The following is a 63,484-nucleotide window of genomic DNA, read 5'->3' as shown; positions in this document are numbered from 1 at the left end:
GATGACGTGGGGCAGCCTCAGCTCTCCTGCTTTATTTGCAGGGAGGGAAATGCTGCAGCTGGGTGAAACCTAAGCAGAAGTGTCCTTTGTCCCAAGCTGAGACCCAGCTGAAGCTCATGAAGCAAGTTGTTATTAGGGAACGCAGCAGAGCGCAGGCAGTGCTATAAGGGGAGCTCTGATGGGCAAAGGCTGGAGAAGAGCAAGGTCAACATCTTTAATAGACTCTCTGTTATGAAAAAAGCAGCACGTGGCTCTTTTCTGTCAGTGCTTTGCCCCTTGTCTCTGCCCTTGTAGCTGCTTGGGTTGGTTTCAACTTGTTTTTATCCTATTTCTTTTTAGTCTAAAAGACTCTGAGAAACTTCAGAGCGACGCTGATGCCCAAAGCGGATCCCAAACAGATGCCCTGAAATAACCGTAACTGTGAACAGCCCATCATTTAATGCTGGATATTTATTTCACTCTATTAACTCCCTACCGTACAGAGGCACTAAATGAGAGGAAAACAAACAGCTTATACTTTGGAGAAACAAGATATCAGAGTTGGCTGGGAGCAAAGTGCCCAGAATACATATAATAAAGACACCAGGATAAACTGCTCCATTTTATTGATTAGCAACAGTGATAAGAGTGTGAACTGCTTACTTGTAATTATTACAGTGCAATATTTATTACTGCAGGCACGATGCTTTTGCATGAGCGAAAAGCTTTTGGCCACACTTGTGTGCTGCTGGTTAAAGGATTAAGCCGAATGTTAAGTAGTTCCTGTGAAAGTAATAATTACTCCCTAATAGCGCTGAGCTCTTAATCTACCTGCAAAAATGTCTTTCTGATCCTTTATCTTAATGTAATATAGATGCAACAGGGGCTGGCCGTGCCAGGCTGTTGTGTAACTGCAGGGCAGAGAGCCCTGTGCCAGGCAGGGCTATGGGATGCTGTGTTCATATCACCCTGTGCTCTGTGCCCTCCTGGTATAGGTGTATATAGGTATATCACAGGTGGTGGTGACCAAAGCAGCCCTTCATTTGGCAGCATGTGGTAGCAGAGAAGCACTTTTCAGCAAGCATTTATACAAGAGATCTGTCTCTCGTCGCATGGGATTCTGTGTTGGTAAAGGATGAGATACATCAAGGTGCAGTGATGCCATCATCCACGCTGAAACCACAGACATTGCCATTATTTATGCAGTTCCACCATTGCTGCCCCTTGTCCAAAGGAACAGAGCTCAGTGCATGGGTTAAGCCGCCAGGAAAACAGTTCTGTGATCTCCTTCAACAGATTGGAGCTGTGAGTAGCAGAGACCCCTGGGAACAGCCCCTCTCCTGGATGCACATAGCAAAATGCCTTCCTCCTCCTCCCAGATAGACCCAGGGCAGGTTGAACACCACTGAGAACACAGTGTCAGGCACACCACAACAGGATCACCCCCAGAACTGTCCGAATGGTTCTCTGCTCCAGGCTAAACCACCCCAATCCCACCCTCCATCCCTCCAACTGATACTGCCTTGCTCATCCCTAACAATTTCCTGCTTGCTGCTGTCCATCCCAAACGGATAGACCCCCTTAGATGCTGGTCTCCCTAAGGTGACGCTCACACCTGACAACAGAAGAGATGGGAATACATCCAGTTTTTGCCAGGGAAGCAGGTGCTGCGTGGAAATAAGGTTCAGCCCAAGACCGTTTGTATTCTGCCCACAGTTCTTGATTTCGCGATATACTCGTGTTTAATTGCCATTAATGCAAACATAATTTAAAAGGTTATTTCCCCGCTCCGTGGGTCAATGGACCTAATGGAGCAGATCTAAGCAGGTCTGAGTTGCTCTGATTGGTGCTCAGCTTCCTGTTTGCCTCATGGAAGTGGGTTTGGTCCCATCATGGGAATGTATATAAAGGATCTGGAGGGTCTCTTCTGGGCACCAGAATTGGCTGAAAGCTTCTGGGCAGCCTCAAGGGAGCAGGAAGGTAAGAAGCTCTCTATTGGACTCTCTTTTTATTTTATCTTTATATTATTCTTTTTCCTTCTATGAGTGTGAGAGTTGCTCGAAGGCAGCAGAGCAGGGGGAGCTGTTGGGCTGACTTGTTCCCCAAGCAGTGGTGAGGAGCAGCTTTCCTTGTAGGGTCTGCACGATGGAGCTATTCAGCAGTGAAGACCGTGATTTCAGAGGAGGGTTTGGTATGCAGTACGTTTTAGGTTGGCATCTGTCACACCTACGGCAATATATAAAATGAAGGGCAAATAAGAGGGGAAACCCGTTGTTTAATCACAGCCATTCTTCTGTCTTATTGCATTGTGAAACCCACTTCTCTCAATGCATTCTGTAGCTTTTGGCTTTGGCTGTAAACAATTTAGGGGAGTTTTGAGTGCTCAGAACAGCATGTTTTGCTTTTGGAGGTATTCCTCTGAATTTACTGTCTTTGGGATAGCAGAACTTATCTGATATTCCTCTCATTCAACCAGAAAGGCTGAGAACGTTTGTGCAATGATGCCACAGCTTCCCAGCTGTGAGGAGCGTGAGCAACTCTGAGAGCAACGTTGCTTTAATGTAGGAGTGCAGTTTGGAAGGGTGGGATGCTGGAGTCCTGATCTACACCAGTAGTTAGTCATAGTTACACCAGTAATTAGATTGTGCTCCTGAATCCTGCAGAGCTGTAGGGAGGGGAAGGCAGAGTGCTATGTTTCTCCTCTTTGCCATTGGGACTGCCTGATCCTGAGTATGTTCCCATATTGAACTGATCCTTAAAGCACAAAGAGGAACCCTCAGGGTCAGCTTGCAAAGATGAGGTAGGACAACTTCCCTGCCTTCAGATACGTGCAAACCACAATGAATTGGGTGGTCGCAATAAAAATATGGGGAACAAACATCAAAATGCAGCCTGGTGGCGGACAAGCATTGGTCTTGAAAACGTAATTTATCTGGGGATGGCAAAGGAGGGCTGTGTATGGTGGAGGAGGCTGTTCCAAACACTAGGACTGAAGAGTCATGTTAACAAGCATAGACTTGTGCCCAACCATGGCACATCCCTCTGGGCTCACTGTCTTGTCCCTTCTGTCCCAAAGGCCAAATTATCCAGATCGCCCTCCGCTTCTGAACAGAGAAATCAGCCACGAAAATGATGTCCCTGAGAGTTCTCTCGCTTCTTTTTGCTTCTCTGAGCTTTGTTTTGATGGAAGAGAACGTCTCGGGGTAAGTGAATCTGGAAAGCACACGATGTATTTTGAGCCTTTTCCAACTTCCCGCTGAAAGCAAATGGATTCTTTCCATTGGCATCCTGGTAAAAAGGTGAGAACATGAGTCCCGAGGTGGCTCTTGGATATAAAGAGATGAACAAATGATAAGAGAGATCTCAAACTAAAGCCTTTATGCCAAAGCCAAGAACTCCCAAGTTTTCCCTAGCAACTTTATAGCTCCAGGTTGGGAGTAGCAAGCTGGAAGTCAACCAGGGAGAGAAGGTTGGCTGGGAACTAGAACAAGATGTAATCATCTCACAAGAAGTAGGCTAGGGGGCATTTCTTTTTTCTAAGCTCCTGAAAATGTGACCAGTTACATAAAATGGGGACGTAATAGTTTCCCTCTGTTCAGTTCCTGACACAGAACCTCCAGCTGCTACCCAAGAAGGTCCAAAAGAATCCCTATTAGAGAAGTAGGAGCTGATGAAATTCCAGCTTATAGTACCAAAGAAAGATCAGCCCTGACATCCTTGGCTAATTCAGGTAGTCCCCAACCATGCCTGCATCGTCAGATTGGTCTGAAGGTCTCAAATTGTCACCTGCCATCCCCCCTTCAGGCTCTTTGAGGATGTAGGAGGAGGTTTCCTTGCTGTGTAGCTCACTGGAGAAGGTGTCTGAGCATCCTTTGGGACTGAGTCAGAGTTCAGATCCACCAGAGTATGGCAGGATGTGGCTCTGAGGGATGTGGGTCACTGGGCAACATTGGTGATGGGATGGTGGTTGGACTGTGTGATGCTGATGTTCTCCAAACTTAATGATGCCATGATTCAATGATGTTATGAAGAGTCACGCTGGCTCCAAATATCCTAAGTTCACCTCGCAAGCTATCAGATGTGAGCTGCAAATGTGTCGGTAGGCAGTAATGGTTACCAGGATGAGGAGCAAGCCAGCTCCTTGTCGGGTCAGCTCTTTACAGAGCTGGGCAGCACTCACTCCTTTACTGTGCTCCACACTGCTCTCCCTGCAGCCTCAGCATAAGGACTCCCGGCGCCAGACCGATGCACAGACGCTACTCGGAGGCCACACTGGCGAGCGACTACAGCCGCACGATGGATAACATGCTGAAGAAGAACTTCGTGGAGTGGCTGCTGGCCCGGAGAGAGAAGAAAAGCGAGTGAGTGTGCAGACTTCCAGCGCTCCAAACTCACAGCTGTCATCAGCCAAGTGATGGCTGCATTAGCATGTAGAGCTGAGGATATTTTTCTTGGACGGCAGCAGTGATTCCCTGGGGGATGGGGGGTTGTTTTTCTTGTATTTCTTTTTTTTTCCCCCTTCTAAATCCTAAAGGTTTTTCTGCTCTGTCGGCACACGGCGCAGCCTCCTCCGTGCTCGCGTCTGCCTTCTCCCACTGCTGCTGTTGGTTGGGACGGGGAAGGAGATGGGTTTGAGGAACAGCAGCCTTCCAGCACCCTCTTGTGGTGCCTCAAGTTAAGATTTCTGCCCATTTTTGCCTTCCCAGCAACGTTATTGAGCCGAACAAGAGAGAAGCCGAGCCCCAGCTATCCGCAGCCAGTGACCAAAGCTTGGACCTGCGCAGCCACGAAGCCAAAGACTTCCTTGCCTGGCTCCTAAAAGCCAAGGAGAATCAGAGGTGAGAGCGGAGAGAACTGAAAACAGAGACTGAGACATGGCTGGTCCTACAGCATCCTTTGGATCACAGCTTAAAACGAAACGCTTTGAGTTAACCAAACCATTGCAGTCTGGTCTACTCAAAGCCAGCTTTCTACTCACAGCTTCCTGCTGGCTCAGCATAAGCTCAGCTCACCAAGTTCCTCTTTCAACACTCCCGATCTGAGCTGATGATACCAAATGTTCCAAAATCAAGTCAGTTATTTGGATCCATCCAAATATCTGTTCTTGGGCACTTTCTATATTACAAATATACATAGGCAGCAAATAAACGAGGGAAATGTTTTGGTAATATGAAGACAACACTTGCTGTCTTTTGCAGCTGCTTTAGAAACGAGGATGCAGGGGATGAGCTGGGGTGAGGGAAGCAAGCTCTGCTATGGTTCACAGAGGTGTTTCACGCCAAGCACGCAGCAAATGGGACACTGAGAGTTGCTAGTCATGCCGAAATGCAGAATCAAAGCAATGAAGGCTTTGAGGGATCTCAAAAGGTCATTCGGTCTGACCTCTGCTACAAGGCAGGATCGGTTTGCCTGAAACCATTCCTGACAGATATTTGTCTAACCTGTTCTGGTTGTGGGGTGGCAAAAAAAGAAAACCTTTGATACTGGAGATTCATCAGCTTGAATAGACGCATTGAAAATCATAATAATAAATTTCAGTGTCTGCCTTAATCTCCTTAATTGCAACTAAAAAGCACAACTTGTGGGGGGAAAGTCCTGCCTGGGAACAAAGTCTTTCCTTTGTCATCCTGGAGCACAGATGCTGCTTCACCCACATTCTGCCTTTGTTTTGGTGCCTGCTGGGGCTGAGGGAAGATGTGGGGAAAAGAGGGGGTTGGGGACTCTTCCTTCTCATCCTCTAAGCCTGACGGACGTGTTCAGTGCTCAGCATCCCAAACTTCCCAAGATCAAAGCTTCGTTCTGTGGCAGCATCTCACCATGTCAAAAATAGGTTCAAGCTTCTCAGTGGCCAACCTGGCCAACAAATCTAAGTGGCACCTGGAGGGAAAGATGATGGAGAAAACCTAGAAGACCTGAATCCACGTGGCATTAACTTGTTCTAGGCTATGAGGCAGAGATTTGTACATGGCTTTTTCACAATGAGGGAGAAAGGAAGGGCTGTTCTAAAGGGTTTTTTAGCCTAAGGATGAAGTGAAACAATTGGTTCAGAATAACAGGTTACTGAGAATCAAAGGGAGATGTTGCCAGGATTCAGGGTTGACAAGCTGGCGAGCAGTGCATGAAATCAAAGGAAAATAAGATATCTGTGTGAATTTGATGCAACTGGGAGAAGATTGTGGTGTGCTGCATTCAGGTTGTTTCCTCTCTCGATGGCTTGTCACATTTCTTGCAGTTCTGCTTCTCTGGAAGGTTCAGAAGATTTGAAGGATGTTGTGAACCAGGAGTTTCTGACATGGTTAATGTCAACTGACCTCTGCAGACCAAGGTGAGCCACTGTTCTGCCTGTAGTAAAAGCATCCCTTCCACTGTGGCACCGTACAAAGCCCCTGTCCCAAGGGTTATTGCTGCTGTGTTCCATCTTCTGATGACCACTGAGTGCTCACACGGTGTGGATTAACTGGATTTCATTGGAGAGTTGAGAGCTTTGGTCAGAGTTTGGCTCTGCAAAAGAGTCTTCAGCGATGAACTGGAGGATGGACAAACATCAAATAACAGCAGTCTAGAGAAGGTTAATAGTCTATGGGTTAATAAATCCTCTATGCTGCTTTTCTGAGAAGAAGGTAGAGAGCAAAACTGTTGATGCTGATGGCAAAAGTTGGACAAGGATGAAAGAATCTCCTTGCCCAAGGAGGCTGTGGATGCCCCATCCCTGCAGGCATTCAAGGCCAGGCTGGATGTGGCTCTGGGCAGCCTGGTCTGCTGGTTGGTGACCCTGCACATAGCAGGGGGTGGGAACTGGATGATCATTGTGGTCCTTTGCAACCCAGGCCATTCTATGATCACATGAAAGAAGGATAGGCTGGCTGTAAATGGAGGAGGTGGAGGCTGCTCTGTGCTATGCAGAGCTCCATGCAGGTTGGGAACCAAGCAGGCAACCACAAAGCAGAGACAACAACTGAGTGCTGAGCTCATCCTACAGGGGAATGTAGGGAAACCTCTGTATTCCATCCCTTTGATCTGTTGCTGCTCTGTCTCAGAAGTTAAACCTACTTTCTATTGGATACTTGTTAACCGAGTCATGTCATACAACCAAAAGGTGCCACAGGTGGCTGGTGGGTAAAGAAGGCAACAAATAACACTTTGTTTCCCTTCGGAGCTGCGTTCAAACGGGGTAAATGTGGGACCATTAAGGATTTATGGCTCTTTTTTTTCCCTCCCATATAGGGCTGCGTGACCACAGCACAGCCTGAAGAGCTCCCATAGCCCCATCTACAGCCGCACTGAGGAGGTTCCGCGTTGGGTATCGCCCACTTTGCCAATAGAAGAAATAAAAGACTTTTAGCCCGAAATTGCGATCAGATGAAGTTTCCTTTTGGGGTCGGAGCGGAGGGAGGGGGGGGGGGGAGGGATTGGATTTTAACCCAGCAATTAAATAGAAGGGCACAGCGCTCAATGAGCTCAGAACCCAACAGCACGAGGAGACGGGATGCGGGTGAGCAGATGAGGAGCTGCGGTTGGATGATGACCCTTATAAAGGGCGGTGGGAACGGAGCAGGAGCTGGAAGCCATTGGCTGCCCTAAGAGCCGCCCCATAAGGTGGAGGGAGGGGGGTTCACATGTTGCGTCGCGGCTTGATGACGTTAGAAGGTGCGCGACGCGCGGCGGTGCAGCCGGGATGCACCGGAGAGGGGTCGGTGCGGGCGCTATCGCCAAGAAGAAGCTGGCGGAGGTGAGGGGGGGTCGGGGAGGTTCCAGACCCCAATGGGAGCTCCTAAGTGTGTTTATAGGGGGGTCAAGCTCCGCCGGTGTCGGGATAGGTGAGTTGGCAGAGTCCGGTGTTTCAGTGTGAGGGATCCAGGCCCGTTCTGGTTTGTGGTAGGGGGGTTTCTGGCTCAAGGTGGGCTCGTTCCCATCTCCATAGCCATCCTATAGGGTGATCCTTACCTCACTTGCTTGCGGTCTCTGGGTTCATCCGTCACTGAAGGAGCATTTCCCTCAGCCGCTTTGGGGTTTGGTTCTGTCCTTCAGCTCCGTTCTCTGTCTCTATCCTTCAGCTCTGTCTCTAATGTTCTGTTTTCCTCCTACAGGCCAAGTACAAGGAGCGAGGGACAGTCCTGGCTGAAGACCAGTTGGCTCAGGTGGGAGATCCACCCCTGCTGTGGTTGTGAATCCGGGCTTCATCTCACACTGTCTCAGGGTTTCATTATCCATAAGCAATGTGGGGAACGATGGCACCCTCTGAGCTGCTTTTCCCTCCTAGAGCTGTGCTGTTTGTTGCAGTTGTTGCTCTGCCTCCCTCCTCTCCACCTTAACAACGTCACATTTATGTAGAGCTGTTTCCTTCCTTTTGAGTCCACTGAGGGTGGGTGGCACGTCGGAGTGCTGAGTGTTGCCTTAGGGCTGTGCTTGCTTAGTGTACATTGGGGGTTGTGCTCACAGAAGGATTAAGCAGAAATCCTTTTCTCTCACTGTTTTCCAGATGTCTAAACAGCTGGACATGTTTAAGACCAACTTGGAGGAGTTTGCCAGCAAACACAAGCAAGAGATCCGTAAAAACCCGGAGTTCAGGGTCCAGTTCCAGGATATGTGTGCAACAATTGGAGTGGATCCTTTAGCATGTGAGGGCCAGGCAGCAGAGCTTAACAGCTAAAGATCCTCCTGGAAAGGGATTCTCAGTGAAGGCATTAGAAACTGTCCTTGGGAAAGTCTGATGGTGTATTGATTCTTAGGGTTTGAGAATGGCTGTAATATGCTTTTAGGTGATATAAGTTTAAAAGGGGGAAAGGAAAAAGGTGAAGAGCCTCTTTGGTTGCCTCCACTGAGCCCTCACAGTGAGGTTTGTGAGCACCAGTAGCTGTTAAGGAAGGTGTTTTTGTCAGTGGTCCAATCACTTTCTTCTTTCTCGCTTCACAGCTGGTAAAGGATTCTGGTCCGAAATGCTGGGAGTTGGAGACTTCTACTATGAGCTGGGTGTGCAGATCATTGAAGTTTGCCTGGCTCTGAAACACAGGAATGGAGGTGAGGATCTCCCTGTGTCTGTCTTCACTCCAAAAGGGCAATCTGAAGCTAACAGCAAAGCCAATAGGAGCTGGAATCTGATACGTTGTGGGAGTATAATGTGAGGCAAGACTGAGCCAGTGGTTAACACACAAAGAAGCCTTCACTACTACGGCTGGAGTAATTTTCTTGCTTTGCAGTTATGCTTTTTTGTCTCCTTTTGTTGACTCCTAGGTCTGATAACACTGGAAGAACTTCATCAGCAAGTGCTGAAAGGAAGAGGGAAGTTTGCTCAGGAAGTCAGCCAGTGAGTGCCTGTATATTGTAGGAAATGGGAAACCAGTAACATGAGAGAGAGAACTGAGTGCTTGATCTCAGCTGGGCTCAAAGGTGCTGATGTTAATTGGACTCTAGATCCAAGCAATTAATCCTGTACATGTGCTCTGTAGTTAATGACTATTTCAGGAGTGAGCCATAAGCATAAAGAGCTGTTGGCTTGGGCTGCAAATGCTGTGCTCCTACTGTCACGGTCTGCTGAAGCTGCTTTGGTTCAGGCTGTAAGGAAGGGACTGACACCTGCACTTATTTCTATAGAGGAGCACAGATAAATTAGTTCTAAAAATAAGAAACAAGATCAGCTGTTGATTATCTGGTATTGCAGTGTGCTCCAGTAGCTGTATCTTACGCCTTCTTCACATGAAGTCTTCCTCATTTACTAAACTTAGGGCAGTTTGGGAGAAGCTTTTGGCTCAAAGCCCTGCATCAACTTCTGCTTTCAGAGATGATCTCCTTCGTGCAATCAAGAAACTGAAGGTCCTGGGGAGTGGCTTTGGGATTATCCCTGTTGGTGGAACGTATCTGATTCAGTCTGTACCAGCTGAACTGAACATGGATCACACAGTCGTCTTGCAGCTTGCGGAGGTACAGAGCCAGGAGACTTTAAAATACCACCTCGAAAGAACCTCCCTGTTTCAGTGATGGAGCACGTGGTGTGGAAAATAACAACATTCCAGTGTGAATGTGAATCTAGAGCTTGTGCTACGGTTACATCAGGCCTGTAGGCAAAACTGTCCACGCTCTTTTAAACTGTGGGCTTCAGTCTCGACTACAAGCATGCTATTTTTTTTTTCCTCTCTTTGCAGAAAAAGGGCTACGTAACAGTTGGTGAGATCAAGTCCAGTCTCAAGTGGGAGGTGGAACGTGCAAAGCAAGTTCTGGTATGTATGAGGGCCTCTTGTGCACGGGGGAGGTCAGTGATGGGTAAAAGCCCTGAGTTCTACACACTCCCTTACTGTATAATAAATGCAGGGTGAGGCCTTCCCCTGTGAATGGCTTGTCAGCTATTCAGTTAAGCTTCACTCACACTTTCTGCTCTGTCTGAATAGGAACACTTGCTGAAGGAAGGAATGGCTTGGCTGGATACCCAGGCAGAAGGAGAACCTCAGTACTGGCTGCCTGCTCTCTTTACAGAGTTGTACTCTCAGGAAATCACTCCAGAGGAAGCCAAGGAGGCAATACCTTGACTGCTAAGTGTTCTGTGCCTGTATCCAAGCCTTCTTGTGAGGGTACTTGAATATCACCTGAAACACAGGGACAGTGGACTTGAAATAAATCTTTGTAAAAAGAAGTGTCTAGCTTGACAAGTTTAATAGGACTCATTCGTGTTACCTTGGGATTTTCTCCTCTACCTTGAGTGGAAATAGCACTTATTATTGCCAACAGTAGTTACCTTGTCACAGCAAGAGGAAAAGTATTGCTATTTGCAACTGCGGTCATGGAGGATGCAGATATGACTGTCTAAAGATTCTCGCTGCCAGCAGTGTTGCTTCTAAAGCCACTCAGAAACCGAGTCCTCTGCTCTGTGAATGAGGCGTCGTTCCACTAAGGAGCACCACAGTCTGGATTCTGCCAAAACAAACTTTATTGCACCAAAAAAAAAAAGAAAGAAAGAAAAAAAAAAGAAATCTTATGTACAATAGTATATAAACAAGGTATCTTAGAGTGACTCTTGTGCATATATATATTTCTTTTTGACTCGGTTAGGTCTAAAAATCTGTTGCTAAAACATCTCTGCCTAGAGCAGTCATTGGAGGATTGTCACTTTGAAATGGAAACATTCAGAAATGGTAGGACAGACGACATTAGAGCTAGAAAACTAATACTTCTCTTTTACAGCCACATGCTAGTTAGGTGAATAGTGTCCACGATAAGGCATTTTCTTGTTTCATTGGATGGGTGGATGGTAATGCCACATGCATCGCAAACAGATTTCAGAACCAGCTCTGCCTTGAGAAGGCAGCAGAGTCACAGCTCTATCCACAATGCTACTGAATGGTGACAAACAACGTGACATTTACAACAGGATTACAGAGGCAGAAAAGTAGCATACTGCTCAGCTCATGATTTCTCAGGAGACCCTGCTTGCCTCCCCGAGACCTTATTTGAAGGTGAACACAGCTTTATTTACTCTCATTTGGTGTATGTGTTGAGTGAGACCTATGTAAGTTTAGCTTTCCCTTGAGGGAAGACAAGGTTAAAGTCTAATTCATACCAATGACAGACCCAGGGGAGGTTGCTTGCTAGAAGGGAGAAATGGTTCCCCTACTTGTTAAATGGCACATCTACAGTTCAGAAACGTTTTCACCTTCCAGAGCTGCTTAGAGAGCAGTGTGCAGGCTTCTGAGTTCTGCAAGAGCCAATATAAATCAGAGACTGAAAATAATTCAGTGACTTACAGGACAATGCCTTTCTGTACAGTGCATGGCAGGGGTCTTTTGGCCATTCCTCCCGTGTCAGTTTTTTGTTTGCTTTTAGAACAAGAATGACTGCACTGAACATTCTCCCACCACCACCAGTATGCAACAAGGAGGTGCTGGGGGAGAGGGCCTGGGACAACGTGCAACTTTGTGCTCAGCTTTCTATCCGAGTCCTCGTGAAAGAAAGTCAAACTGTTTACCAACAAAACATTCTCCTGGTTCAATCAATCATCACCGGGGTCTTCCACCTGGAGAAGCTTTTATTCACCTCCACCCAAGTTGCACCGAATGCATCTTTGACATAATCGCACTTGCAGCCAGCACGTGCCTCTCTCCTCCAGCTTTGCTTTTGCTCACAGTAAAAAGCTGCCGTTTAAAACATTCAAAGTACTGAAGTGTTAACTTTACAACACTCATCCAGCTCACACTTAGCCAAGTTTGGCAAAGGAATTTCAGTCAGTAACTAAGTGTACACCTCTGGAAAGCTCCACCCAGAAACAGTGGCTTCCTGAGCTAGAATTGCCCCTTATCCTAGCATTCCAGTGTGAGCAATGAAGGTTGCTGTGGGGAGGGAGGTGGCAGGAGGAAAATGAAATCTTACACTGACTGGAGAGATGGAAAGCAAAAAGTACTTCAGTGAAGGAAACAAAACAGCTCTCTGTTCAGAGCAGCCAGAATAAAATATTTCTAGAATACTAAATTCAAATCAAAACCTTAAAAGAGTTACACAAACAAGGCTTAGTTTTTTTTTTATTAGTGCTCCCCTATCTCTGAACCAATGGTTTTCTCACCTTCCCTTCCCCAAAACACCACGATGAACAGACCTGCACTCCAATGTACGGGCTCTTGCCTTTTCATCCTCCCCTTTTGTGCCTGAAAATCTCAGTGGATGAAGTCACCCATGGCTTGTGTAAAGCTTTCAGAACGGAGCCCAGATTCCACCACTGCTCTTTATCTTTGGTCTGTCTAGAACAGCGTCTAGAAGAAAGACATTGGGTAGATGGGCTCTACAGGGCAGACAGGCTCCATCTCTCCCAGTCTGCACAAAAAGGTTTCATTCAGGCACACAGTGCCTGGGCCATGTCATACCCCAGACTCATCAAAGCACTCCTACAGCTACAGCTCCGTATTCAGCATGGCCCCAGGGAAGGGCTCACTGTCTAGGAACAGAAAAGCTGTAAAGAGGAGTTGCAGTCTACATCTCATTCTTTAATCAAATGGAGACAAAAAAATAATAATAATAATAATAATTATAACCAGTGTAGATGTTGTTCAAAAAATAACCTGATGCCACATGCTCCGGATTTCTAGTAGAGTTAAGTACCTTGTAAGAGTAGCCTGTCACAAGCTCGGCTTTGTCTAGCATGAAGTCTTCTCGTTCAGCGTTATCCACCAGAGCAGTAAAAGGAGACAGAAGATATCCCACAGTTTTCTCCACTCTGGCATTGGTTTGGTTGTTGAGTCTGTCAGGGGTACTCTAGTGTGAAGACAGAACATCCCCACGGCTTGGCCTCTCCGTTGGTAACGCAGCACTAAGCTTTGGAGCAGCCCTGAGTGTCTGTCTCTGTCTCAGAGGAGCTGCTCTCAGAGTCTATTTCTGTATTCTCCTGCTGATGTTTCTCTTGCACCTTCTGCCGAATTCCTTGCAAACGGATTAATAGGGACTGATAGTCAAAGTGGCCACGTTTTTCTCCAAAAGGATCCTGGAAGGAAACCAGAGACGAACTCATTAATATAGACCTCTTACCAGAAGGATAAAGGTCTAAAGACAGCTGTATAATAACTGTTAAATTCCACTTTAAGACGGGACCAGGTCAATGGCCTCACAAAACTCAAAACCGATACCAATTACTTTTCCCTTACAAGGCCACCAGAGTCATCAGGCACAACTCGTGCTTTGTGAAACCACATAATCATTTTAAATCAAGGTGCCCAGCTGCTTTAATACTTTTTGCTTTTATCCCTATTCCACGTTAAAGGCAATTGCCAGGGCTATATAAAGGAGTGGTAACATTTCACTTGTCCCACGTGGCCCCAGAGTTAACAAGAAAGCACATGAACTCTCCCTACTTCAGGAGTGCTTTCGTTTTATGAATTACACAGTGATGGCACTGACAGGAAAGAAGGGCTCAGATCAGAGACACTAGATCATTAAATCAAACACCTCCAGCTCTTCTTAACAGTGAAATTTCTCAATGAGTCAGACAAGAGGTGCCTGATGAGGGAGGAAGAAGTGTTCAGATGCAAATAGCTTGGCAGTCTATTCTGTAAAGTCTATTTTCCTACAGAAATGAGCTCCTCTATTCAACCTGTCTGGCTGTATTTGCCATATTGTTGCTGTTCCTCTACTCCTTCCTCCTCCAGATACTTTTGCCTCCGTCAGCCACTTTCATCTGACAGAACAACTCTGACAGTGTCAGAGAAAAGTTTCTATCTGTACGAGCAAAGAAATGGAAGAAAAAGAAATCTTACCAGCATCTCAACAAACAAATGATGCAATAGAGCTCAGTTGCCACCAAGTCCAGCACTGAGAGAAATCTACCAGCCCTGAAAACACTGTGTGCATACTCTGAACTCAGGAACGTTAGTGTTCTATCCACAGGAGTTTCATGGTTAGCTCAGAGTTGAAACATACAGTTGATAGAAAAGGTGCAGATCCGCCCCATGCTGCACATCACACGGTGCAACTGTTGGTCACTCTGAGTGTATTTGGAATCAAAGCTCTGAATCAACAAGAAAATCATCTGCCACTCACCTGCATCGTCTGTCCTTGGAGATAAAGCCTCTCTTTGCACACCCCTTCATAGAAGTCGTAGTATTCCATGAAGGATTTCTCCATTACGCCCCTGAACATAATCAGACAGCAAAGAGTCAACAGAGAATGACAGTATTACAATGGTGGCATCATCCAGGGTCACAGCATCCCACTGAACCACAGCCATGTAATCAGCACAGCTCAAGCCAGACAACTAACTGGGTAGAGCTAGGCAGGACACAGAACAAAACAAACTGCAGCACTGCTGCAGCTGAACAGATCCTGCACGTGTTTCTACAACAGCTGTGTTTTTCTCTCTCTCTGAGATGTTGGTTTTTTTCCCCCTCTAAGAGAAGGCACATTTATCTCAAACACAAATCAAGGATGCAGCCACTGGTGCACAGTAACACAGCTTTGGTCAATGCACAGCTCCTAGGCAGGACATAGATGCAGTCATCCATTTCAGAAGAAACAAAACCACTTTGCACTAGAGAAGGTTGATTTAAAGACTTGCTCTTCTCTGGAGCACATCTCAGGAGCCCAGGAAAGGCAACCTGAGAATCTTAACCTGTTTCCCCACACCCATTTTCTCATGCTCCCTCCTTGCCCCCTTTCCATACCGTAGTGGCTCAGGACAGGGACACTTTCCTTCCAGCATGTCACACACTGCTACTCGGATGGTCTCATGCCGAATACACTCGTTATAGTTCTTGCTGTCCCCAGGGTGCCTCTCCTGGAAATAGAATTTGGGCCAGTGAGTCCATGTTACTGGAAAGGCTCTTCGTCTCTCACACTCTCGAGACTGATGAATTTCACTGGTGCATGAACCCACTACAGCTATGTCTGTTTAGTGTATGCTGAGCTCATTTATGCTGGAGAAAAAGCAAAAGCAAAAAAAAAAAAAGCTGGCACCATTTTCTACATCTACAGAGCCTTGGACTCGCACAGCTGGGGAGACAAGTCAGCTGATAGTTGGCACAGAAAACTGCCTCTCTTTGGGATGCCAGAACCACGAAAACCTGAGCAGTTTGGTTTCTGCATGACAGCGTGTCTCGTGGAAGCTGTATCAGGAGTCATGTAGCAGAGAAATGCCTCTTCTTCTATTACTTCACACACATGAGAGCTAAGCAGCCTCCAGTTCAGAGCTTCACAAGTCCCCCCCTTGAGCTCTGACCAGAGGCAGAACAAGCTTTAAAAAAAGCCAAGTGACACAGCCTTGCTTTGTCCCCATTTCCAGAATGTATTTCGTTACCAGGTCAAGGTGTGGAGCAAAGGGAGAAATTGCTGCAGAATCAAAGATGAACCATCTCCAACTCTCACCTGCTCAAAGCCGGGTTCATTATGATACGGGTTCTCAGTCATCAGAGACTGGATGGAGATGAGGACTGAGGAGATACTCTGTGCTGGGCTCCATGCAGGCCCGGTCCAAGTGCTAAAGCATCAAGATAGAAAAGCATCAATTAACAACACAGGATTAGCCCAGCAATCACCATCCCTCCAACTACTGAAGATCAGAAAGCTCAGAAAACACATCTACACCGTACAGAAATGTAACAGCTGCTTCAGAAAGACAAAGCACTGCACACTGAGAAAGTCTCCAGGTTGAAGGCGGTTTATTCTCTTAGTCAAATGAGAACATTGATCTGAGCCATGCAAGAGGCTGGGGAGCTTCACAGCTAACACACAGAGGGAAAAGCTGAGGAAAAGTGCCATCTTCAAACACATCTCAGGGCAGTTCAGAGCTAAGGCTATCATCTTGCAGAGCATCCTGAAGCAACACATGCTGCCAACTCTACAGTAAGTCAAGAACTGCAACTCTTTATGAAGTTACATCTAACTTTGCAGACTCAAACAAGACCATTACTTGGGCAGTTAGCAATGCAGACACTCAGCACAAGGTCTGTCACCAAAAGCACTCATGGATACACTGCTGTAGGAACAAGATACCCATTTAACGTGTGGAATGTAGCAAAAAACCTCTGCACAGAACAACAGGTCAGGAAAAGCTGCTCTGCTACTTGCCATTTATATCCTAGCTCCAGATAGAGAGCTGCATCCCTGGGAGCTGAACATGGATGTACTGACCTGCATATGCTCTTCCTAAATTCATTCACAGCTTCCCGTTGCTGGTAAGGCTGAGGCTCTTTGTTCACTCTTCAATAATCTAGCTTCCATGCCAAAGCTACACTACATGAGCAACGAGGCAGCTTGCATGGAAGCTGCTGGGCATTCAGCTCGCTGAGCTACAGACAAGCCCTGCACACCTCAGTGCTTCCCAGGCATTGGCATCCAGCTCACTGGATCAGAAAGGCTGAGGAAAATGTTTCCCAGCACACTGCATCTCTCTCCCAGCTCCAGACCAGCACATGAGTATCAGTGACTTGAATCAACTTGAGCATAAGGGGCACACACACAGTGCTGCTGAAACCATCCAGTCTCACAACCACAGCTGTGCTCAGATTCCTGTTGTTTGATGAAACCCCTACAGCAATTCAAGCCATCGCTGCCCCTTCCCCACTTGGCTGCCTCTATGTGCACCAGTCCAGAGCCTCAGTAAAAACCCTTCCTTACTTGCAACTGAAACCAGATGGGGTGGGGAATATCACACTATGGTCAGAGTTCCTCTGGTAGAGTCTAGAAGCCACTGAATCAATCAGGACTCGGTTTAAAAACTAAACAGGTGAGTAACAAGCATTTGAAGCAGTGAAGCCTGTTGGAACAGGCAGCATGGGAGCAGAGATTGTAAATCATTACACCTACTGCTCAGCCCCACATACTACATGTAGGTGGAGGCCCAGAGCACTCAAATGGCTTTCAAGGAAGTTCTTAGAGGCTTTTAATCTTATTTATTTTTAAACCCACACACAGGGAGGAAATTAAAACCACAAAAACCTGCATTCAGAAAGCATGAAGGATCAGCTTGCAAAGAGCAAGAGCAGAAGAAAGGCAGCGCTCAAGCCAGGGCTTTGCAAGGGGAAGCAGAAAAGTGGCAGCATCCACTGAACTTCATGCTTCATTCACTGAACTTCATTCTTCATTCACTGAACTTCATTCAGATGCTTTTAGAGACGAGTCAGACTCTTAGCTCAGAAGAGGAATTTGTGCTGCTTTACGACTCTGATCCAGTGCATAACTTCACAGAAGCATAAAGGTGCATCCAAGCATGTCTGGGGCAAGATCAGGGCACAGCGTGTTGAGAAAGATGTGCGAGGCACAGTGCAGCCTGTGGCTACCTCCTGATTTCCCACCAAAAGAGCCAAAGTCTCCTCTTACCCTAGAATACTCAGGCAGACTTTCCCATTGCGGTAGAAGTTGGGGTTAAACCTCACTGTGTTATTTCCCGTTGTCATCAGTTTGACCCTTGGCGGGTGGATGGGATAATCTGGAGGACAGCGAAACAGGAACAAGAAGAAACCCCCTTCATAAGGCGTGTCAAATGGGCCTGTGATCAATGCATGAATCTGGAAAACAAAAGCCCATCTTGCGCACCACTTCAAAATTGTGCAGCACCATCATATCCTCAACAAAGCCAACCGAAGGCAAGAAACCTCCACCCAGGCATGGACACGGCACCTTCCCCAAGCACACGCCACATGCAGGCCATACACAACCCCTCCACCCCCCTTCCTTCCCTCCTTAGCCAGAGCCACTGCTGCACACTTCTCTCCCCTCTGCCACACTCAATGTGCAGAGCAGGTTTCCAACACGAGGTTTGGCCATGGTCCACAGCAGCTGCCTCCCATACATCTCGACACAGTCCAAAGCAGACTGAATCACAGTTCAAGCTGGTAAGCTCTGCTTTAAAAAGATTTCAAATATGGGGAGGGGGGGAAAAAAAAAGTCTAATTTTAGCATGGAAAAAAGGCAGATTTTTCCACCAAAACCAGAACATTCCTCAGTTTTATGGTCTCGTGCTGATTTGGTTTTATTGAAACCAATCATTTAATTACTTCTGCCAGGATCTGAAATTAAGACCCCACGCTCCCCTTGCTAATTACCTTCAAAAAGATCTCAATTGCATACCAGGAAATCTGCTCCCATTGGGCTATTAGGGAAGCTTCCTCCTTTTCCATCCTCCTGAAGCCATCCAAGCAATCTCCTTTAACGATCCTCTCACCCACCTAGGATGTTAGTTCAAAACCCCAAGGCTGCTGTTCTACAAACCCGCATTCCTGCTGAAGGGCATTTTGGCACTTTCAACCTCCAAACCGAGGGAGGTCAGAGCTCCAGCAAAATGCCCAAGGTCTGAGTTGTCTGCACACAGACACTCCCCTTTGTGCTATCTCCAAAAAGAGCCCTAAGCCAGGCAGGTGCTCACACTGAGGGAACCAAGGGATTGCCAAGTCTGTCAAGGGGGGGGGTGAGAGAAGTGTGCAGCAGAGGAGAAACCAAAGCAATCCCATACACACACACACATACACACACACACAGAGCTTTCTCAGAACCCAACACAGCCAGATGAGGTGACACTGGCTGGAGAAAGGTAGCATCAGCCAAGGAATGCACTGGATCAAGATCACTGTTTGAGCAACGTCAGCCTCCAAGATCACTGCACTCTCTCAGGTGTAATTGGCAACTCTCTATATCCTGGAAAATCCCTAGAGCCAGGCAGCCAGGAGGGGAAGAACTGGAGCAGGAGAGACAAGAGACACACCTGGCCCCAGGGAACAGATGTGCTGGAGATGATGTGATGGGAATAGCTCTGCAGGTCAGATCTGCATGAGCTCATGGAATTGTTTGAGTTGGAAGGGACCTGTAAAGGCCAGATGGTCCAACTCTCCTGCAATGAACAGGGACACCTACAGCTCAATCAAGTGCTCACAGCCTGGTCCAACCTGACCTCAGGTGCCTCCAGAGACAGGGCACCCACCACCTCACTGTGAGAGACTCTGTTACCTGTGAGTGCCAGGTAGGCAGCTCCAGAGCAGGACAGGATGTGGGCCCAGGGATAAATCCCACTATCAATTCACAACACCTCTGCCTTCCGTAGGTGACTTACATATCATTTCCAGTGACTGAGATACGTTCCTCATTTCCAGCCCCTCACAAAGCCCCCCATGGCCAATAGATTTCCACAGAGATCTCTCTGAGCTAATCTAGTGATTCTTTTTCAAGCATCTGTAAGGGAAAGAATAAGCTGGATCGGCACTCTGCTAGTTCATAGGGCCACAAAATAGGGCTGCCTTTATCAGTGGAAACTCCTCAAGTTCCTGTGATGGTATCTCTCCACAAAGCCATTTTTAACTTGACAGCCTCCTCCTATTTAAATGCAGCCCAGATTGTCACCAAGAAACCCAGAGCTGCACTGTGCTCTTACAAGACTCGACTTCTCTCAAAACAAGAAGGGATTACAACATTTGGGAGAACCCTCAGAGCAGCCATCAACAGCAACATATAGAAGAGTGGGAACATGAACTCATTCCAAAGTGTCTCTTACCTTGGTCATGTCATGGGGATCAGGCACAACAAACATTCCCGGGGGTGGTTCCTTGTAAATAGACATAATATCCCTGGAATAAAGGAAACAGGAATTAGTCAAGATCTCCCTTGGTTTTCATCAGCCTTTGAGGCATGAAATGTTCCAGTGGACAAATCTGTGTAGAGATGCAAAGGGATGGAATTGTAAGATGGGAATTTGCAACTCAAAAGTGGTTGATGTTGGGTTTTTTTGGGGTCTGTTTCTTGGCTGAGCACTCTTAACTTATCCTAAACAATAGTTGAAGAGCACAAGCAGCATTCAATGAGGCATCAGACCTCAACGCCTTGGCAACCTGCTGCCTTGTATTTTACCCCATAACCTAAGAATTGACAATAAAACTTCTCTTAAGGTCAACACGAAAAACCTCTCATTGGTGAATTTTGTTACCTAACACAAAACTTTACCTCCCTGCTTTCTCTCCATACACTTGGACTATTTACGAAGCCCCTTCTATAGACCCATTCACTTTTTTTTCCCCCAACATTACAGTACCTGGATTGTGTCTGAAAAGTGCTCTGTCAGGTTTGGTTTTAATCAGACAGTGGGTTCAAGTGCTATTAGGAGGCACGGACACACACACAGCTTAAATCACAACGGTTTTATTTCCTGGATTAAATGAACTGAAAAAGAACGAGCTTACAGATGCACCAAACAGCACCTTTTATTGCCAAAAAGCTCCCCACCATCATCAGAACTGCACGATACTCTGGGACAAGCTACCACTAGACCTGTTCAGGAAGCAACCAGAGCTCAGAGAGCTATTCAGGGCAATAACAAGTCTGAGAACAACAGGAGAGGTTTTGCCTTCCTACTTAACATTATGAAGTTATTGCTTTCAGTGCTTGGATGGAAAACTGCCAGAGTATCCGGTGCCATCTTTGGAAGGCATCAGACTAGCTCTAGAACAAGCAACAGAACAAGGATGAGCAAGAGCCTGGCAGGCAGCGATACTGTTCTGAAGGAAGAGGAAGAACTTGCTGACACGGTGCCAATATCTCTAACAATAAAAGACCGTATTGCTCATGGTATCAAAGGCTATTGACACGTTGGGTTTAACCAGATGATCCTTAAAAAGCCAGAGCAGCCAAATGGGTGGGCACCAACCAGGAAGTTTAGGATAACATCTTGCAAAACTCGACTGCTGATGGGGACGGAGGAGCTCGTTCTGCTTCCCATTTAACAGCACCTCCAAGGAGCACAATGAGGGCAGGATGAGGGCAATGTGCCACAAAGCGTGGCTGCCAAAGGCCACAGCAAGAGCAGGAGCACCCAAACCCCTCGTTACAGAGCCCTGGGGCTGCACCTAAAAGAGCCCCTGGGGCACGGTAATGAAGTATAGAATCATTATGGTCGGAAAAGACCGCTCAGATCCACAAGTCCAAGCCCAGCCCACATCCCTCAGTGTCACATCTCCACGGTTCTCGAGTCCCTCCAGGGATGGTGACTCCACCACCTCCCTGTGCAGCCTTTGCCAGTGCCTCGCTGCTCTTTAGGAGGAATTTCTCCTAATACCCAACCCGAACCTCTTCAGGCACAACATCAAGAAATCACCCCTTGTCCTACAGCTGCTCCCTGGCACAGAGGCCGACCCCCACATCCCCACAATCTCCTTTCAGGGTACTATAAAGCAATGAGGTCTCCCCCTGAGCCTTCTCTTCCCCAGCGACCACCAGGCCCCATCCAGGGGAGCCCCTGAACCCGTCCACAGCCCCGAACCCGGGCTGAGAGGACGGCGTGGCCTCGCGGACCGTTACCAGCGCCCTTGAGGAACGCAGGCGGCCCCCGCACAGCCACGGAGCGGAACAGCAGGGAGCTCTATGGGCCGGGAGAAGACGGGAGGCGGCCCCGGGGCAGGGCAGGGCAGGGCGGCCCGCTCACCGTTTGATCCGCAGCAGGCAGGCCGAGCTGGGCCGCTCGCTATCCCAGTCACCGCTGACCGTGGGGTCCCAAAAGGCGGAATGCGTGAGGAGAGCGGCCCCCGCAGCCGCCGCCGCCGCCGCAGCGATGGGAGCTCCGCCGCTAACCGGGGCGACGGTGGCGACCGCCGGTGAAGAGCCGAAACCCGCTGCCGCCCACAGTTCGGCGGGGATGAAGACGCCGGGGCTCCCCGTTCCGCCGCTCGAACCGGTCGAGGTGCCGCCAGCACCGCTGCCCGTCGTCGCCGCCAGCACCGCGGCCGGAGCCGCCTCTTCGGCTGCCGGACTCTCCGCCATTCCGCGCCCGGCCTCGGAGAACGCTGCTTCCGGGACTCCGCACCAACGAGTCGGTCGGCCAGAGCGGCCACCGCCTCGCACCTCCTCCACCGATCACCGCCCAGAGCGTCACCTCCCCCGCGCTGCCCTCCCACTACCGACGCCAACTCCCCCCCCCCCCCCCCCCCCCACAACTACCATAGAGTCACCTTTCGGTACCAGAGCGGCCCTTCCGCTGAGACTGCCCCCCCCAGCGCTCCGCACCGCCGTGCAACAGCGCCCCCTGCTGTGATGGCGGACTGCTCCGGATTGCAGAGGCAGAGAAGTCTGGCTTGTGGAAATGGGAGCTTTTTGAGGCTCTTTAGGGATGCTGAGCGATGATGCTCAGCCATCATTGAGCCCATTTGACTTCCAAGGTCACCGCTGCCATCCCAGGGATACGCAAAATCATTTCTCCCAATAGTCTCAAGAATGGGTTGGTTTGTTTTGGGGCAGAAATCAAACCCCTTCTCCAGCTCCCTTCACACTGCATACGCAGCTATTACAAAGGAACAGAGGAGATACTGATATCCCCATTCGTGTCCCCAGGAAGGTCACGACCACACTTCAGCAGCTTTAGTATACACAGACACTGCATTAATTCAATTACCTAAAGCTGATAACCAGGCAAAGCTTCCCACATGGTTACCTTCCTTAAAGGCACAGCTGTCTTACACTGGGGGCCAAGATTCAGCTTAGACCTTAGAACTCCTCCTTTGCTCAGTGTGCTCCAAGCTCTGAAACAGCTGAGGCATGCAACTGTTGAGAAAGAAATAACACGGTCTGTGCTCCTGCGCTTAAACCCAATGCTTTCAATAGGCCTATGAACAGTGTGACCTTGAAACCATTTTTGCTTTGTGAATCTCACATGGCAATGTATATCCTTGTGTACTTGAACAATGTCATTTCATAACCCAAACACCTTTGATACACTCTATGCGCACTCACCTGTAATATTCAGCAATATTATGTGGAGAAAACAATGCTCAAATATAAGTATTTGCTTTATTGTTACATCAATGCTTGCTGGGACTGTCGAATAGAAAACACAGTGTTTGAGCTGCACAAGGACACCCCCTTTTATTTGGCTGACTTCATCTTTCTCTCTTGCTACCACCAATGCACGTTCCCACTCTGCTTTATCACTAGGTGTTCCTAGATCTAGAGGATTACCAATATGTCAGTATCCCCCAATGGCTTTCCCAATCATGGACCAGCACATAAGGAAGAAAAAAATAATAAAGAAATAATAAAGCCACCACTTTATTTAGAGAAATCTTTTCTTTAATTGTCAGTCACTCTGATGAAAGCAGACTCAAACCGCTGAGGACAAAGTGATGGAAACTGCAGCCAGGCCAGAAGTTGTCACATGGCAAAGAGGATAAGGAATGCCACCATCAAACAGAAGAGACCCATGGCCTCAGACAGGGCAAAGCCCAGGATGGCATAGGAGAAAAGTTGCTGCTTGAGAGATGGATTCCTGCATGTGTACAGGGAAATAAAATAAAATAATAAAGTGAAGAGAGGGGAGGAAAAAAAGGACTCGCAGCAAGAGGGGAAAACAAAACACAACTAAACAAACCAGACCCCATATCACATCACAGAAAGCCAGGATTATGCCATATAGTCAACAAGTTTGGGAGGATGAACCAGACTTATGGCAGCTAGCCACCACCTGGAATGAAAGAGCCAATTTTTCCCCCTGGATTTAGTGATTGCCGGTCACTACATAAAACCCCAAAGGCTAGTTTCACCTTGGTACCAAGCAACAGTTGCCATTGATGACTAGTGCTTCATTCCTTCTAGGAGGAGGCAGAGCTCCACAGAACTTCTGCATCATCCAATAGTATGTATAGGGTGGATTCAAACAGTTCAGGCTCTTTCTTATTTGTTTGAATAGAATGATGGAATCTAACATTCCTTACATTCCAGAGAGGAATGCTTCAGTTAAAGTATGTGATTCTACATGCTACATGCCTAGGGTAGAACATAAGCTCCAGAAAAAGCTCTGCTTCTCTACCAAGTTTAGTGCTAGAAAGGAATAAATTCAAGCCAGCCTGGCAACTTACTTACCTGGCATAGCCAATGATCAAGCTGCCAAACACTGTCCCAATACCTGCTCCTGAACCAGCCACCCCAACTGTGGCAGCACCAGCACCGATGAACTTAGCAGCAGTGTCAATATCCCTGGAAACTGCACTAGTTTGGAACCCACGGTGGGTCAGCTGTGGGTAGGACACACCAGCTGGCTGTGGGACACACAAAAAACAGGTTAACTGTCAATATGAGAGTCATCTTAATAAAACATGCTTTCACTGTTTATAATCTACTCAAGACAGAGCAAAAAATATATGCTCAGCTACTACTGGTCTGGACTAAAAGCTATATCCATTACCAGCAATGATGATATCTTACTACTCCACCTCTGGAGGAGTCATCAACACAACAAGCACAGAAATACAGGAGCCAATTTAATTTACCACATAAAAGAACCTTACCTGTACAGCCTGAGCCTCAGGCCTGCTGAACACAGACACTGAAACGGGCCTGACCAGAGCCCTGGAGCAGCACCGGAACTGAAACAAAACAGACCATTAATTCCTATAGTTAGATGCAGCCTCACCAATTCTCAGAAAAGAATAACATTAGAAAATATCAAAATGCTTCAAGACTGAAAAAAGAAACATACACAAATTCAGAGCATTCCTAGTTTAGATGCAGCCCACAAGGAACGCTGTCACAGACCAACACGCTGCAAGATCAGAGCTGCTATTTTACAGCTCAGCCATTATCACAGCCCAAGAGATTTCATTCCTTGCTCACATTTTGTGACCAAACGACGACACCTCTGTGATAACTACTGATCTCACACTGCAAGAAGGCTCATAGTCCAACAAGGGACAGTGGGCATCACTCTGCAGTCATCAGAGGTCACCTTGTTCCTCCCCCCCCCCTCATTACTCATGTGTAAAACAGCCTCATGGGACACTCTCTCAGCCAGGGCTGCCCAGAGCCACGTTCTGATCCCAGTCCCATTAGAAAAGCCCCCACAGATATACAGCCCCATTAGAAAAGCCCCCACAGATATACAGCCCCATTAGAAAAGCCCCCACAGATATACAGCCCCATTAGAAAAGCCCCCACAGATATACAGCCCCATTAGAAAAGCCCCCACAGATATACAGCCCCATTAGAAAAGCCCCCCACAGATATACAGCCCCACTAAGCACCACTTCACCCCTCTGCAGACAGAGTACTTACCAGAGCCGGGGAGCTGAGGAGAGCCAAAGAAGCCGTCTGCATCTTGCTTTGCCTGTTCCTAATAACGACAAGAAGCAATTAAGAACCCCCAATGCTGCTACAATCCGCCTCACGGCCCACCCTTAAAGAGCGAGAGATCCGCATTTCTCCCTTTAAACACCCCCCAAAACCACCTCAGCACAACCGAATCCCGGCCGCAGCATGGGACAGCAAAGTCCCATCGAAGGGTAAGGCCCGGCCAGGCAGCACCCCCACCGGGCAAGGCCCAGGCCGCACACGGCCCCCACCTGCACGGTGTCCGCTCGGGCTGTGACGGTGACGGCTGAGAAGACAGAGCGCGCCTCCGCCCCGCTCACCTTGCCGTGTCCCCCCAGCGTCCTCCGCGCTGATTGGCTATCGCTGTACGAAGCGCGCGGCACTCTGGGACAACATCCGCTCATCCCATTGGTCGCAATTCAGCAAGCTCCTCCCACCAACATCCGGGATAGCAGCGCGGGGGGGGGGCGGGAGAACTGGGTGAAGATGAGAGCCTCCATTGGTTAGTTATTTTCGCTACGCGCTTTGCGATTGGCTGACGGCCTGGAGGTCTCCTAGAACACCATGAGGTGCGAGGGGCCTCTCCTCAGACCATAGAGGTTACCATAGAGGTGGTGGCTGTGGCAGCAGTATGGCTTCTGCTCGGCTGTTCTCTTACGCTACTCTCTGGTTCACCGGAGGCTGTTGCGGCCGCCTTGTCGGCTTCTCCCGCTTCCCATTCGCTCCTAAAAGAGATCGCTTTAAACAGTAAAACGTATCTTTATGGCGTCTTGAAGCGCGGCCTAACCCGGCCTTGCTCAGTGGAGGCGGCGGCCTTGCTCTAACCAGCGTCGGTACCGCCCGAGCCCAACAGGCCTCAGCACCGAACTACAGCTCCCAGCAGCGCAGGCGGGGCTGACTCTGGGTAGGCGTCCCTGGGCGGGGTTAGCAGAGCCTGCGGAGGACAGTCTGGCTTTTCCTGCTGCTCCGCTTCTTCCTCGCAGCCCGGAGCTCTCCGGCCGTGCCTGTCGGTGAGTGAGCCGGGGCAGGGTTGTTGTGGGGGGTCCTGGGGATGTCCTGCAGTCCCCATTGCTCCTCATCTTTTCCAAGGCAGGGTGGAAGACACGATGGGGACGGGGCTCGTTTGCTGCTGAGATACTTTCACATTCGATTCTTGGCAGTGAGTGCAGGTTGTGGGCCAGTGGAGCTGAGAGCAGCACCTCATTTCACCCCATGGCTTCTGTGGGGATGCTCACAGGGGCTGCCATCAGGACATCCCTCGTAGCACAAATCTGGACACATCAGGTGTCTGCCTGCAGCTGGAAATCAGTCTCACTTAAGAAGGGAGATTGGGTTGGAAAGGACCTCAAAAATCACGTAGTTCCAACATTCCTGCCAACCACTACATCAGAATGAGCAGGGCCTCATCCAAGGTGGCCTTACACACCTATAGCTTCTCTGGGCAGCCTGTGCCAGCACCTTTTCTCCCTCTCAGTGAATAAATGACCCTTGACATCTAATCTAAATCTCTTCTTTTAGTTTAAAAGTTTCCTTCTTGTCTTATTACTGTCCACCTATGTAGAAAGTTGATTTCCTTCCTGCTTATAAGTATTGGAAGATTGCTGTCAGAGCATTCACTTCCCCAGACTGCATTTGTTTGAATGCTGTAGCTTACAAAGAGGAGAAAACAACAGCAAAAGAAAACTAAACAAAAGTCCCCAGAAAAAGGCTGGGCCGTGACTGTCAGAGAAAGTGTTGTATGTTCCACATAGGTCTATGTGAGGTGTAATTATCTCATTACCTCGGCTGTGGGCTGGGACTGACCATTACTCATTACCATCTGCAAAGGTAGGGCTGTGACCATTGCCTTAGTGGGTGCAGCCTCACAGGACCTCTTCCTGCACTGACTGCTTCAAAGCTGTTCATATAACACATTTCATGTTACTAAGATGTCTTTCTTGTCTCCTTCCCACCAGCAGGCATGCATGATTTTGCTGCTAGAAGGCACTGCTGCCTCTCTTCTGTGTAGCAGATCTGTAGGAAGGTCATTGGAGTCTGACTTATGGGGTCCCAAGCAGGAGAGAAACTCTTGCATTATGTAGGCAGCCCCAGAGCTCTGGGTACTGTGACTGGGAAGCAGTGGTCAGTCTCATGTTGCTAAAGAGGATCTGAAAACTGCTTTGGGTCTAAGGAGCAGTCTCACCACAGCAGCACGGACTCCAGTGTTCCCATGTGCCTTGCTGATAAATACTGGTCCATGTGTAAAGGACTTTGGATCTTACAGCTCTGTCACTCACAAACTATTCCTCTTCGTATCCTTCCTGAACACGATTATATTGGCAGCATGCGAAGGTGAGATAATCACATTATGCTTTCTCCTCTTGTAGACTTCCACAATGGATGAGACTTCAGATGAACCTCCCACTTCTGCTGTCATTTTAGACAGCGGCTGCTTCTCCCAAGTCATCTTTAACAACGTGGAGAAATGTTATGCTCCTGGAGGGGATGTAACCTGTCACTATACTCTCACTCACAACATTGTTCCTCGTGGGAAGGATTGGGTGGGCATCTTCCGGGTAAGTGAATACTGTGAAACCAAGTATGAAGATACAGCTGCTAACAAAATTTATTTGGCATTTATTTGATACTTCAGCCTTAAGAAAAGTATTAAGGCTTTGGTAGAACAGGGTAAAGAATTTATTTTCAGCAATAACCTTGTGTCATGCACCATTTTTCTCATGCCCAGGGACAGAATGCCAGAACTGTTGTTACTTGAACAGCTTCAAGGCCAATCAAACAGACTATAATTCATAGAATCTGTGAAGGACAATTAAAGACCATACTGGCACCATCTCTTCCAACATGTCTCCTACTTTAGTGCTCCCTCACCTACCTAACACATTCCATAGAATAAGGCATAAAGTGGTGAGGATCTTTGATGGATGCATAGCCTACAACTCTAAGAAGTTGTTATATCAATACAAAAGTCCTCCCAATGGCTGATCTATGTAAAAACACGAACCATTTGCCATAGGATAAACGTGAAGTATGTAATCCTTTACATGAGTTTTGCTATTGCAGGTGGGATGGAAAACCACCCGAGAATATTACACATTCATGTGGGCTCCTCAGCCCAGTGATGTCCATGGCAATACTGCTGTGCAGCAACAGATCCAGTTCAAAGGTGAGCTGGGAGGTTGGGTCACTTATGGTATATATGTGCAGGTGCATACACACATACTCCCACACTACTGCCACTAATAACTATTATATTTAGAATTACAGAATATCTTAGTAACGTGCTTTGGTAAACTTCAGATCCCATCAGCCTAACAGACAAAAAAGTATCTCAAATCTACTGGGTTCTGCAGTCCTGTCAGAATGATTTTGTTTGTGTTGCAATCACTGTCACAAAGAACTAGTAATGGTGGAGGAACAATATTAAAGTAACATGTCTGTTTTCTTAGCTTCTGACTTTCTGTGCTATATAGTTAAAAGACTCAAATGATTAGAAGCTGTATGTGACAGTGTTGCTGTTGTGTTTGTCTGAAGCTTACTACCTGCCAAAAGATGATGAATACTACCAGTTCTGCTACATTGACCAGGATGGTATGATCCGTGGAGCCAGTGTGCCTTTCCAGTTCAGAGCAGAGACCGAGGATGATATTCTGGTGGTTACCACACAAGTATGTATCCTCTCTCCCTCTGCTTCTTCCTGCCTTTGCTTTTATTTGCTTTCCATTAGATGGGAAATGTGTGCACATGGACACTGGGGTGTTGTGAAGCCAACCACATTTATTTTGCAGTGTCCTGCATAGAGATGTTTGGAGCATAGGGGTTTTTTTTTATGCTTTCACTACAACTAAACAACTTTGCTTGCAAGGGAGAAGTGGAAGAGATTGAACAGCAAAACAAAAATTTGCTTAAAGAAAACGAGGAGCTGCAAGCCAACTGTGCAAGTCTCCAGAAACAAAACACAGATCTGCAGGAGGACCTCAAGAAGACACAGGTACAACAAAAGTTCATATATGAAGTCAGAAGCTTAAATTCTGAAAGATAAGGTAGAAAGACTGAGTCAGGTCATGCTCTGTTGTATGCTTCCAGGAGAAAATTAGAATGCTTTCTTCCTGTATTATCTGTTGAATCATTTAACAAGGGGTACACCACCTCTACTACGATAATGATTACAATGATGAACAAGAGGCATCATCAGACATGGGGTTCAGGAACACATGGGAAGGAGAGTTCTCAAAAATGTTTAGTAGGCCCTCCTGAAATTGTAAGCCCAGCCCTGCTCTTAACATTCCTGTTTTCTCTTTCAGTTTTGCTCAGGGCTTAATGTAAGAAAACGGGGTCTGAAATATACAAAGGAGAGATTTTTCTCCTTCAGGTGGGCTGCCCGGAAGCATTGCATTTTGCAGTTCCAGTGCAGAGGAGGACTCTTGCCTGAGTCCCATTTTTCTTCCTACTGACTTCATTTTGATTTTCAGGAGCTGCAAAATGTTTTGGAGTTTCTTAGGAGCAGCACAGAAAAAATGGAGCTGGAGCTGAATTCCCTGAAAAAGGAAAATAAACACCTGAAGGAGCTGAATGAGTGCAGAGAGGCAGAACTGCACCAGTAAGTGTATCTACAGGATCAATTAAAACTGGATTCCATGTAAGCAAACATATTGCTGTTGTGGATGAAATTTCTGTTTGTGAAAGTGTTGTATTTTTTCTTGCTTGTAATAGATTCAAAGAGCAAATTCAGAATGTAACCTCTGAAAAGGAACATCTGGAAACCAGACTGAAAACGACCCTGGATCATGTTGATCAGCTGCAGGTACAAAACACATAGATTCCCTTCTTTGCTTTTATGGACTGTCTCAGATTGGTCAGCCACAGGTTCTGGAGATTTGCTGCATGCAGCAAAAGGAGCTTCTCAGTCATAACTGTTTGTATTCACTTACTGCCCACTCTTCTTTCTCCCTAGTCTCAACTTCTGAGTTATGAGAAGGAAATTGAAGACCTGGTTCATTCGGACCATGACAAGACTAAGCAATGTGAAAGTTTAAAGGAAGAGAATAACCAGTTATGCATGACTATAACTCAAAAGGTAAAACCTTATCATTCTGATTCTCTGTAGCAAGAAATTTCAATCTTTGTCTTCATCTTTTTTGATGAAGCAGGTATGTGGGAAAAGATGCAATATGGTCAGAATGCCATGAAGCACACTTTATATTGTAAAGTTTCTACTCGATAGTTTGATGCTCTGCCTCACATTCTTACCTGACACCTTCTTTCTTTGATGTTCCCTTTGCAACTCTACCTGTGAAAATCTGGGAATTCTGATCAGGAAGAGCAAAAGAAAGAACTTAAACATTGCCTGGAGCACTTGAAGGGAACAGAGGCCAACCTGACACTTCAACTGCAGAACGAACAGGTGCTCAGCATTTCTAGGGGCACAACTGGGAGTGGAGGGATGGTCTCAAAAGTGCTGTGTACAGAGCTCTGCTATATTATATAGAATTTGCTGGTGTCTATTAGAGGAGTTGATGTTTACTTAAAGCCCTGTTGTCCGCCCTTTTTCAATCTGTAGAACCATCACAATTTCCCTGTGATGTTACAGATCACACATACACATATAACAAATTCAAGTTTATGATCCAAAGGCTTGTTTTTTCTTACGTAATTCCTGCAGATCTTTTGGGAGCAATCACAAACTTCAACTGTGAAAATCACTCCTTGAAGGAATGTGAAGGTTATAAAAGAAGAGGGAATGGCATTTTCATTCTGCTTAGGGATCAATCATTGGCAGTGTTTGAAGCCTCCATGTTAACATCTTTAGCCTGTTGTCGTCTGTGGTTTTCTAAAGGTGTTTCCCCTTCTACATGTGCTACTTAGGATACTCTTGGAGGCTCTACTCTGAAAATTAGGTGCCTAAAATAGATGTGATTACCTCTGCTGTAATGCCAAGTGTTCAGGGTTCTTAGACTGACACTTTGAGAATGACTGCAGAATCCCTACAGACTCTAGTTTACCTAATTTACTGATTTAATACAAGATTTAATATAATATTAACTCTTAAGGATGTACTAGCTATCCACAGTCAATGCAGATGTCAGAGTACCAGAAAATGTGTCAGACTTGAAGGGTTCTTACCTGCCAGGGTGGAATTGTTGTCATTCCTTCTCTTTAACCTCTCACTTTGAAGTGCTGTGTGTCCCCTCTGGAGGTCACATCATCCTCACATGCTATAATAAAAATACAGAGCGTAAGTGATTGGTGACACAGAGTTGTCCTAGGTCAGAAACTGCAAAATGGTAAGACTCTTGTTTCAAGAGAGGGTTTATTGGTAAGAAATGTGGCTAGAAGCTACCTGTATATGTGAACAGTGCTTGGAGCTGTCATCTTTTTGTTTGCTAGTGTCCCATAATTTAGCTAATAACCCTCTTCCTTTGTAGCAACAAAACAAGGACTTAATGAAAGAGCTTGAGGAGCAGAGGTGTTTGTTTCAGACTTTGAAAGCAAAAAAGAAAGAATCTGATGAGGAAAATCAGGTGAGAACTTGCCACAAGTCCCTTGCCTTTCTCACACATCAAATATGACACAAATCTGCCCATCTAGTGTTCAGTTCCATTGACCCTTCCACCAGATTGCTACCTGTGCCTGTGCAACTGCAAGATTCTCTTCTGTCTTTTAAAATGTATTACTCTGTTGCAGTCATCCTGTCTGCCTTCCTGAGCAGGCCATATAACAGATCCTTGCGCTTCCTTCCTTCACTTTCTGTCAAGCTGGACTAAGACTGAGCTATCTAAAAACCTAAGAGCAATTTTTATTCTGGTTTAAGAGGATCTATTTTAGTTCAGTGTGCAGCCTATCACCAAAATGGTCTCCTGAGCTTCTGGCAATTAATTCTACTCTTCTGTCCCTTTGCAGAAACTAAGGAAAGAGAATGATTCCCTCCTGAGGCGTCTCTCTCAGCCTAGAGATGTTTCTTCATCCTCTGTTGTTTCACAAGCCCAAGCTCTTGCTCCAGCTCCTGAAGACTTTGTATTTGGAAATCCATATCATGGTGAGAATACTTGGCATTCTGTCTGATACCACAAATACATGGCAGTAAGAGTCTCAGCAAACTGTCCTCCCTTTCAAATTGGCTGCTGTAGGAAATACACTCTTAGCAGCACCTCTGTGTAGCTTTGCAAGTGTGCAGATGACTTTGCAGCTGTAAAATGCTGCCAGATGTTAAGAGCTGATTTAAGTCATCTGAAGTCTGTTGCTTTCTGCAGAAAGAGACAACCATTACCCAGCTCATTTGTCAGTGGGACAGCAAATTCTGTGTCTTATGTCCGGTTTCTATAATCCTACATGTAGAGGTTTAGATCCAGAGCCACATCCTTATGTTTCAAGAATTGGTTATCAACACATTACACTGTTAATCATTTGAAGTGGCTGAATGAACCTTTTTTTTTTCCCCCAGATGCAGGAGCAAACTGGAAGGCAAGAGCCACAGGAATAGTAAGTAAATGAGACATGAATGGACATGAATCAGTGGTGTACAGACAGAAATGAGCAGTTCAAAATGAGAAGCACCAAGTTCAGTTCTGTATCTGGTTGTCTACTTATTGTTTTAGTCCTGGTAATATAGTGGACAACACTTAACCTGTAGAATTAGTAACACGTGCTGGGGAAGGGAAGTTCTGCTCACCTTAAAGAACAACTTTACGCAGCATCAAATGTCAAAATGAGCAGCATGCAGCAGCTAAATGCCTTATTCTGTATTGCAGACATGGACATGTGCCATTTAGGAGTTTTAAATGTTATTTAGAGAAGCTTGGAGACATTTGAAAACTTCAGTGTATTGAAAGTCAGAAAGGCTTATCCAGAGCTGAGAATGTCTGACTAGCAAACTTTTTTTCTTCTTTTTAAATACAAATATATATTTTAAATTGTCTTTATTTGTGTTTCCTTTGTACTTCAGGATTCTATCAGGAAATGCCCCATATGCAATGACATTTTTCCTGATGATATTGAAGCAAGAGACTACGAGGCCCATGTGCAGAGCCATCTTCTGGAGTGCCCAGTCTGCAATGAGGCCTTTGAAAAGTCCAATCAGCAAGTGTTTGATGACCATATGTTGTGCCATAGCCTGGAACGATTCTGAATCTATTCTGTAGAATGGGTGGCAGAGGCTGCAGCTTAGAATAGACCAAAGTTATTCTAGAGACTTGATCTGTGCTAATAAGAAACTGTCATCCCCTTAAGATCTCTGTCTTGGATCAATTGACTATGCCTGCTAAATGAGTTACAAATCCTGTAATTAATAACTATTTATCCAGGTAGGGCCAAATAATGGATCTAGTACAGTGGTTTTCTGTGCTTGGCTGATACAGCTCTATTATAATGGTTTTAACATTCCGTAGAGCACTGTGATTGCTAACCAAAGAGCAGAAGCATTGCATAGTCTTTTAGGACCACACCTTCAGTCTGGTTCAGCTTCTGGAATACAGAGTTAAATACTAATAAATACAAAAGTCTAAATAAGAATACACTTTCCTTTCTTCTTTTGCCTTTAGTCATAAGAAAAGTGAAATATATATTTATACAGGAACTACTTATTTGCAGATCTAAAGGTCTAGGGTTCTTACAGCAGAGTAGGCAGTACAGCTTAGTGTGGAATGAGGTGCATGCACTGTTGTCCCTTTTTTCCTGTATGACCAGACTGAAAGCAAATGGTGATACAAACAATCTGTGCTTGTGCAGTCACTCTGATACTGTCATGCATCCATCTCATGAAGAGGGAACCCAGATGTTTATGAAACAGAGAAAGTCAGAATGGCCTGGAGCCCATAGGAAAGCAGTAGCTGAGTTGTCATAGCAGTGCTGAGGATAAATGGCCTCTCAGTCTTGAAACTGGGTATCCTCATTTAAAGGAAGCGATGAAAACCTTCATGATTTAAAATGAAGAGCCTGTTCTCAAACCAAAACACTGTGATTGAAAACTGTTAAGTGCCTTGGGACATTACAATGCTATGTGGATGGATTATCCAGTTCCTATTTTTATTTCTGCTTTGGGATTTTCAAGTTAGGATTAACAGTTCTTTTGTCTGTGCACACACAAATGGGTGAAGTTTTATTGTCCAGCTGCATTAGATGTTTCCTGCTGAATATCTGAAGCAAAAGAAAATCATAAGAAGTTTACATAGAGTTTTGAGACTGTTAAAGAGTAACAAAGGCTTTAAAATATTTTGATTATGCACATAATTTTTTTTTTAATCTGGGTTTAAATGGAGTATTTCTGTCTTTAAGATGTACTATACTGGCAAGGATTATTTAAAAGATCTGTAAGAGAAAATAAGAGCAGACAAAATAAAAGCTGCACTGAGAAAGTCCTTGGAAAAGATGTCAACTTCTTTAAATAAATTGGAGGAATTGTTGGTGTCTTAATGGAGCTATATGCAAGCCTTCAATTACTTTCTGAAGCTTTTCTCTAACAAAGTACTTAAGCACATCTCTGAATAACTTTTAGCATACAACATAATATCTCAAGTTTTAACGGGACTGCTGCTGTCTAATGGCATATATTTAACTGGCAGGTCTTTATTGGCTTCTCTCAGTATGGGAATATATCAAGAAAGCCAAAGGATGGGATGTTATTTGTTACTATAATGCATATCAACATTCCAGTAGTTCGTTCAAATACCACTTAACAGACCTGCTCATGTGTTGTTAATGCTGGCTTTAGCAGCTCAAATCCTAAAGCCTAACCTTGTCATTTGTGGTTAGTTGTGTTACATTACTAGCTGTGTCCCTGAGCTACCAGTGTTGGTATTGCTTCCATCCCTTGTACTCTGCTGCCTACCATTTTCTGCTTGCCAGCTCCTCAAAGCCTCAGAGCCTGTTTTGAGGTGCCAGCCCAGGACACAGACAGCAAGCAGGTGGCCGGCAGAGGGGGTCAGACTGCAGTAAATCTCATGAGGATGCTGCATTTTAAAGCATTTTAAGGTATGCCATTTGTTTTCTGTAATAACGATCCAGATTCAGACTTCCAAGACACATAAATACTTCTGCCTGATGCATCCTGAGCAGCTGGGGACCAATTTAAATCCAAGTACAAGTTACCCTGTATTTTCTAAGCAAATTTTCATTTTACGTGTAATTTACAGCTATATTTATGTTACTGATGAGTTTAACATTTGGAATTGCAGTATGTTTCAACCCTATCTCAATTGTATGGTTTAAAACAGAAATAGCTGAAATGGTTGATAATTAGATATAATTATACTTTGGATGAGATCCCATTTACATTGATATGTATTGCATAAGGACCTTGAAATAAATTGTCAGAAGTGGCAGTAGATGTTTGGCACATTCTGTGTCTGGAATCACATGGAATCCGACTGAATGGGCATTTATTATATATAAATATTTAAAGGGGTATAAAAATGTTGCAGGCCAAATGTCTGCAGTTATAAAATACAAACCAGATGACAACAACTCCCAACTGCAAAGGCATGCTGTCGATGGCATAGGGCACCAGACTACTGATAGTTCTTTCCAACAGAAAGACCATCATTTTGCCTGCAAAAAGTGGATTTTTTTAGTGCAGAAAAATAAGACTGGCCATGAGGTAGACAGTTACAGTAACCAGATTCTCATACTCTTTCAGTTTTGAAAGTCATGGTCTCTGAAAGGCTGATGGGTGGTTGTGCTCCTTTCATAAAAGAATCCCAGTCTCACAGCCACAGCCCCTGTACTCACTTTAGCAACCTCTTTCCTCCACTCTTTCTTCTCCTGGTTTCTCTTCACCTATCTACGCCTCCTTCTTTCTTACTGAACAAGGTGCCACCTTCAGTGTTGTCTTTCTCCTCTGAAATCACAGTGCTGATGTTTAGAGTAAGAGGCTGAGGCATAGAGTGGGATCCATCTGGCAGTGCTGGCAGAATGCAGGCTGGGAGTACTGCTGCTGCTTCTGTTCACCTTAATGAGGCTCCTGCAGAGAGCAGAGGAAGCAGAAAGAAAATTAAAAGGTTCCTAACAAAAGGAATGTAAATAGACAAGGCGCAGGTGAACAATAGAGGAGAAGGAAAGCTGTGTCCAAGCCAGCAACTGAGTGGTTTTGCTTGATAATCAACTTGTCAGATTGATTTTAAGACACAGCAGAAGAGATCAATAATTCTTTACAGCAGTATAATGCACATCCTAGGAGTTAAAGTGTTTTGAACATCAAAGTCCTTATTTCAGGGATCAGGTCTGTACTTTCTTAGTAAGTGACAGTGCTTCTGTATTTGGCATGTCAATTATGGGAAAAGGAAGAGACTAGGGAATGCAATCATGGTTAAAAAATGGTTCTAAAACGACACTGAAACAAACTGCCAGGTTGTTTGAGATGGGACAGCTCTGAAAAACCTGGGGAAGGAAATGCTCACATGTCCCTGTTAGGATGAGAAATTAAGTTGTTGCTTATATTATTTTGTAAGGACTATCTTTGTCTATCTTTGTTTTGCTGTAGAGATCCAAACTGACCTACTCTTGCTTATCCAGGAGTTAGTGAGTCCCTTTACCTTTAGTGCAGTTGCACAAATAGACAGTCAAAGTGGGTATATAAAGGCGTGAAATCAGAACGCTGCTGTTCATCACCCGCTTTGTTCTGAATTAAATCCCTATCTGAAATGCACTGAAGAAGCAGATCTTTACAGTTCTGTTGGTGAGACGGTTGGGTCCCAGAATTAGATCAGTTGTTTTCTCTAAACAGCTATTAGCCACCTCCATTATACTAACAGAACTGGTTTCCATCCTCTGGCTCATTTATTCCAAACCAGCATTATTGAAGTGAATGGGGTCTAGGCCCTGGATATTAGAAGAGCTGTTGGTCTACTCATAAATAACAAGTTGTCAAGGATTTTAATGGAAACCCTTAGAGTGCTGTAAATCTGTGCAGTTCTGCCTGGATCCCCTCCCTCATTTCCATCACAATATCACTCCAGTGGGACTGCAGCTTGCAGCATGTGCCAGGCAGCCTAGATTGGTAGGACACAGGGGAAGAAGGGAAGGGAGGAAAAAAAGCAGGAGAAGAGGTGGGGGATTCAGAACAGTTGGTAGTGCTGAAGCATCTGCTGGGTGGCCGGTTTTGGAGTCACCTGGCCTATTCAGCATGGCAGGGACGGGAGGGCTATTCATCCAGGGGGACTGGGAAGGGGGAAAACAGAACCAGGGATGCTTGTGGAATAAAGATGGATGTGCTGCAGTTTACATTTCGCTCCATTGGGCTGTGAAGTAGTAAATCTCAGCAAATAGAGGGTTGCATTAGTTTTTGATCACCATTTAAGCAGTAGAGCTACCGAAGTGATGCTATATAGACTGTCTCTTGTTGTTAGTATAAACAAGACTTTTCAAGATGATTTTTTTTTGTAACCTTCCTAGTCAGTCCAAACTGCCTTCAGGGAAAAAATAGCACTGTATTCTGATCCAAATAACAATGTTTCTGTGGTTCACTGGATCTGGCCAGAAACAGGGTTACTACAATGTTCCTTGACATTATTTACTCACCCCCAAAATATCCATTAGCTTAGCTGTCTGCAGAGATCATAACATCCTGCTGCATACAACACTGAAGCCTTCTAGGAAAGAACTTGAGCTCACTCATCCATTCTCTGTTGGCTGTATTATGGGATATATTATGATTGGCTTGGATCAAGACACAGCCATACTTGTGCCCACTCCTCTTGCAAAGCAGATGGGACTACATGGTGCCCTATTTAAGAGTTCAAGAGCTCCACAGCTCATTAAAATTTGTATGCAAGGCCACTTTAGGCTTAAAGGTAGACTTGCACCCTTGCTTACCATGTAATAGAAATAAAAAATGACATTGGTGACAAAGCTTCTGCTAGCTTCAGAGTGCCCAGGGCTTATAGTCTTACATAATTACTAGTCTGGCACTGAAAGCCTAAAATACAATAAAGCCATCAGCAACACAGATGCTAAATTAATTACTTTAAAATATAGCTCCTTCCACAATACAGCCTCCCAAGGACTGAAGGAGCAGGTCTTAAGAGACTTATGCTCTATATGATGTAATTAAATATTACCTCTATGCAATAGATACGGGAGCAGACATGCAGACATGAAGGAATTTAGCCAAAGTCTCTCAGAAAATGTGGCATAATCCTCCTCTCCCTCACCAGATTTAACATTCATTTTGAGAAAGGCTGCACAGCACGAGAAGTGAGCCGGGATGGAGGAAAAAAAAATGGATGGCTGCCAAAAGGGATTGATGTCCTTCAGACTCCAGGGAGTTTTTAACCCTTCCCAATGGTTTTGCCAGCCTGAAAAACCTGGTGGGGTTCATCAGCCTGTACTGCTCCTCTGCTGATCCATAAGAGATTTGCCAGTGGGAGCAGCTGCTTTGAGAGTGAGTTGATAACTCAAGCCCTGAGGCACTTACATCTGTATGTCTCATACCCTGCCTGCCTCCAGTAACAGGATGAGACTAGAATATTACATGTGCTTTCATAATGTGTATTCCTGTGGGGCCTCGATCATGATTATAGCATCTAAATGCAACCAGAAACAAATAACGACAACAAAAAAAAAAGACAAAAAGATGGGAAATCTAAAGATTCCGAATATTTTTTACACTACAACTGTTTGTGCTTAATGGTATGTTGCAGTTTCCTCAGCCACACAGCGTGGTTAATTCCTTTTTATTAGCAGTTATATTTTTGAGAGCAGGTACTGCATGTTATGTAGTGCAGCTGAGAGAGCCATATGGAATTTTAATCTCTAGGAGTTATTACCTGATGGTAGCAGTTTATGAACCCACACTTGTCTTAGTGGAGGCGCTGAACTTGACAGTTCTTCCTCAAAGAGGGCGATTGCTAGCATAGAGCTGATCCAGAATGTTGGTAAGGAAGGGCTCTTCACTAGATGATCCAGAGACTATCAGAACATCAGTATCTTTTAGGCAGTGCAATGTTTTTCACACCTTCCAGAAGTACCTTCTCTGTTATTATACCTTTAAGGACCCGTTTTGTTTTTCTCAATGAACCAATTGAAACGGGGGCACTCAAACTATCAAACTACCTACCAGAGCACCTCTCTGTTCTCAAAGCAATAAGTCTTATAGAAATACTCATAGTTGTAATCCTAATATATATTGGGGGGGAGGGAGGATATTAACTTAGAAAGCTGTACCCTATTTTTCAGTGACCTTTCCTAATACAACCCCTAAACATGAGATTCTTGCCTTTTATCCTAAATAATCCCAATAAGAGACAGCATACGGACCTGCTGCATCACTGTGAGATCCTGAATGATTTTTTTCTCTGGTCCCAGGCTCCCACATCTGTGTTTAAAAGCAACAAAAGAGAAAAACACGCTGATTTAATGGAGCAGCAATAGACCCATGTATCACTTGGGTGCACCTTATCGAGTGCACCACAGATTGCTGAAGTGAATCTAAGATGCTCCCTGGATCTTTCAGTGTTGGAAAACTCGTAACCTTACGAAACATGATCAGGATTGTCAAACTGAAAATGAACTCTGGTGAATCTCCTGCAGGCTGATATGGAAATGGAGCCAAGTTAGTTTATCTTATCACAGAAAAGAAGAGGGAATCCAGGTTTGTGTGTGTGTGTGTGTCAATGAGCTCAGCACAACCTGCTCTGTTTTCTACCAGCTCCATCTGTTTCCATGGCAGCAGGAGCTGAATTCATACACCCAATACGAACTCTGGATGCAAATGGTGCCGGCCCATTGTGTCAGCAGCACCAGCCGACCTCAGCACCTCATTTCACCTCCCCAAGGCTGCTCATTTGCTTCTGTTATTATTACTTATCGAGAACGATTTGGGTGCTTTTTAACGTTAAATAGCTGAGTTAACAGCTCTCAGACCATTGCCATTACCCAGAGCTGTGCAGATCCACCTTCAACCTTGAGGCCTTTTAAAGCCAAGCCTTGAAATCCCATCTAGGCCAACGTGCTGCTCTAGGCCTCACAGCTTCTCATTCCCCTCTGGCCTCCCTCAGAGCCCCAATTGAAGCACTTTAGTTCCCCCCCCCCCATAATAACAGACCCCTCAGGAGTCACCTCAGCCTCCAACATCCAGACGCCCCTCCTCAGCCCTCATGAATATTCATATCTCCTCACAGCTGTCATTGGCTGCGGCCTTTCAGACGAAGCGGGGCCGTCAGTGGGCGGGAAAAGGGAGGGCTCTAAAATGCGCCTGCGCACTCACGGCGCATAGAAGTGACGTCACCCCGCCAGCTCCTTGCCCCGCCCCCTTGTTGTTTTTAGCCAGTCACAAGCTTTTCTCGCCGCTCGGCCCAATGGAGCGGCAGCATGCTAATAAGGGGGCGGGGAAAAAGGGGGTGGTGCTTGTCGTTTCGTCCAATCAGAAAGCGCGAGGGTTGGGGGAGGGGCTTGCCGTTAAGGGTGTTCACCTGGGCGGGAGGTGGCGCTGCTGCGGGTCGCGCTGAGGTTTGGGGTCGCGGGTTCGAGTCTCCTGTGCTCCCTGAGGGCTCAATCTGACCTCGTTCAGCTGTTCCTCCACGCTTTCTAATGAGCCGTCGTCTCGTCGAGCTTGCAAGTGTTAGCTCACCTGTACCACCAATACAAAGATCTTGCAAAACAAAAGCTCCCTGTGAATGGGTCTCCCGTTGGCACCATGAGGACGGAGCACTGGGGGAGCATTCACACCGCCTTCGGGCTCGGAGGAGCCAAAATAATTGTGGCGTAGCCCATCCCTGAAGGCTTGAGTCTATTAACATTTGCACGAGGGTCATGATCTCAAAATATCATTTCAAAGTCGTGTGTGGTTGTGCAGAGCTTGGCAGGCTGTCCTGGAATTCCCCCATTGATGTAGTTTGTTCAGACATATGCTACCAGTCATTAGGCAAAGTATTTGTTTATTGCCCCGGAGTGTCCCCTGTTGTTCTAACACTTTGCTCTTTGCAAGCGTTCGCTATCCCTAATGTTTAATCACTGTAAAGGGCTTGCTTGTGATCATGATACATATTTCTCTCTTAATGACTGAAGTTAGGCAAGAAGTCAAAACTTAATATGTCAGTGAGCTCTTGCCAGTGCTTTCTGGATTCATGCCTCGAGTGCAGAACACGAAGAAGCACTACAAATGGCTCTGTTCCCAATGGAAACAAAGCATTATTCAGGCTTGTGTTCCAGGAATCTCTTTTTCACCACTCATCGGAAATATCAATGGGACTGTTTGTTCGGGCACTTGTTGGTGGCTTCTGAAGCAGCAAGAAATTGTTGGCCTGTTTGGTGGTCCTTTACGACTGATTGCCCAGATTGAAACATCTGAAGCAGGCAGTTTGTAGGTGATGCATCTGCAGCAAGCAGAAGCAACCCACCTTGCTATATCGCTGACTGAAAGGAGATGCATCTCACTCAAGGTTTGATATTACAACTCTGTGTTCTCCTTTTGGGCAGTGAGAGATGATGAGGAGAGGACAGCATACAGGACAGGTTGTACTGTTTCAACAGGTTGGCAAATGGAAGTGATGATCGAGCCCTTAGAAGCATGAGCTGCTTAGCCTGTATGCATATGATGGTCTCATTCGTTTTTGCAATTAAAGAGATGAAGATCAAAATATCACTTCTTTATTTTTTTCTGACGTAATGACCCAGAAAATTATCCAGATGTAACATTTGCTTATTACAGTTATTTTATGTTGTTTTTATTGCAAAATTATTGCTAAAGATTGAAAGATTACATCTAGAAAGCCTACCTTAGAAAGCAGCTTCAGTGCAAGCATTTGATAACTTCTGAAGAGTCCCACTATTCTGTTTCCTTCCCCATAGTGGTGGTGATTTGCAGCCTGATAGCATATCAAGGGAACACAGGACTTATATCTGTAAAGTGGACTGTGACTGTCAAGGAAGAGGCATCTTCATCGCCAAATCTGAGGACATAAAACCTGGACAGGGTAGGATCATCCAGCAATATATCTCAAGGGTAACCCCTCCATTCCATGTTTCAAGATTGCTGTTCTGTCACTGAGCTACTGTTTTAATAACCGGTTTAGCCTTGCTTTGATGTGGTCAGTCAGCCATAAATAGCATTCATTGGTCATTTTCTTCAGATTCATCACTATCCAAAGAATTCATTGCTGTCAAAAGAAAAAATATCTGCTTTACATGTCGCCGCGTAAACTCTCCTGCAGAAATAACTTCTAACGTTTTGAGATGGAATCACCTTGATAAGAATTCAGGCCATTCGGACTCATTGGACAAGGAAAACTTTTTCCCTCATGAGTGAATGAGCCCTTAAACAACACTCATTTTTCATGAGTCCAGTGAAGCCCTGTTGTCCTGCTTCTTACAAGTCTCTCATCCAAGCGTTTCTGATTGACATTTGGAGTCATCTTCCCCATGAAGTCTAATATACAAACCCCAATTAAGGTCTAGTTTTGTGAATTTCTGATCATCTTTGAACCATATTTTACTCTGGCTTTGTTGTGGACCTTTGGATGTGCTTTATTTTGGGGGATAAATTTGACTTTGTGTTGACATTGTCATTATTTCTTATGGAGAAATAAAGGAAAGAATGAAAGTCAAAGCAGTAAGAGATGGAGGGGAGGGCACGTGCAGACTCTGGCTTGTTGGAAAAGAAAGTAGGGAGTCATAGAATCATAAGATAAGAGAATGGCATAGGTCAGAAGGGACCTTAAAGATCACCTTATTTCACCTCCCGTGCTATAGGCTCTGTATAATCAGTGTTTGGGTCATGCATGTCAGCAATAGACATTTACTGTATCTTTCCTACCTCTGTATTAGCTAGGCTAGACTAATCTGGATAAATATCTACTGTAGGAACGGGTTCAGTTGAGACATTAACTGGGCTTATAACCTTTGCTCTGTAGGTTAATGAGTTACCTTTGTAATGAGTACCTTTAGCTCTTTTTGTAGTAGGTAGTTATATCTTTGGTATCTGAGCTGAAAACAAGTTTTAGGTGTGAGAATATTGTCATAAATACGTATCTAATTGACTTTCAGCATAATTTTGGTACTATTTAAGGTAGTTATAAGAAAAAGAAACACTGGAAGATTTGCCTCCATGCTAAGATATATGTTTTTTTCTGCTTCTAAATGAAAAGAAATCCTGGCTTAGCTGATGGCTGGAAAAGGTTCTGCTGTGTAGTTCTGGATCATTCTAACACGGAATTAGCTCTGCTAATAAGTAGTTGTAGAATGGGACCTGACTGAGAAAGAGGGCTATATTCAATTGAAACTGCTGATTTCTCAGAAGTGATGGAATTGGAATGCTGATGAGATTGCAGTGAAGTGAAATTGAAGCTGTTGAGCCTCATTTATTGGGTTCTTTAGAGTAATGGGATCAGTATAGAGCTGATCATATTCAGTGCCATTAAATCTTCTGTGCTTAATTAAGATGCTCTGTACATTATGCAGTGTGACCAGGATCATGTAGAGAAGAAGAAAGGCTGCTAATACCTTTCTAACCCTGCATCTTGTTCATTCATTTACAGATAATGTATGCATGCATCTGACAAATTATTCCATTAACCAGAACAGTGTTAATTCTGCAGAGAAGTCACTGGTGGTAAGAAGTAAAAAAAGAAGTCAACACTTCAGAACTACTCTCAGAGAGGGTTGTATTTACCTCTTCTGCCATATGAAGATGTCTACTTGATCCTGAAACGTGACTCTGTATTAAATTATCTTATTAACTTCTTCAGCCTGTTGCTTGTTGCCACCCGTCTCTTTTTTAACACCGATTTCTTAAGTGTTGTGGCTTCGGATTTCCTGCAGCTCCCAGATAATGGATGGCTCCTGGGTGGCCGGCAGAGGGGGATAGACTACACTGAATCGGTGGGAAAACAGCTCTGGGAGCATGCATGGAGCATCTCCTGCCTACAGGAGTCCCCATCTTTGTGGACAGCTTCTTTCAAGTTCTTTGCATGCAGAACTATTTCAGACTCATTGCCCTCTGTGGAATGTACTTGGTAATGGAGAGTGTAGCCTGTGGCCCTCAGAGGACAGCAAGTTAATGGCAGTTCTTCCTTTTCTAGTGGGTACTAGATTGGCATCAACTCTACATTCAATCTCAGGCCATAACTTACTGTGATTGATATGAATACAAATACATTAATACAATATGCCAGGGTTTCACTTTTCAGGCTCACGGAGATGAAATGATGGAAGAGGCCAAAATGAAGAATCTCAACTGTGATCCTGGAAGTCTGGGGGCTTGGCGAGGCTGGTTGTTTATATTGCTCCATTGAGGGTCATTCATTTTGCACTTAACTCTGTTAAGAGAGCACTCAGCTCCAAACACATGCCCTTCCTTGGCCTAGTTTTCATCTGATTAGAGGCAAAAAGACCTCTTGTGTCTGACGAATTGCTTCATTTCATAGGGTGATCTCTTCCTGTAGAGCGATTTCAGTACGCTGACATTCATTTACTGTGTATTAACAAAAGTGTTGATTATCCTTATTAATACTCACTACAGCTCCTCTGATTATCCTGAAAACTGCCATAAGATGAATGGGTGAGTGATGGAGCGGGGCTCAAAGATAAGAGATGTAACACATGGGTCTGTTGGAGTTATGCCTAGATCTGTCATTGAAAAGTTCTGAATGTCTGTAACCTGTCAAGAACAAGGAAATCTGTTTTACTCATTAATAATTTTACTTTATGCATGCTTTGCAGATAGATAAGGAGGTGCTGTCCTTGTCCAATGGACTTACAACACCTGCCATAATAAAAAGATGGGTTTAAGGCTATGGCTTCGAGTTTCTTCTACCAGCACATGAACCAATGCTACCTCATTCAGCATCTCACTCAGTGTCCCATTCATTTATTGTCCAGAGCTTACTGCTTTGTATTAGCTCTGTAGAACAGTAACATGAAGCGATAAACAGTGCTTCATCCTCACTTCTTTTTTTACTTAATTTTTAGCACTGCTTAGCTCTGTAACATAGACTGAGTGGATGATCTTCATTTCATCAAGAATGGATTGAGTCTATACCATCAATCCCATTCTGAAGCAGCCAGTGATACGAGCTGTTTCGCCTCAGGAGATAAATGAGTGTGTTTCACGGAAGGCCATTCAATGCAAGGTATCCATAAAATATTAATCTTTTAATATATTTTAATAGAAGCTTGGTTACAAATGAGGCTACTCACATCAGTGATGCTCTGTTTCCTATGTAGAAATACAGTGCAAAAGACTGAAAGAACATTTGAGTGTAAAGGAAAATGGAGAAGAATCATTTCAGCTTAATAACTAAATGCATGCTGATTAACAGCTGTGTAAAGCAAACTTGGGGGGTAGTTATCCAGGTAATTAGTATCTCTTCCTTTTTCCCTTAAGTTCTGGAACTGAATGTCCAGGCAGAACTAAAGCAAGGCATGTTAGAAACACCATATGTACAAAGCACCACTGATGGATTGGGTGAATACTGTTTTGTCAGTATGGTGGGTAGGGAAACTGAGGCACAGAATGTAGTGTTGGTTGCCAGAAAACCACCTCTGTGACGGGACTTCTCACTAACTTCCTCTGTGACCCACAGAGTGAGGAACAGAACCAAATTGTTTATTCTCTCCATTGAGGTGTAGACAATTTTGATAGCTTCAACCTGGTTTTGGTTCCTGCTCCAGCAATCAATGGCACGGGGCTGGATCAGACAGCAAAGATGCCCCTCCAGCAATGTCAACTCTTACTGACTCTCAGGCAGTGAGAGATCCCATAACACTCATCTCTACATCCTTGTTCTGACCAATCAGAGTAGGGATTTAAATGGTCAGGATTGTAATCATAGTCAGGAAACAGCAAATCAAAGCAATTCAATTCCAGAACTGGAATTTCAGGAGTCCATCAGGATGCTGATCAGTGAGTTTGACCAGAATAACAGATCCTTGAGAACTGAACCTCTTTAATTCAGTGGAGGAAAACCAGCTGAGTTCGTACTACCAAAAATAAGCCACTGTCCGCTTGCTCTGGCTTCAAAGCACATTTTCAATAAGTTTCTGCTCTAACAAGCTGCATCAGTTTCATCTCGGTAGATCTGATGGTTACTGAGCAGTGTTCAATGTTCTGGAGGGTGCCAGGCACATAATTGTTTTTACAACATTGTAAAATGAATCAGACTGAAATTAGTGTCACTCAGCAGAACCACTTTCCTTCCTTTTAAATTACTTAATCCGAGGGTTAATCAAAAAGAAAATGAAGTTTCAACACTGCCCTTCAGCTAAGGGCAAGCACAGGTTCAGCTGCCTTCACTGCATCTGCCTGTGAAGTGCTTTACAGCTCCTGCACTGATGCATGTGCTGCTTCCCCACTGCTATTTGAAGGGGGGAGGATGGGGATGTCTTGGGAGTGCTTCCCACTTGGAAGTCAAATGGGCAGAGGAAGGAAGCGAATGCCATTTTGTAATCTCATTGTTGAGAAATAGGAGCTAGAGGAAATCGAGGAAAAGGGGTTTTTCTGCAGGAAGGTCCTTCTGTGAGCACGCGGGCTGCCCCATCCATGAGCTATGAAGCACAAAGGGATCCTCAGGAGCTGAGATGTGAATGGTTGATATGGTTGGGATATGCCATCGTGGAAGAACCTCAAATAGCATCTCCTCCATTTCTCTAGTCTTTATTAGCTCCTTGCTGAGACAATCCCAGCTTCTGCTGTTCTGCCCTGTGTGTTTGAACTGTGTATTTTGGAAACAATTCTAATAAATTTCCCTTCCTTGAAGGCTTTCATGTCTCACTGCATGGGACTATTGCTTTGTTATGATCATTCACTGTAGTGGGTTTATTATTTTTCACTCCATCATATTTTGTATGCACGCAGCTATCAGTTTATCGGTGCGATCTTAGAACGTCGCCTAGCTGATGAGTTATATCAATAACAGCTGGGCAAAGCAAGACGCTCATGAGCTATAATTATTATGGACAGCAATACTGTCAGCTGAAGGCTCTGAGAAATGATCTAGGCTGGAGGATATCTTGAGTTTCAATAGCACATAATCCCTCTGCAATAATATAATCACAGAAAATGAGATTGAAGTGATTATCGGCATGTGAAAATTGCATCAGTTTCCACAGATATTGCTTTTCAGATAATATTTGTCCTCTGGTAGCCTTGATTCAGGAGCTATCTGCATAACAAGCCCTACCATCCATTTTTCCTGCTTCCCTGAAGGCAGTGGTACAGTGGGGGCATTTGGGCTCTTTCACATTTAGTTTGGAGATCTCCTTAAACAAGCAGTAGTGGGAACAAAAGCAAAATGTGAGGCTGAACACAGCCCAGGAACCAGAACATTTGCTCAGCGTTTTTCAGGTCTATGTCACTCCAACTGGCAGCCTGAAGGAAGAAGTTCCCCTCCTCCTGTGTGCGTGGAGGAGCTGTACTTCTCCCAGGGCACATCCCCTGCATTGGGAACGAGATTCAGATTTAATTAGTTCCAGCACATATGGCACGGATTCTTTCATTATGGTACATAACTGAGGATTTATGTCCTAGCAGAGACAGGGAAGGATGTGGCCCATGGAGGGCTCTGACTCCTTTCTGCTGACACTGTTCTAGATTTCCTTCCCTACAGCACGGCCTGGGGAGGCACAATAGCAGCCTTGGTCCAAAATCCCCAAGATTTTACACCTAAGAAGAATAGTGGATGGGGAGACCCAGTTCAGGACAAAAATCTTATATCTGGATACCAAATGTTACTGCACAAGGAAAAGGTGTCACCTACAAACAGCAAAATAAAACCCCAGAAAATGGGACACAGGAGGATACAGTGTTTGCTTCTTAATTTCTTAAGCAACAATCGGTAGTGCTTCTGACCCATCTGATAATGAATGGAAACAATGAAGCCACCACTGGCACAGTAATTGCTAGGAACTGGATGCAGCAATATGTTATTACATTAAGTCACACGGGTGGTGACATTGCTGACAACCACTGAGGACCAAGAAGCATTTATAGGCTCTGGCATCCATGCAATGAGCCTGCACTGCCTGGTGCATCGCCGTACGTGACTTGTCAGCAGAAGTTGTATGTAATGACAGTGGGAAAGCACAATTAATTGGCAGCCATCTGCCAGACGAGTGTGTTCTGCCTCGTGTGGTGTACCCACTACACAAGGAGGGAGAAGCCAGGTCTGCCTGTCCAGATGGTGAACACTAAATGATTTGGGCACAGGTATTGGTGATATCCTGGAAATGAGAAGAAAATGAGTGGCTAAGTCAAGTCCGTGGTAGTAAATGCAAGTGCACATTCTCTTCCTCTTTTGCTGTATAGAAATGGGTCTGGGCAATGTTGGGAGGAAATCTGTTGAAGGGAATGAATGAAAATGTTTTTTGATGCACTTTCTTCTGCAGCAGCGAATAACTCTGGATTTGTGACTCTGTTTTTCCTATGCTCTGCTTCAGAAATCAAAGCTAACCCTGGCTGCTTTGCTAAGCATCAACGAAAGCTGGTGGGGATTAACTAAAACGAGAAGGAAGAGCACAGCTGGAGAGCACCAATATGCCCCAGGAGAGGTTCCCAAGGGACAGGTAGGGAGCTGAGATGGGAATAGCTTTGTGCTTGGAGCTCAGCAGAGCAAAACTGCAGCTCCTTGGGGGATTTGGGGTCTGAGTATTTCAATGTCCAAGCTGTGTTCCAGAGATGTGAAAATGAGGAATGTTGGAGTGGGAATCGTGGTGTCTTGATAGCTCCAAACGCTGCACTGACACCAAGCAGGAAGGCACTGAGAAGTCCTTCTGGGTGAGCTGGACTTTGAGAGCAAGGAAAGATCATTTTAGTTTTAATTATGCAGCTGTTGTCATTTATTATTATTTTAATTGTTGATTATGTTGTAATTTGCTTTTTCTTTCTTTCTTTCTTTTTACATCCTGGCTGCTTGGTTATTAGGGAAAGAAAATGGATTCTCTTTGCTGGGAGATGAGAAGATTGCCTCGAAATTAAGAGGTGAAAGGATATATGTCAGGTTGGAAAATGTTGCTGGGAAATGCATTATGTCATTTCTTGTAAGGTTTCTTGAGAGTGTGAATGATTAAATGGGGGAAGTCTGAGGTTTCTCCCACCAGGTCTCTCCCCTCCTTTCACCTCCAGGGTCTCGAGGATCTGAACCCCATAGGCTTCTCTAGGATAACATTACCGGGTATGGGAGAGCAAGTGAAAGCAAAATAAGGCACAGGTAAAACACTGAAGTGCTCTCGTCTGAGTCGTTTGCAAACAAACCTCTCCTTCAATTAATGGCACTTTGTGGGAACCCCCGAGCCTCAGAGGTGCCTGGAGATGACCTGCAGCTTTACCTGTTCTGCTCCTCCTGGTGAAGTCCACGCTCCAAATCCACCCTAAAGACACCGAAGTCCTTCTTCTCAGGTCCTGTCCCGTCAGCGATCTCAGAGGAAAGCCGCGATTTCTTCGGGGAGAGGGGGAAGAGTTTATTGAGTGCTGGCATCAAGTCTGTTCACCAGATCTCCGTGAGCAGCAATAGCAAAACAGGTGAGCTCGCACTGCAGCAAGACCCCTCCCCACCATAAAGGGGAGTCTTCACTTTGAGCTCACTTTTCATTATCAGTTTAAGGGAGGTAAATCGAAGCAGCTGCCTTTGCGGAGGGGAAATCCGTCCCCTGATCGGGAGGGGTTGTAATAGCGGCGGGGCGATGTGTGCTACGGGCATCTCCCGGAGCCAAGAGGGGGGGGGGAGGGGGGGTCGGACGGGGTAGAGGGGATTCCAGGAGCTCAGAGGATCCCCAGAGTTGGAGGTGCCACAAAAAAGGGAAGAAAAACGATCCGTTTTCTTCGGACAACTTGCAAACAGGTAACGCTGAGAGGTTACAGAGAAAGAGAATGGAGGGAAGCTTCCCTCCCATTCGGGGGCAACGGTGTAATTCGGGCAGCACGGGGAGCAAGCGGGAGGGGGGTGGAGGGGGGAATGAAGATTAGAAATGAGTAATTAAAAAAGATTAACAACATTATTTATCAGTACTGGAATTATTTCTCCACTTCGCGGTGTTATGTCGGAATTGTGTTGTCAGTTTTTCTCACGGTTTGTTTCATTTTTGTGGTGTCGTTTGGGTTGGGTTTTTTTTCTGTACTATTTAACTAAAGAAGGGGGAAGGCGAAAGAAACCTTTCCTATCCTATAATACATTTTTTGTGGGTCGGATAATTTGCTTTCTTAGCCACGTCGGCAAAGGCAGCGAGTTGGGAAGGGGGAAAATCCGAGTGGGAATGGGCTCACGGTTCTCGGGGTCGGCATCCCATAGTTCTGCAGCACTGAGAAAGTGAAATCCGGTTACAAAGTCGATCGTGGTGATCCTTGGTCTGCATATTTTGCAGCAGAAACTTTCCGCCGTGGGTTTGATTTTGCATTGAAATAGCCGAGGGGAAATGTGAAGGATTTCTTCACTTAGTGGGAAAAACGAAGGAAAGAGATTTGGGGGCATTTCTGTTCGTAGTAAGATGTGTGCTGGGTCGTCTTTGCTCTGTTTTGCTGCCTCTCACATTTATGGGGAGGGCTTGAAGAGCAGTGAATATCAAAACTAACGGAGAAATGCGCTCCTCTGCCGATACTGAGCTCCAATCCAGTGACCGCACTTCTTTAGCAACGACGCTTTGAAAGAAGCATTTAACTTTTGTTTTAACTGTTGCTGACGGGATCTTTCCAGCCGCGGTATCTCCAATCCCAAAGCAATTATTTCCTAATTGATGAGAATTACTTCTGCCGTCCGGACCCGGCTTTCTCCCCCGTGTGCCGACACTTGTATGGCTCTGAATGGGGATCCTCCACCGGAGAAGGGGAAGAAGTGGGGAGGGAGTGGGGGGAACCCTGGTCTTCTCCACTGAGATAGAAACGGGGGGAAGAAAAGCGATTTTGGATGAAGGATTCGAGTAATGCCGTCTCCCAATGTTTTCGACCTTTGGAAAAGGATGGAGTTCGGATTCTGCAGTGCAGAACATCAGCATCCGACCGTGTGCAGCTCGTAAACCAACAATCCCTCCATTGTATTCATGAACGGAATTTAATGCAGTCTGGCACTTCCTGTAAGCAAACAGTTCCCCGACCCATCGGTTGATAGTCGGCTTTTCATCTTCCCCCATTCTGACAAATGCTGTTTGGGTGTTTAATTGATTCACAGCCTCGCATTTATTTCCCAGCCCAAATGAACTCGATCTCAGCTGGACAGTCCCAGCAGTGTTTAAATCAAACCGTGTGAAGCCGTGAATTGGTCTCTAGAAGGGCTGGGTGCTACCTGGATCGGGGTTTGGGCATCCATTGAGCCCTAAAGCTGCTCAGGTCCCCTCGGCGAGGCAGAGTCCGTGTCCTCACCCTCAGCATCCTCTCCACTCAAAGGGTCGGGAATGAGGAACGGGGCGGAGTGGGGGGAGAGGTGACCTTTGAAACGAGTGTGTCTCCCAGAAGGTTTGCTGTGGTCTCTGCTCCATCCAGAGGACAGGGAGCCCACCCAGCCTTGTGCTGGGGGTAGCTCCCTTTGGAAGGTCCATCATCCATTAAGGCAGAAGGAGCCCGAGTGAGCTGCCCAGCCGCTTTTTGGTTGTGCACAAATCTTTCCTAACAGAGCAGATGAGAACAATACATTAAAAAATAAATAAATAAACAAAAATCATCCAAAAAAAAAAAGCAATGTCCCAAATTCTGTGACTGTGACCTGAGTGACGTTTCCACAGTGGGGCTGCCTTTTGCTCTGTGTCCAGCTTGGTCCTAGAGGAGCCACCACTCATCTCGCTATGATTTATGCTCCATCCTGTTGAGCTCAAGGGAAACTTTTCTGTATGTAAGGCATGAATCACACCCAGCACTACAGAGATTGTTATATTGGTGGCTTTTTCCAAAGCAAAATCTCCGAATGACCAGAGAGGCTGGAATCACCCATTGTGTTCAGTGGAGAAGAGGCAGGAAGGGCTTCTCCAGCAGCAATGAGGATGGCCAGAGACCTAGTGCTGCCTCACAGAGATCCTCAGCATCTGAATAGTCTCATCCGTGGGTTTATGGCATGAGGTTCCCACCTGCAGGCTGCCCTGTGTCCAAGTGATGTGCCACATCAGCTGAAATGATTTGCTTTAGCTGAGCAGGAAACTGGGCAGCACTGAATTAATCCTTGGGGTGTGCAGTGATGGTTGCTTGCTGCCAAAAAGGGTTATGTGCTCAGACAAAAGTGCTGCTCCAGTAGGATGGGACTCGGTGAGATGGATACACACATATGGGGGCATGCAGAGGGGGGGTGCGCAGAGATGCACATTGTGCCATGTTTAAAGGAAGAGCACTCAAAGAGCTGGGCTGTACACGGAGACAACACAAACATGGACTCCCGGCAGTATTTATGGGGCTGTTTCCAGGTTGAGGATGTGCAAATGTCTCTATTTGCAGTAGCGGATGAGCGCTTATATTTTCTCTCTCTGCTCCAGGACAGGATCGTTTGCTTCATAAGCTGCACCCAGGCCACATTGCCTCCGATTTCCTCGGGCTTCTGCAGGCAAAGCCATACGGACTCCAACCACATCTCTTCCTTTCCTGGAGGGAGTAATGGGGGCAGAATGGGCCCCTTTTGGAGTTTCAGCCCTCCCCTGCCCAATGAGCAGGAGGTGGGCAGAGAAGAGGCTTAAAAAGGGGTATATTCCAAAGGAGCTGCAGCCTTTGGGGAACCTCCTGGAGTTTCAATGCCACATTTTGGAGAAAGGGAGGGAGAGCCATAAAGCGAAGGTTTTGGGTTTGTCTGTCCAGGGTGCTCAGCCTTCCTGGTTCCTCAAAGGGAAACTGAAAGGTAGGGAAGAAGCCTCTGGCCAAACAAACCCAAGGAGGGGAGACCTGAAGTGCAAGGATGAAGAGAACCGGATCCAACAGAGTGCTTCAAGTTTGAGGTTGCTTCACATTGCACCCTGAAGAGGGGGGTCAAAAATATGCTGTGGTGATTGCAGCATGGGGGCTCAGCCAGGAGCAATAGACAGGGATAAAAGGAGTGAAGAGGAGCCAGGCTGTGCTGTCTGTTCCCATGCCAGCTGATTTGTTCAAAGGATCCAAGAGCAACGTGCTATGAAGTACAGATTCTGGCCCTCCAGGCACCAGAGAGAGAAATATTCTCCCCTATGTCCCCCCGAGCTTCTGGGGCTGCCTGTGGGGTAGGAAAGGAGCATCCATCGGTGAAGGGAGAAAGAAAGAAAAGGTGAAAATAATCGCCTTTATTTGATTTTTTTTTCTTCCCAGAAATATTACCAAAATCAGACACCAAAGGGCTGGGCTCCCTTCCAGAGCCAGAACTCAATTTTTTAACAATTGATTATTTCCAAATGTTACGTCTTTAAGTAGTTCCAATCTTTTTCCCCTTCAAACTGCTTTGGGGTTTGTGTTGGTTTTGAGGTTGCCTTCTTTTTTTCCCCCCTCTATTTTGTGAAGATGACCTCAAATTCAATCTCTTTAAAAATATTACAGACGTTTAAGATCTATTCCAAAGCTTTTTCGTATTCCAGATGGCATAAATATTAAATGGATCCCATCAAGGATATAATATCAGAATAGCTGCTAACTAATAAGCGTATTTAATGATTTCAAATACAATCATCGAGAGCAGAGAGGAGCTGGTAAATAAATCGATCTTTTCCTTTAAAATAACACCGTTCCCCTCGCTTTATTGTGAGATAAAATATCACACCGAATTTTATGCCTAAAATTGTCAAAGAATAGAAATCTTAATATCACTTCGGAAGCCACAGTTGCGACCATTTCCATTGCAAACTGTGCTCGAAATGTTCCCACCGTGCTGTAAAGAGAAACCAAAGGGGAAAGAGACCTCAGAAGATCGCCGATGCCTCCAATAAATCCTTCCACGTGCAAATGTTTGGGAGAAACCAGGTGAAAAATGTCCCCTCCGACCTCGAAATAAGCGAACCCGAGTGGGAAGTCTGGGGTGAAAACAGGCAGAAAACTGAACTTCAGCCGACGCTGCCTCTGTGCCTGCCCGAGGGTTCCTTGAAAAGGGCTAAAATCCGATTTCCACCCAGCAACGCTTTTCCTTCCTTCCATGCGCTCTGGGCTCTCTGCTGCCGGATTCCACTTCTTCTTTGAATGGGATATAAAGAAAAAAAGGCCAAAAAATGGCACCAACCACCAACCCAGCCCGCGGGCAGTCGCTCTTCTACGTCCACAGCTCCTCTCCAGCCCTGATCCCTTCGGGTTTTCTCACTCCGAGCTGCCCCGTTCCGACCCCCCGCACCTCCTGGACCCGACGGCGGCCGCGCAGCGCCTCTCTCGGCTTTCACCTTGGCCTTGACCTCGGACGGAGCCCGACCCGGCCCGGAGCTGCGGCAAACGAGAAGCCGAGAGCAGAGCCGGGAGCGGAGCAAATGGGAGCCGGGACGGGGGTGGGCAGGGACAGAGGGGACACGGAGGGCATCAAAGGAGAGAGGTCGTTAAACTGTGGAAAAGGGAAAAAAAGGGGCTCTGAAATAGGAAAAGTGGAGGCTAAAAATACGGGACTTTGATTTTTAATTAGTTTTTTTCTTCCTTTTTTTTGTCTTCTTTTCCCCCTATTTTGGACTTCTCCCTTTTCTTTCTTCTTTAGTTTCTTTTCTTTTTTCTCTTTTCTTTTTTTTTCTCCTTTCTTTTTTCTCCTTTCTTATTTCTCCTTTCATTTCTCTCCTCCCTTTCTCCCCTTTTCCTCTTTTTTTCTTTCTCTCTTCTTCTCTCCCTTTTCTTTCTTTGTTTTTCCTTTTCTTCCCTTTTCTTCTTTCTTCTATTTTTTATCTCAGTTCTTTTTCTCTTTTTTTCCCCTTTTTTCCTTTCCTTTCTCCTTTCTCTATTTTTCTTATTTTTCTCTTTCGCTTTTTCTCCCTTTCCATATTTTTTTCTCATTTCTTTGTTTTTTATTTCCTTTTAATCATTCTCTCTTTTTTCCTTTACATATATGTATATTTCTTTTTCTTTCTAATTTTTCACCCTCATTTCCCCCCTTTTTCTCACGTTTTTCTTCCAAACAAACAAACAAAAAAAAGACAATAAATAAATAAATAAATAAATAAAAACCACCTCGTTCACCCCAAGATTTTCAGCAGCAGCGAACGAGAAAAGCCGAGGCCGGACCCGCATCTTCGCACTGAGTTTTACCCCTTTTTGCTTCGGAACACAACGGGGCAGGATCCCATAGAGACCCCACGGATCTCCTGAACTGAAATAAGCGATGTCTGCGGGGTGGGGGGGAAAGTCTCTAAGAGCTTTTCCTTAGGAGTTGAAGCTGCCGAGCCAGCTCTGTCCCACTCCCCACCATGGCCGCAGCCCACCCAGCCACAGACGCATCCACAGGTGTGGATGAGGCTTCAATCCAATCCCACCTCCCTCCCCCTGGCCGCTTTGCGGAGCCCCCCGACATGGTCATTGCGTCCCCCCACCCCCGTCAGTTTGGGGTTGGGGGCCTCAGAGCTTTGGTAGCCGAAGACGCGGCAGAAGGAGCAACGGTCCTGACTTTTAGCAGCGAGAAAAGAGGAACTCTTGATTTCTTGGGGATTTCTTAAGCTGTTCTCTTTGCAAGAAGGAAACAATGCAGAAGCAGCGCATGAGCTCCTCTGCCCTTTGGGTGACAGTGGGGAAGGATTCCACCAGATAAATACTTTTGGGGGCAAGTGAAGAGAAACAGGAGGGAGAAAGGCAGCTGTGTGTTTGCACCACGGGTACAGGCAACTAATAATGTGCATACCCCAATCGTTTCTGAACACGTACACACACATGAGCCTCAGTGTCTTAACTCCAAAGTTCTCCACACTGAAGTAACCCACCATTTCCACATCCATACCCTCCTATATGCCCACTCCTCCTGCACCTGAAGTCCCTCTCTGTGATCCCTCTCCATTTCCAGACTTTCCCTTTGAGCTGCTGACTTGGACCCCCAACCCGGAGCCCCATCAGCACTGTGTGAGGAGGCAAAGCTGAGTGCAACGTGACATTTTTTTCCCCACCCTTTGCAATTATTTTTCTTCTCTTCTCATTCCTTGCATGTCAGGGCCATGCCTTGGCCTTCCCTGCACCCTGTGTATAGGTTATAGATGGGTTTATGTACAAGGCTGTACCTAACACAGAGGTTAGAAGTGATATAGGATGTAGGTTTTATCTTTGTGCCACGTTGGTGTACACTGTGGTGGGTGGCTGTAGGAAGGTGCATGGGACACAACCTATGAGCAAGGCCAGGGGTGAAGGGAGGTGAAGTTTTTCTGCCCTCAGACCCTTGAGGAAGATGTGGACACATCACTATGCGATGGTTTGAAGCTGAGCCTGGTGTTTTTCCACCAGGAATTACTCCTCCATGCTGCTCTCTATCCTCCCTCCCCTTCTCCCTCCATCATCCCCCATCCCTCCCTCTATCCCTTCTCCCCCCTCTTCTTCTTGTATTTTTTTTTTTGTATAATTCACAGCTTTGTACCCTCCTGTCACGTGCTGGGAAGGTTTCCTCCCTCCTCCCGAGATTGCAATAAAAGTATTTTCGCAATTTCTGCAGCCATGCTTTATTAGGGCTGGGCTGGAGATACGTGTATTTTTTTTCTTTCTGTGGGTTTGTGTGGTGTGGTTTTTTTTCCCCCTCCTTCTCCGTCCCTTTTTTTTTCCCCCTCCCAGCAACCAATGAGGCCGGCCCTACCCGTTGCGTCAGGGCAGCCCGGCGGGGCAAGGCAGCTCTCGGCAGCTCTCAGCCTTTTAAATAGATCCGGGGACCCCCCCTCGGGCAGTACCCGGCTGAAGTCGAGCAGCTTCTCCCCATGCCCCGGCCCCCGCGCCGCCCCGCATGCAACCCCCTGGCCTCGAGGGGCTCGTGGCTGCCGGCGGCTTCGCAGGCGGCCAAGGCAGGGTCCTGCCGCCCCCCCCGGCCCTCGGCTGCTCTTCGTCTCCCCCCGGGATGAACCCCGGTTACCCGACGGAGGAAGCGGTCAAGCCGTGCCTTACGGCCCCCCCGGGCCCCGCCGGCCCGCCGGGCCCCACCGCCTCCGCTCCGCTGCCCTACGGGTACCTTGGCGGGGGTTATTACTCGTGCCGTGTTGCCCGCAGCGCCCTCAAAGCCGGCCCGGCGCAGGGGCCCTTTCCCCCCGAGAAGTACCTGGACCCCCCCGCTGGCAGCGAGGACTTCCAGAGCCGTCCTGCAGAGTTGGCTTTCTATCCCGGTTATGGGGCCCCGTACCAGCCGATGGCCGGATACCTGGACGTGTCGGTGGTGCCGGGGCTGGGCGGTCCTGGGGAGCCGAGGCACGAAGCGTTGCTGCCCGTGGACGGTTACCACCAGCCCTGGGCTCTGGGCGGCAGCTGGAGCGGCCAGATGTGCTGTCCCAAGGAGCAGAGCCAGGCCGGCTACCTCCTGAAATCCGCTTTTGCAGGTAAAGACCCTGGGCTGGAGCTGAGGAGGGGCTGTGAGAGGGATGGTTGGGAGGAAGGCTTAACGTAGTTTGCTTAAATAAGGCTTATAATAACCTACTGGCAAAAAATACTTCTGTCGAGCAGGAGCTCTTCCTTGTGAGCGAGTGGGTGGCCGGGCTGCAAAGATAAGAATTAAGATGAACGATGCCCTTTGCAGCTCAGGCATTGAGGCGGTTGGTGGCACAACCCGAGAGCAGGAATGGGAATGGGGAAAGAGAACGTGTTGGTGGTCATTACCTGGACCCCTCCCCCCAAGAAAATAATGATAGATAAGCTTAGAGACGAAAAGTAATGTATAAATATGTTCAGAGAAGAAAAAAACTATATAAAAATATGTTTAGAGACCTATTTATATAAATAAACAACTTTAGAGGAGAAAGACGATATGAAAAAATGCAAAGAAAAAAGAATAATCTTTGAATAAAATTAGGGGGGAGAAACAAGATTTGAATGTATATAAAGAGGAAAGCCGTATATGAATAAATGTAGAGAGGAATAATAACTTTTATATTACCTTAAGGAATACAGTGAAGTAGACAGGGTGACTGGAGGGAAGGACTGGGGTGGCAGAGGGGAAGGTGCTGCTGCAGGAGGTGGGGGTCCCGGGTGCGTTGTGCCTCCCCAGCCCAGCCCCGTTCAGCCCCATCTCTCTCAGACGCCGCAGCTCCGCTGCCCCCCGACGGCTGCGCCTTCCGCCGGGGCCGCAAGAAGAGGGTCCCGTACAGCAAGGGGCAGCTGAAGGAGCTGGAGAAGGAGTACGCCAGCAGCAAATTCATCACCCGAGATAAGAGGAGGAAGATCTCGGCCGCCACCAACCTTACGGAGAGACAGATCACCATCTGGTTCCAGAACAGGAGGGTGAAAGAGAAAAAAGTCGTCGCCAAAATCAAAAGCAACAACAGCGCTCAATGAGGACGCGGCCACCCCACACCGCAGCCCCAAAGGATCCCCGGGGCTCCGGCACGTTGAACGGCACCGGGAAGGGGGTGAAGCACCGTCCCCATCGGGCAGTGAAGGGCATCCTGGTTCCGAGGGGTAAAACCCATCAGCAGATGGGGGCACCGCGCTTCGGAAGGGGCAACGTTCCCACCCTGGGCTATGTACATTTCGCTCTTCCTGCCTTACCTCGCCGTGTTCTCCCCGTCTCCTGTTGCTTTTGTTCGAACTGCATCAGCAGAGCGCTTTAAAGAAAAAAAAAGAAGGAAAAGAAAAGCCTAATTGCATTAATTAACCCCGAACGCAACTCCTGTCTCGTCTGCGTGCAGGGCGGGGGTGGGGGGGGGGTGGAACTGCACACGGATTTGGTCTGCACGGCAAAAACAGCAAAACGGCATCTCCTTCATTACAGGCATGAGCACCAAAATGCTCATTTAAAGGGGGAAATCCGTACAGTCCAGGTGTGCTGTATGGAAACGCGTGCCCATTTCTTGCTTGTGTGGATGCGCAGTGCATGCGTGCACATCCGTATGCACACACGTTGCTGCAGGCACCCGCTGCTTTGCTGTGATGTATCAGAGATGCACGTAGGTGTGCACAGTTAGGATTGCGCCTTATTTTCCCTTTCCTCACCTAAAATCTTTGTGTTTGTGTGTCAATATATATACCCAAACGTGTAGATGTATGCATGTACACATGCAGTATGGTACCAGCTGTGTGGATATAAATATATATGCACGTGTTTGTATGCATACATACAATACATGTATGTTCGTGACTATATTTTGATACGAGTAAATGCAATTTGTATAATTCCATACACGATTTCGTTTGTACTAATACTGTACCCACCTCCTCCTAATAATACTGAATTATAGTGATATGTTTCATAGCATGAGCTCAGATAAACCCTTCGTCATACAAAATGAGACTGGTGAATATTAAGAAACTCTGTGATCCTTTACATCAGAATAAATAGGGTGTGAGTACCGGAACCCGATCTCCTCTGCTCTTTTAGGTGTGTTTTATGGTGTAAGGGAAGCGTTCGGTGCATGAACCCGACCACGTCCACATTCACTGCGTGCTGTTTAGGGGCAGCAGCGCTGGGCTGAAAGCTCCTGTAAACCCCAAACAGCCTCGGAAGGGCGAATAAACTCCAGGACAGCTACCACTACCACCACCCGCCTTGGTTCCTTTTTCTTCCTTTTCTATTGTAAATGCAATGCGTTGAACCGCAGCGTGCCCTGACTCATGATCAACATGAAACAAGCAGCGATTTTGCTTCTTTTTAAAGTCATTTTTAATGTATTTCAGGCATAGAGAGCCCTCATTTTTCTGCTCGTTTTCCCGCACGTATTTCCGAGCCTGGTGTGACGTCACTCCACCATGACGTCACGAGAGCCAATGGCTCCGGGCTGAGCTTTGCGAGTGATGACGCAATGAGGGGGGAAGAGCTCAGTGAATCCCTTTGGGAGGACGTTGGGGCTGTGGGAAGCCAAAATAAATTGCTATAAAAGAGGGAAAATGGGTAATATGGGTGGTGGAAGGGCAGAAACGCTCCTCTGCCTTCTGGCAACTGCAGGGATCCGTTAAACTTTGCTCTTCCCCATCTGGATCCTGATATGAATTACTCTCTATATTGAACCATTTTGTTTGCTTGCTTACTTGCTCGTGTTTTGCAGTTTCTGGCTGGAAGGGTGGCTCAAAGGGTCCCATCTCTGCCTCACAGCTGCAGCCTCCATCTCTTCTGTGCAGGAAAATGCCTGGAAATGTTTTGCTGCTTTTCTGAACATTCTGGGGAATGAGAATCTCAAAGTCTCTCAAATTCTCTCAAAATCCTTTATCCCATTATAATGAATCCATCAGCCCTCATCTCTGTGCCTGCAGAGGCCGTAGAGCAGAGGCAGCTTTGCCTAAGAGGAAACCAGGTCGGTCTATAGGTTTGGAAATGGATGCTCTCTTCTATGACACGCTAAGGGTTAATCCCTTTTAGTGACATCTTCCTTTTTCCCATCCTCACCCCACAGCTGGGCTCTTTCACCGATGTGGAGTGGGTGACAACCAGATCCTCGCCCCCCCCTTCCCACCCCGGTCAGGACTGCTTGACCCACTCCCCCCCCCTTCCCCCCCCAAGTGGGAAACTGGGAGAGATTGGGGGATTCGTGCCCCCCCCAGTGCCTGTCCTCAGTTCCGGCCCCGAATCCGAGGTGGAAAATGCGGATGGGAAGGGGAGGAGGGAAGTCTCGCGTAGAGCTGTAAAACCTTTACACGGCGGCCTCAGCAAAAGGCGAGAAAGCTCCAACATCCTCGTAAAACGCCGGGAAGGAGTCGCTGCCGGGGGGCACCGGGCCAGGTGAAGGATCCCGGCTCCCTCCCTTTGCCATTGAACTTGAAACTCAGCAAACCTGGGGCAAGAGTAGACCCACATCCCGGGCAGAGCAGACCTGGGAGGTTCTGGGTGGGCTGAAGAGGGAGGTGGGAGGATTGGGGGTCCAGTATGGTTTCAGATTGGGTTTAAACAAGGGGTGTTGGAAATGTGCCTTCATCCAACAGCTCCCACACCGAGGCGAACTGCCCTCTTCTCTTCTCTTCTCTTCTCTTCTCTTCTCTTCTCTTCTCTTCTCTTCTCTTCTCTTCTCTTCTCTTCTCTTCTCTTCTCTTCTCTTCTCTTCTCTTCTCTTCTCTTCTCTTCTCTTCTCTTCTCTTCTCTTCTCTTCTCTTCTCTTCTCTTCTCTTCTCTTCTCTTCTCTTCTCTTCTCTTCTCTTCTCTTCTCTCCTCTCCTCTCCTCTCCTCTCCTCTCCTCTCCTCTCCTCTCCTCTCCTCTCCTCTCCTCTCCTCTCCTCTCCTCTCCTCTCCTCTCCTCTCCTCTCCTCTCCTCTCCTCTCCTCTTCTCTCCTCTCCTTCTCCTCTTTTCTAATTTCTTTCCCCTCACTTACATTAAGATGCACCACAGATACACCTATGAACAACCAAAAGGCAGAAATTGTGGGGAAAAACACTCCCAAGTCCTTCCCTCCAGTCGTCTTCCCTTTCCCCCCGCCTTTGACTCCTTTCTTTTGTTCAAGTTCATTCCCACTGCACAAAGTGTCTGGGCTTTTCCACCCCCCCTTTTTCTTCAAAGCATTTTGTCATTGAACTTGAGCCCACGTTGTAAACATTCTTGGGTCTTACAGCATCGTGACGGGATGTCATTAACGGGGACCTCAGACTGCTCTGATTCTCTCCTTTATGCAGCTCAGAGCAGAATCCCATCCAAATCCGAGCAGCTGAATCAAAGGTGCCTTTTCTACGCCCCGACTCTATTGATTTCCTAATCCGAATCCAAAAATAAAACACGATATCAAAGAGACCTCTGAGGCTTTTTCTTCCTCTCTCTCTCTCTTCTTTTAAACCATCCTCTTTTTTTCTCCTATTATTGTCTCAAACACCACGAGGGTGTGTGTGTGTTGCTGTACGCAGCTTTAGACCCGTTCACAAAGCAGGAACCATTTCCATCCTAGTTATACCCAATAAAAATCAGATACATTTCGTTACCCTGAGGCAGTGTGACAGAAAAGCCTTTTGTGCGGTGTTACAGTGCTGCACTCCACCGAAAAGCAAGATAGAATCCATTTTCTACTGGAATCAGCTTTATTCCTTCCCATTTAGATGGCTTAGCCTCCTTCTGATTAACAAATAAATAGAAGAAAAGGTGATGGAACAGGTTTATTCTTTGCACGCGGGCTCCTATTGATGCATCTCACGGAGTGTGAAGGAGCCACAGGGATAACACGCGTCCCAAAACTGCCACTAATGTGCTCTTCTCATGATGACTTTTCTTCGACGTAAGGGAGCGGCTTCCAAGGGGAAGATCGCAATTTCCCGAGCTGAAATGTATCAGAGCCATCGCTTTCGAGTGGCTTTTTTTGTTCTTGTTGTTCAAACAGCGCTCCGAACCACCTCAATCCTACCGAAGCGCTCCGTGTGTTGCATGTTAATGCGCTCTTCGGGCTGGGACACCGACGCATTAAGAACCACCGTCCGACTCTGTGCAACAGAACGGCGGAGAACGGGGGGAACTTTTCATCCCCTTCGCAGCATCGCCTTTATTTCAGCGTATTCCTTTTTGTCGTTGCTGTAATACAACGGAGAAACGGAGCTCGGGACCGCCTGGCTGCTTTTCGTCGGGGCCGCCGCCGTTCCTGGAGCGCTGCTCCGCTCTGCGGTTCGGCTCCGTTCCTCCGGATGCTTTGCGAGGGTCGGCAGAAGCAGAGAGACAAAGCCGGGCTGGGGTTGGGGACGGAACCGGGTGGGAGCAGCCCAGATCCAGACGGAATACCGGGCACCGAACCCGGCTACGGCTGCGGGAAGAGGATGGCAAAAACCCTTCCGAAGCTCAATTTGATGTGGGCAGAGCCCTGGCTGCGTCTGAGCCCACCTTGTCAGCTTCTACCGACCCTCCGAACGATTTGCAGCACCTGTAGGGCTCTCTCTGGGTTTCAGTTTTTATTTTTTCATTATTCATTCCCAAAGCTGGGGGAGATTTTATTTTATTTTATTTTATTTTATTTTATTTTATTTTATCCGATTATTTTATTTTATTTTATTTTATTATTTTTATTTGATTTTTTTTCGTTTGATTTCGTTTCATTTCGTTTCATTCCATTTCATTTCATTCCATTTCATTTCTTCATTCCATTCCATTCCATCCCATCCCATCCCGTTCCATT

At 46.4% G+C, this 63,484-nt stretch overlaps 6 protein-coding genes and 1 long non-coding RNA gene across 8 annotated transcripts; 4 read left to right on the top strand and 3 right to left on the bottom strand.

Annotated features, from left to right (window-relative positions):
- Positions 1-3,108: 3,108 nt before the first annotated feature.
- Positions 3,109-6,308, top strand: GIP (gastric inhibitory polypeptide). The gene is made up of 4 exons (XM_072356852.1): positions 3,109-3,182; positions 4,194-4,340; positions 4,686-4,817; positions 6,212-6,308. The coding sequence occupies exons 1-4, from the start codon at positions 3,109-3,111 to the stop codon at positions 6,306-6,308; spliced, it is 450 nt and encodes a 149-aa protein (XP_072212953.1).
- A 1,254-nt stretch (positions 6,309-7,562) lies between these two features.
- SNF8 (SNF8 subunit of ESCRT-II) lies at positions 7,563-10,882 on the top strand. The gene is made up of 8 exons (XM_072356710.1): positions 7,563-7,708; positions 8,067-8,117; positions 8,459-8,597; positions 8,893-8,997; positions 9,211-9,283; positions 9,756-9,897; positions 10,119-10,193; positions 10,362-10,882. Exons 1-8 carry the CDS (start codon positions 7,655-7,657, stop codon positions 10,497-10,499), a joined length of 777 nt encoding a protein of 258 aa, XP_072212811.1. The 5' UTR covers positions 7,563-7,654; the 3' UTR covers positions 10,500-10,882.
- Positions 10,880-22,292, bottom strand: UBE2Z (ubiquitin conjugating enzyme E2 Z). Its single transcript, XM_072356709.1, has 7 exons — positions 21,845-22,292; positions 19,925-19,997; positions 17,761-17,948; positions 15,808-15,919; positions 15,108-15,220; positions 14,488-14,578; positions 10,880-13,435 (listed from the first exon to the last, which is right to left on the bottom strand). The coding sequence occupies exons 1-7, from the start codon at positions 22,177-22,179 to the stop codon at positions 13,265-13,267; spliced, it is 1,083 nt and encodes a 360-aa protein (XP_072212810.1). The 5' UTR covers positions 22,180-22,292; the 3' UTR covers positions 10,880-13,264.
- A 1,144-nt stretch (positions 22,293-23,436) lies between these two features.
- On the bottom strand, positions 23,437-25,970 carry ATP5MC1 (ATP synthase membrane subunit c locus 1). Of its 2 annotated transcripts, none has more exons than XM_072356601.1 (5): positions 25,815-25,970; positions 25,459-25,516; positions 24,696-24,773; positions 24,271-24,446; positions 23,437-23,677 (listed from the first exon to the last, which is right to left on the bottom strand). In XM_072356601.1, the coding sequence occupies exons 2-5, from the start codon at positions 25,498-25,500 to the stop codon at positions 23,563-23,565; spliced, it is 411 nt and encodes a 136-aa protein (XP_072212702.1). In that variant the 5' UTR covers positions 25,501-25,516; positions 25,815-25,970; the 3' UTR covers positions 23,437-23,562. The 2 variants fall into 2 exon arrangements, with proteins under 2 accessions (XP_072212702.1, XP_072212701.1); XM_072356600.1 differs by having other exon boundaries at positions 25,746-25,873.
- CALCOCO2 (calcium binding and coiled-coil domain 2) lies at positions 25,942-34,844 on the top strand. The gene is made up of 13 exons (XM_072356599.1): positions 25,942-26,504; positions 27,861-28,049; positions 28,555-28,657; positions 29,026-29,159; positions 29,357-29,482; positions 29,964-30,091; positions 30,205-30,295; positions 30,446-30,568; positions 30,809-30,895; positions 31,917-32,012; positions 32,392-32,527; positions 32,933-32,970; positions 33,434-34,844. Exons 2-13 carry the CDS (start codon positions 27,870-27,872, stop codon positions 33,614-33,616), a joined length of 1,425 nt encoding a protein of 474 aa, XP_072212700.1. The 5' UTR covers positions 25,942-26,504; positions 27,861-27,869; the 3' UTR covers positions 33,617-34,844.
- On the bottom strand, positions 28,084-40,670 carry LOC140262317 (uncharacterized). Its single transcript, XR_011905825.1, has 6 exons — positions 40,540-40,670; positions 39,739-39,796; positions 36,214-36,445; positions 31,615-31,706; positions 30,742-30,781; positions 28,084-29,522 (listed from the first exon to the last, which is right to left on the bottom strand). It is a non-coding gene; the product is annotated as an uncharacterized lncRNA (long non-coding RNA).
- A 16,545-nt stretch (positions 40,671-57,215) lies between these two features.
- HOXB13 (homeobox B13) lies at positions 57,216-58,750 on the top strand. The gene is made up of 2 exons (XM_072356715.1): positions 57,216-57,798; positions 58,494-58,750. Exons 1-2 carry the CDS (start codon positions 57,216-57,218, stop codon positions 58,748-58,750), a joined length of 840 nt encoding a protein of 279 aa, XP_072212816.1.
- Positions 58,751-63,484: the final 4,734 nt, after the last annotated feature.

Source organism: Excalfactoria chinensis, chromosome 24 (genome assembly GCF_039878825.1).
Source record: "Excalfactoria chinensis isolate bCotChi1 chromosome 24, bCotChi1.hap2, whole genome shotgun sequence".
NCBI classification, from domain to species: Eukaryota; Metazoa; Chordata; class Aves; order Galliformes; family Phasianidae; genus Excalfactoria; species Excalfactoria chinensis.
Note: the sequence above shows the minus strand (reverse complement) of the source record. Positions and strands in the feature narration are given on the sequence as shown.

Bases quoted from the DNA above. Each gene is read 5' to 3' on its own strand.
- GIP (XM_072356852.1), top strand. From the start codon at position 3,109: ATGATGTCCCTGAGAGTTCTCTCGCTTCTTTTTGCTTCTCTGAGCTTT. The intron at 4,341-4,685 runs GTGAGTGTGCAG...TTGCCTTCCCAG, and splicing joins CGGAGAGAGAAGAAAAGCGA to CAACGTTATTGAGCCGAACA. The intron at 4,818-6,211 runs GTGAGAGCGGAG...CATTTCTTGCAG, and splicing joins AAAGCCAAGGAGAATCAGAG to TTCTGCTTCTCTGGAAGGTT.
- SNF8 (XM_072356710.1), top strand. From the start codon at position 7,655: ATGCACCGGAGAGGGGTCGGTGCGGGCGCTATCGCCAAGAAGAAGCTG. The intron at 7,709-8,066 runs GTGAGGGGGGGT...TTCCTCCTACAG, and splicing joins CCAAGAAGAAGCTGGCGGAG to GCCAAGTACAAGGAGCGAGG. The intron at 9,284-9,755 runs GTGAGTGCCTGT...TTCTGCTTTCAG, and splicing joins TTTGCTCAGGAAGTCAGCCA to AGATGATCTCCTTCGTGCAA.
- UBE2Z (XM_072356709.1), bottom strand. From the start codon at position 22,179: ATGGCGGAGAGTCCGGCAGCCGAAGAGGCGGCTCCGGCCGCGGTGCTG. The intron at 19,998-21,844 runs GTGAGCGGGCCG...CCTTTATTCCAG, and splicing joins TGCCTGCTGCGGATCAAACG to GGATATTATGTCTATTTACA. The intron at 15,221-15,807 runs GTGAGAGTTGGA...TTCTATTTCCAG, and splicing joins ATGAACCCGGCTTTGAGCAG to GAGAGGCACCCTGGGGACAG.
- ATP5MC1 (XM_072356601.1), bottom strand. From the start codon at position 25,500: ATGCAGACGGCTTCTTTGGCTCTCCTCAGCTCCCCGGCTCTG. The intron at 24,447-24,695 runs GTAAGGTTCTTT...TGTGTCCCACAG, and splicing joins CTGAGGCTCAGGCTGTACAG to CCAGCTGGTGTGTCCTACCC. The intron at 23,678-24,270 runs GTAAGTAAGTTG...GTACACATGCAG, and splicing joins TTGATCATTGGCTATGCCAG to GAATCCATCTCTCAAGCAGC.
- CALCOCO2 (XM_072356599.1), top strand. From the start codon at position 27,870: ATGGATGAGACTTCAGATGAACCTCCCACTTCTGCTGTCATTTTAGAC. The intron at 30,092-30,204 runs GTAAGTGTATCT...TGCTTGTAATAG, and splicing joins AGAGAGGCAGAACTGCACCA to ATTCAAAGAGCAAATTCAGA. The intron at 32,971-33,433 runs GTAAGTAAATGA...TTTGTACTTCAG, and splicing joins AGGCAAGAGCCACAGGAATA to GATTCTATCAGGAAATGCCC.
- HOXB13 (XM_072356715.1), top strand. From the start codon at position 57,216: ATGCAACCCCCTGGCCTCGAGGGGCTCGTGGCTGCCGGCGGCTTCGCA. The intron at 57,799-58,493 runs GTAAAGACCCTG...CATCTCTCTCAG, and splicing joins CCTGAAATCCGCTTTTGCAG to ACGCCGCAGCTCCGCTGCCC.